Here is a 72,089-nt window from a genome sequence, read left to right as displayed (position 1 = left end):
AGTCGGCAACCGTGGTACCCAATTATTTGAACCTGGACAACAGCATTCTTTTTTATTATTCATAGGTATATAATATGTTTTTTTAACACTACAGCAAGCCAGTAGCGAAGGGTGGAAATATGTTGTTAAGATACGCCATTATTAAAGCACATTAAACATTGTTATCATACGATTTTGTTTTTATTGAACTAAGACTACAATTTTATTTACAGATGTTGTTAGTAATTGTAAATTATTCAGTTAGCAATCGTCCAGTTGTCCTGGTATTCAGATGGCGACACGAAATCATCTCAACCTCCATATTGACAACCCAGCATACGATCTGGTAGGTATCTACGCCTCTGATATTCTTGCCTACTTTTCTCTCTGTAGACTAAGCATAGATATATCTATGTGAAAAGCTCTATTCTCACTTAGAGCGTCTATTAGTCGTAGCATTATTATTTCAAAAGCTCTCAGGATACGGAGAGGCGGACTTTCCGGGCGAGAAGCTCACTTAATATTGCAACGTAGACACGAAGCAAAAGGACGCCATATTTAACGTTTGCAGTTAAGCAGTTTTCCAACCCTTGTTAGGTAAAACCGCAGTTTTGTGTAACTGCTACAAAGACGATTGTAGGTGTATGTGTTTCTTTTGTTTTATAACTAGCAACCATTATCTTTCTACATCTATATTCTATGGATAGGTACCACTTTTTGTTTGTTTGTCACTTTAACCAATTAAGCTAAAGGCGTCCTACCTAAAACGATAATTTAAGCTAGTAGGTCCTGTATAAAATGCATATAAAGCATATTTGCGCGAAACCAGTGGATATACGGGTTCGAACCCGCCAGGCGTCGTATTTTTTCAAATGTGATTTTTTCTAGTAGGTATATCTGAGGTGTTTTCAAAATGTTTAATATATGGAATGTTGCGAATTAAATTTTGTGAATTATTTGTTGATTAAATGAAATGGGTGAATACTGGGTGTGCGCTGGTATGACTTTAGGAGCAAGGAGGAGATAAGAGAACGCACCAAGCAGCCTCTCATCACGCTGAAAGTGATGAGGCGACGTTGGACCTGGCTCGGCCACGTGCTGCGGATGCCAGAAGAGAACTTCAACCTGGCTTGCCTGTTCTTCAAGGCGACCGGATTCCGGCGTCCTGGAAGGCCGCTAAATACAATCTACAGAGTGTATACGGCGGAGCTACGGGATGCTGGTTTGACCTGGAACGAAGCAAGAAGACTGACGAGCGACAGGGATTCTTGGAGGCGCCGCGTGGTGTCCATATGCTCCAGTTAAGGGGCGGATATGGCAAAAGAAGAAAGAAGAAATGAAATGGGTTATTAAAAATTGTTAGCAAGTTCAAGTAGACGTTATTACTAAATATTCGGCGAGAGCCGGGTGTCGGTTAGTAATTATGGCAATTAATCAATCCTTGATTTAAAACACAAAAACCGAACGTCCATAATAACGCAATTTGACAAGCATTTCATGTAGGATCTACTAGTATAAATTATCGTAATGAAGTAGGAGGCCTGTAGCTTATTTGGTTAAAGCATATTGGCGCCATACCAGTGGATATACGGGTTCAAATCCCGTCAGGCGTGGTATTTTTTTTAAATGTGATTTTTTTAGTAGGTATAGGTATATATGTGGTGTTTTCAAGTTATGTAGGTATGTTCAAAATATTTTGTACAAGCAATTGGTGATTTTTATAGTAATCAATAGGTATGTGGCGCACTTTAATTGTATTAACTTTACTATCAAGTATGGGATAGGAAAACATTGTCTTACTTAAAATAATATGACACAATAATAATATCGTCACTGTTCTGGCAGAAGACACTAATTCGAAAAAATGACATATTGAGTTAGTTATACCAAAATGTTCCTTATTTCAAACTTTACCGTCTGGAAACCTTCTTAATAAATAAACAGTCTTTATTTTAAAGTCATCTTTTTACGATTACTTAATAAACTCACATGATATACCATTTCAAACATTTTAACAACTTCAAAGTCAAATTACTCAAAACTAGTATTCTCCAGTTAGTGTATTCTGCCAGAACAGAGACGATATGTAGTGTTGATTCTACACCATATAATTACAAATAATGCCAGGGTATAGTTTAGTTTGTGAGTTTTACCTTATATTAAACTTTAATTATCTAGTAAAACACAAATAATTATAATCTGTAAATTTGTTAGTATAAATAACACGGTAACCTCAATGCTATATATGGCCTTCTGTTTCCGGTATAACAGCTCACGATAAACTGTGATATGGCGAACTACATAATATCGTCACCTCAATGCTACAACTAAAACTCTGATTCGGTCATTTTTGGGAAAATGAAATTTAAACTTTACTTGAATAACATAAATCTAGGCTATAATTTATTATTTAAAATAAAAATAGAAAATTGTGTTTGTCTTATTGAAAATGAATTTTCAATTATATGAAAAAATATTGTAGATGTATCTATGGTTTTAAAGTTATCTAATATTTTCAAACACAAAATTAATACAGTTCCCTTTAACTTCTGACTTAGGTACCTAATTGTATCATTTTGTAGAGAAGAAAATGTAGAATCATATTCAAAAGCTATCTCAAAAACAGTGAAAATCAATTTATCTAGTTGTAGTATTGAGGTGACGAAATGCACAATTTACAATTTATTTTAACCTCATATTTGAATAATATTAATAAATATCTGACAAAATCTATAAAAATCACCATTGTCGATAGTGTTCAGTTTTGAGTATCTACACTTTAGGGAGAAAAAAACCATCATGACGTAAACACAACGATGCAGTTAAGAAATCAGCTCTTACTACTCAGCAGGCTGAACAAATACGTATACATTTTATTCAATAACATTTTTGTATGAAACGATTCTGCCAGACTAAAATATTAGAGGCTTGGTCAGCATGGTATGATGTTGTGTTTTACATAGGTACTCTATCAATGGGTGGGTACAACATATTATAAACTTTGCAACCAGTCTATAGTGTACTTGCTAATGGTCTCAGACTCAAGTAGGTGTATAGTTATAGTTACATGGTATGAGTGACCAACCAGTACGTTTGAGGCGGCAAAAGTTATACAAAATGCATTAGCTCTTCACAGCTGCATGAATTACTAAAATGCAGTTTCAACTTTATCTACAGTAAGCTTTTTCTGAGCAGCAGTGAAAATTTTCGACCACTGCAAGTTGGGTCGTTTGCTGACCAGAGTGAAGTGCTTGCCTAAGTATCAATTTATTTATAGACAATGCTGGAAAACTCGGTGGGTTTCCTTTGAGGAAATTTACTTCGCAGAAACCATGTCATTGATGAAAAATAATCAATTTAGTATAAATATCGCCTGTTCTAAAACACTTCAATAGTCAAATTTATTTAAATATTTTTCATGCCTTACCTACATAATATTGGAAGTCTTCACTAATTAGTTTGTAAATGAGAACTCTACACTTTTTGGTCGTGTTGCCTGTGTGCTCCCGATGTATAAATGTATAAAACCATGTCCGATCCTAATACGATCGTATGGGCATGGCCCCAACAAGGGCGGAGGGGGGCTGACAGGGCTCTAGCTTGAGGGCCCGGTGATAAGATAAACACATGTCACAAATTTCCTCTAATGGAAAAAAGTCGCATGCGGCGCTATTTTACTTGAAGAATAATATCATTTAAAAATATCTAAATGTCTGATGCAATTTTTGATTTATTGTGTATAGATAGATATTCGACAACTCCTTAATTCAAATGGATTTATTCAACAATACAAAAAAAATCGTTAAAACTACACTGAATAGGTATCTACCCTTAATTTTACCACTTAGAAAACGCTGCTGTAGAGCGTCCCACTGACTTTAACCCTAGCGATGGGTAGGAGGGCCCGCTTCAGGATATGGCCATGCATATAGGCCTCCAGTGAGTGGAGGTTTGTATTAACAGATTTTTGTTTTTACGAGAAATGGATGTTAGCTAGGTAGGTACATGCTCAACCTATTAGGTTCATACTCTGACTCCAAACACAAATTGAAAAATAATATGTGTACCTATTTGCCAGACCCAGGGCTCGAACGTGGGACCCACGACATTATAAGCCGACGCTTAAGTTGCCTGGCTATCGTGGGCCAAAAATATGTCAACTAAAATCAAGTCTAACTGCACAACAGACTGTTTTCACTAGACATGTGGAAAATTCTAAAAAGGCCACCATTGCTTCTTTCAAAATTTCTCACATGCTCGAAAAATGTAGAAACCTTTCATTGATGGTGAGTTGTTTAAAAAACTATTTTTGATTGTTTGTTTGATGGATTTTCTAACAAACGTGAGATTGTCTCAGCAATACAAGACTTACAGTTGCCAAATAACACCGTCAAAGATCACATTGACATATTAATATTCTATTTTTTTATAAAATGTTTTCTTTGTATTTGTGTTTTTTGTTTACTTTGTTTACGTTTTGTAAATACATTTCTCTGTGTGTATGCAATTTGAATAATAGTTTTATTATTTTGAAACATTTTTATTTATTATTTATTAATAAATTATGAATATAAGAAAATAAATTATGGGAAAATGAGAAGTTATGGAAGGAGTTTGTCGATTAAAAATAGGTGGTGCCCGCCACCCTACCGATATTTTAGAATGTGATCTAGAGTACAAAAAGGTTGGGAACTCCTGCTCTACACTATTGTTATACCTACTGCGCATGCGTATACATCATGCAAGTTACAACGACTGCGTGAAAATTTTGAAGCCGCTAAACTTTTTTGATCAATGCGTGCAGTCTTGCAACTTGCACGATAATACGTCTTTATTTGCATTTTATTGTTGTTGTCGTGACAAAACGTACTGCCGCCAGTAAATTCATGCACGTGTAAACGGGTTTTTACAATGAAAGTGAAGTTTGCATCATAGGTACAATACACTCAAATCCTTTACCTCAGTAACTCTATTCAATATTATACTAGACAATATTTTTTATAGGAACGACTGAATGAAATAATATTAAGTATCTAGGTACCTACATAAAATAATTCACAAGATTTAAGAAAGTAACATTCTTTTATAGAACAAACATAATTTGAAAACACTGATAAATATATAACCACTAGAAAAAATATTTTTGAAAATTATTAATACGACACAGCACGTTCAAACCTGCACCCCCGGGATTCGTTTTAGAGAGTATTGTAAAAACACACGCAATTAGATAGGGCCAGCGCTCGAAATGGAAAATTTTACGAACCGGAGCGCTCGATAATTTTACGAAAATATCAACTATATACTATACTACATTAATTGTAAATGTGATTTATAAAAATAAGTGTGTTATTTTTTTTATTGTATGAAATATCTAGCTCGTCTGAGAAATTAATATTTCCACGAGACGGAGCAATAATTTTGTGGATTTTATGAACCGGAACGGCGCTCCGGTGCGTTCCGGTCCATTTCAAACCCTGGATAGGGCACGTACCTACATAGCTTAGTGGTCACACTGGTCAGAGCACATAAGCGCGAATTATGCTGGGTGTCACAATTTTTCTAAAAGATTTTACTATACCTAATTCTCAGAAGTGTTTTCAAATTATATTGTACGTTAAATCATGTTACATTTTGAAGAATTTGGCAAATTCAAATTTATTCAAAATAATATTATACCATTGCGATATAGCATCTAGATCAGATTGCATCATGACACAGTATGATGGGGAGGGGTTATGCCGATCGGGAGGGCAATTATTGTGTTCAACCAAATCGCTTCAGACATTGACACATTCCATCTACAGTACCTATAACGAATTTAGGTAGACCTTATTTTAGACCATTAAAAAGGTACATTACATTACAGGTTTTTAGGTACATTAAAAAAGGGTCTACGTAGCTCATTCCATATGGGTACCTACATAGTTTTATATGGTGTATTTTTTTTAAATTAATAACTTTGTTTTTTTGGTACTGTTCGGTTATACGGAATACAGCGGAAAACGCATTTTGAAAATAGCCGATAAACTGGATTATTTATTAGGTTAACCTAACCTAACCTAACCTAAACTAACCCAAACTAACAAATAATCCAGTTTATCGGCTATTTTCAAAATGCGTTTTCCGCTGTATTCCGTATAACCGAACAATACCGTTTTTTGTATTCCTACATACATATTATTATCATTATGTATCTACTGCCACTGAGTTTGACAATCAAGGACTTAATTGATTTTAGTCAGTATTTCAGCCGAAAGACAATGTCATAGGATTGGATACCAGCAACCTTATTGTCAAAAGTCGTATTTTGGTAATAAGCCAATCGCAATTTTTCTAAAAAAAAAATAACTTCGTGGAAAGCTTTTTTAGAAAAATCTGATTATTTTTTTAAATTTAAATTTTTTCAAACTGATGACTTTTATTTTCCCATTTTTTTGAAAAATAGATGCGAAAAAATAATAACAATTTCACTATTAATTTCGGAACAAGCGTCGAGCCAAAAATTTGCATTCTATCCAACGCCAAAAAAGAAACAACATAGTAAGATTCCCATCGCTTTTTCTCGCTCTCGCACGCCACCATCGCTGTGGGCGAAAAAGAGATAAACTTACCTTTTTATCTGTTTTGTGAACACTATTTGCTTCCAAAAAAACAACCGTAAGACCTAGTTTTGTTTCCCTCGCATCTGCAATTAGACGCACGAAGAGAAAGAGACAGAACTCATCTCGCTTTACTCTAAATGAAACAAGCTCTCTCACCACTTATCGTAAACGTAAGTAACGTGTCTACGTGTACGTTCAAATTTTTGATAGTGTTAGTAATAGACCGTAAAACTTTTGTATTATAGACTTTAACTAGATAACTAGAAATATAAGCAAGTAGGTTTCCACATACGTATACCAAATGAGTAAATGGATATATAACTGCATACAGCTTTGTACATTTAGTCTCTTCATCTAGGTAATTTATGAACAATTTATAAAGGAATTATTAATTTATGATAATAATTCCCAAATTTCAGTGACTTCAAACCAAGGTTCCACGAGAACTCTACAACTTTGCTAAACTCCGTTTAGGTGTTATGATTAGGAACAGCATACTTATATCATTGAACTAAGACAATAATTAGTGTACCGATCCGAAGATGAGTGTCCAAAGTTAGACAACAATATTTTAATAAACCTAAAAGTATATTGTTTTGTATTGTATTTTATTATATATTTATGTATTATGGCGCATTGGCCTATATCTCTAATGCCATAATACTCTTGTCTTATTTATTTTAATAATCATTTTAATTTAAACAAAATTACATATTGGATAGCCCCGCATAAATAATAAAATGTTAATTATATCTCTTGCTAGGTTGATGTTCATGGATATTTATAAAATGTTTCAAGGGTTCCCTCGAATACTAATTGTTAGTAATCACTGTATTAGCTAGCTGAATTGAACATCGGTTGGTATTCTGATAATAATAAATCTTGAGTCGATATAGGTAATCAATGATATTTTTAATTTCCAAAATAATCAATTGTTTTAAAAACATTCATTTCCTAAGTATTAAAAAAATCTCTCCTACACCTTCGGGGGAATTAAATCATAATAAATAAAATTAAAACCTTCATCGACCACTAATTTATAACAATCTATTTTTTGTAACTGAATTAAAAACATATTTATTGGTTTTCATTCAAGCAATTTTATTTTATCGCAGTGCGCGGTAAATTCTCTCAAAAAAGGTTTAATTTTTATCAGTTTTTCTACTCGTCAACAGATGACACTAATAAATAAATTTTTTTATAAACATTTTTTCATTAAAAACATATTATGTATTTGAGCACATATTATCATTGATTTTTCAAGTATTAATATTTGAAAAATATTAATAATATATTTTAAATGCTATGTTTATATATTTTTTAATATATTAGATATTATTATAAAATTTCTATTAAAAAATGGCAATACACTGCCACCTATTTTTTTGTTATCATAAGCATGTGGAAAAGTTACATTTTTATTTCATAGATGGTAAATGCTTTTATTTTTCTCTTTTTTTACATAATAAAGCAAAAAGTCCTCGCTAAAATGTAAAAAGAAGATTTAGGTATGTAAGTACCTATTCATGTTTCTTTGTGGATATTTTTCTTCCCACCACGTTTGTATGCAAAAACTATCTATGTAAGGTACCTATATATAATAATTTATGTATTATAGTCAAACTATTTTGCGTGTCGCTTTCTCTTGCTTGGTGCCACTCCGACAATGTCGTGTGTGTAATTTATTAATTAATTATAATGAAGTGTGTAATTGAAATGTATATGTGTGTAATTTCGAAATATTGGAATCTTTCCATAATACTTGAACACAAAATATCAAATAGCTAGTTACCGCAATATGACATTTTTTTAAATTAAGCACCGGTAGAAGGTTGGATCCTTAGATCACGAGCAAGCTGTTTTAAAATAGCAGCGGTGGAATGGTGTGGTGAGGTACGGATATAAGGGTGCACTCGCTTGCAGTTAACCGTTGTTGATCTACCGTTGACTTAGCCGATCACAAAAAAGGGAAGTTTATTACTTTCTGGGTGAGGCTGTAAGAAGGTAGGTATAATAATTCTCGAGTGTGAAAAATGTTACACCAGTAGGTATAATAATATACATTAAAGTTTATCACGTAGACGCAAATCGCACTCAATATTGCTATCTAATATTTGATGACATTCTGCGGGGTTCGTATTTCTTACGTTTTATGACCTGACCTTCGTTAAGTAATAAACTGAAACTGACTTCCGAAATTCTATCTTATTAATCTCTTCTATGTAGAGGCTAATAATGGAAACTCTGCGATAAAATTAAATACTACCAAATATTATATTAAATTTGTATGTCTGCTTTAGTGATTTTTATTGTGGAATGACACATAACTCTAATTAACAGTAGGTATACACTTTCGCCATATAGCTAGTACGAGTTCATAGTATCGCAGGTACAGATTTAATGGTACACTGATATTCATTGACTGAAAAGTCGGATTGTGTTAATTAATGAAAACGCTACCGGCAAAAATCAATCGGCCACCAGCTGTGCGCGAATAAAAATTAAAAAAAAAACAAATTCGTTAATAATACGTTAAAAATAAAAATAAATAAAAACACGTGCTCGGCTGGCAATAAAAATAAACCCAAACAAAATGACGTTTCTATCGAGCGCCCCGTTCCACTGTTGCGTTGGCCGTGACCTACACCTAGCGACTTTTCGCGAAAGGTAAGGCAATTAAATATTTTTAATTCACGGCAATTAGTACTTAATATTTTTTATATGACATATGTGTGGAATTACTGCCAAAAGTCTCTAAATCATTTTTTTGAAGGAGGAAAATACAATTTGAACTTTGACATGCCCTCCAAAATCAAGCATAATGCTCAATTTATTTGTGCTTTATGTGCACATTCTATAATTATATAGGATGGTCATGATTTATTTTTCTAACATACATATTTATATATACACATATAATCCGTTGTTAACTCTAAATAGGTACCTGAATAATTATTATCGACTTATGTATTTTAGGACAGCTACCCTGCTTTTTTTTTTACTTCAATATCACAATAATTAAAAATGTATATAGTAGACACCCAGTGACGTCCCGTGGGGGTAGGCAGGTCATGTGTTGCTTAGGGGTGGAATATTAGGCACGCAAAATGCGGAAGTCATCGGCACCTAGTAGTTTTTGTTATCCTCGCTCCCTCCTGCAGTCCTAAAAAAACAGTAATAAATTAATTATCATAGATACTGTTTCGAAATGGACCCCCCAGACCATTTTTCAATGTAAACAGAAATATGGGTAGTTTTTTTTCAAAAAAGATAATAATGTATACATCTGACAAAACTCTGCAAGGATTACTCTTATTGCAATGTAGGTAGAGTGCAGTGTTGCATATGTAGGTATAATGTGTATTTTATATGATGAACAACTTTCGTTAAGATATTATAGATGCATTGGCGATTGAAACAATCCTACCTAATTACGTATATAAATTAACCCGATTTGAAATTTATTACCCTTATTACAATGCATATATAGTAATTTTTCCATCACGTATTAATTATATATTTATTACGAAAGAATAATTATAAATAATAGTTAATGGAATTTAATTTGGCAAACTAAATTTTAAAACAGACAATTTTATTGTCCTTTTATTTTTTACACATTTCTTCCATAATATATTCATATCAATACGCCAATGGTAGTTTCCTTGTAAAAACCCCTGAAGCAAGTTCCAACTTAACGAAAGTGTAGTTTTGAGTACCTATGCAAAAATATATAGAAAAATCTCTCATTGTTTGATAGTTTGTATGAAAATTAAAACAGTATTTCCAGACATCCATTTCTGACCAATTTTCATATACTTAGGCTCCACCACTATACATGAAGATTTTCTGCATTTAAATTTATTATTTAGTCATTATTTTACTGCTAATTCGTTCAAGAATGTCTTCTTCTTCTTATATAGTGATACGGCTTGGGGTATACATTGATAACCTTAAACATACCCCTATGTTCTAATCTATCCTTCTCAGGTTGATGACTTTCAGCACTTGTTTTTTTCTGTGTACCTACAACCAAGAAAATTATAAATAAAAATGGTAGCTAGGAATTACATGACACATAAAATTTAATGAGTTCCAAGACCGGTTTCGAATGATATCTAAGTTAGATGGACATTTTCAATTGACATTATTTTAAACTTCAGTGGAAATTGTGGGCGAGATATATCCAATGCTTAAAGGCTAGGCACATTACATACGTAAATTTATTTATCTTATTGATGTGTCCATATTAAGGCCTTATGATACCTGTTTACTAGCAATGCGTACCTGATGAACGATTCTCCTCTAGCCGAGTGAATGGTGATATATCTAGCAATGGGAACCCAACATAATATGTAGATATCGTAGGTATAAACCACGGACTTCGACTCTACTTTCTTATAATATATTATAAAGATAACACTTACGTGTAGACTATACCTACCTACATTTTAAATATAATAGGTATTTTGGAAACATTTTAAATTATCTTATCATTAATTATTTTGGACAAAGCTACAGTCATAGACAATAATATTATGCGTAAAGGTTTTAGGCTTTGTTTTTAGAGCCTACCGTATTGCATACACTCCAATAGACGGTCTGAGGTCATGTGAGGTAAAGTCCATACGAAAAAAAATCAGTAGGTATTCCTTACTGAATAATCCGATATAATCGTTAAAAACATATGACACTGTGCCATATGTTTTTTTTAACCTTTCTGTATATATTTATAATACATTCCTACATACGTATACGAGAGATGTCGTTGGCAAATAAAATTATTTTAGTAAAATATAAAATAATCAAGTTATTATTCACAATTATTAATGCAATTTAATTTTTTAATCTTAAGTAGGTAGATAACCTTTAAAAATAATCGCCTAGTATGGAGACTTCACCACTGCCATGTCATGACCTATTTTAGATCGAAACTGTTTCCTCACAACAGGCTTATCAGGTACATGTTATGAACGTCTTGCATTAATAATTTGGGTTGTTTGTAAATAAATAAAAAACAAATAATGACTGAGATCGCCCTAGTGCCTACGTCTTGCTTACGAAGTCATCAAATTCAGTAAATGTACGTGACAGGGAAGATAACGGAGCTTGTGGAAGCATTCATACAGGAATCAATCAACCTAGACTGATTATAATAATAATAATATCAAAAGTAAGCTTTCATTCTGTGGAGGACTATTAACATAACGTTACTACAGTGTACTTAGCTACATTTGCCAAAGCTCATCTCATATAGGTCGTGACCTGCCCGCGACCCGTTAATGTTTTCGTTAACTGGCTACACCCCTTTTTGTTGGCATTTTAGCATTTTTATTTTTACCATTTGCTTCGATCTTTTTCATTATTTTCCAATGCCGAGTAAAACCACGCGGCAAAAGTGTTCCAATACAATAAAACTAATAAATGGTTACTTAAATGGAATGGAATAAATACTTACATACACATGCATGCTTTTGAACTTAATTGGCCAGTATTTGTTTAGTTTTGTTTGAAAATTTTAGATAAATGTTTTACCTATTGTATACATTAATTTATTTGTGCTACTATCAATAATCGGCAAAAATATATGTCATAATAATTAATACATCCGTTTAAATTGTGGTAATTCGTCTACTTCTTCTTCTTTTACCCTGTCACTAATTAGCGTTGGGGCATAGGGCAAACACAAGTTCGCGCCACTTCCCTCGATCCATCGCCAACTATTGCGCTTCCTGCCATTCCAGACCTGCAGCGCGTAGATCGCTTTTGCAGCACCACTGCAGGGTGAGGAAGGGCCGGCCACGACGTCGGAACCCTTGAACACATGTCCCAGCCAAGTAAAGTGTCAATGTAATTAGTCAACACAATAATAAGGGATGTGAGTTAACTTCTGGGCATGGCTGTAAGAAGGTACAATTCTCGAGATTGAAAAAATATGAGAAAAACTTAAACATGACGTGTTAAAGAATATAGATTCCTGTAAGGGAACTCAGAAATAATGTGAAATTGAAATACCTAACGGGTGTGGAGTAACAGGCAACCGATCTCGAGTGTGGTAGAATATGGGGTAAACTTAAACACGTGCAAAGAATACGCTTGTCCTTCGTTCTGATATTGTAATCTTAGTTCTATAAAAACAGATATGTTTGACAGATAAAATTTAATGTGCACTATTTATATCGGATCTTTACATCCTACCTCCACCCTTTACCCGGCTATTTACTAAGTTTACATTCAATTTAAGATAGGTACATTAATATGTAATCTATCTTCTTGGACTAAGTACGATCAAAATAATATAAAATATCATTCATGTCTTCAATTTGATCATTGGTATATCTTATAGTACTTATGTATAACTTATCAATGGCAGATGGTAAAAATCTAAGAAATTGTCTAATAAAAAAAATGTTACATCAAACATGATTATGAGCACAAATATTAAATTTAAATATTAACCGTAACTATTTACTTCGGTTTCAGAAGAAAGAAGGGAGAAAACTGGTCCAGCCAGACGCGCAGGTGAGTGCAAGGCTCAGTTTTTATCTGACCTCGTCTTGCATCATCTTCATGGACCCTAACAAAATAACCTGTCCATATAAAAGTACTTGAATCTCCGGACTTCTAACGATTATTTATTTACACAATTCTCACGGTACAAGATAAGCATGATAGCATTTATTTTATTGAACTGTATAACTAACTATAGGATGTAATATCTTTTCTTCTTTTTCTTCTTTAGACCATGTCCGATCCTAATAGGATCATATGGGCCTCCACAGAGTGGAGGTTTGTATTGACAGATTTTTGTTTTTACGAGAAATGGATGTCAGCCACTTGCTCAACCTATTAGGTCCATACTCTGACTCATACACAAATTGAAAAACAATATGTGTACTAGCCAGACCCAGGATTCGAACCTGGGACCCTCGACTCTATAGGCCGGCATTTAAGCCACTCGGCCATCGTGGGTGTAATATCTACCCAATAATAATAAAAACCGGTATAGTGACATATTGTATTCTTATACAAACTTTGAATAAACCACAATTATAATCTTTGCTTTAGATTCACGATTCACCTCTATCTATGATGAAAATATATTATGTAAATTGTATTATATAAATTAAAATAGTTGTAATTTTAAAAAAATCATCACAAAATTAATGTTTTAAATATCTAGTTTAATTGTATAAGTACACCTATATAAGATTATTAAACGTAACTGTTTGTATACCATTTATGTGGACAATTTTAATACCAACCGTCAGTGGTACGGCTAGAGACTTAGAAGCACAAGGCATTGGCTGATTTTGAGTCCCCCACGATAAAAAAATAACATATAATACAAACCATACATTCCAACTACGAAAGTAACCAATAAAAATATCAATGTATCTCTTTAATAGAATCACACCCTGTATTTAAAATTAACAGTTTTTGACTATTAAGTGCAAGTCAGCGGCAAACAAATTTTGAAAATAACCGATATACTGGATTATTAATTGTTAGGTTAGGTTATCATTAATTCATGAATTTTGCCGAAATCGACTATGAAAATTGCCGCTGTTCCCGTCTTGCTTCAGAAGCAGACTTGTACCTATCAAAATAACTATTAATATAATATAGTGAAAATACATAATAATATTAACGGTTTATTTTTTTATTAGTACAAGTACCTACGTAGCTGCTTCTGCGGGGTCCATAACCATTCGGTTATGGACCCCTTTGATGTAAGTTACTGGGATTTTGGGTAAAAGTCGGTTATGGGGAAGCCAGGCGGGAACCGCGCTAATTGGCATAGCCGATTTTGGGAAAAATTCAAGAATGAAAACCTAACCTAAACTAACCCAACCTAACAAATAATCCAGTACATCGGCTATTTTCAAAATGTGTTTGCCGCTGGCTTCCATATAACCGACTTGTGCCGGATTTTGCTATTCCTCGGCTAATATTTTATATCTACTCAATTTGTGCGAAATACGTTTACATATTGTATAGTTTCATAATTGTTACTGGTTTTAACTATTTCAAGGCCCCCTTTAAAAACTTCTGGCGAATAGATCGCGTCACCTGCGTCAAAAAAATTCCCGCTGACTAAATTCAAATTTATTTATTTGTAGTTGTATATAGTGAAGTTCAAATGAATAAACAAAGAAACAGAAAATGAAGCAGAATGAGAAAACAGTACAAGAGTAAATAGAACAATTGTGTCGCTAGATTTCAAAATCAACCAAGTCCATAATAGATGAATAGGAGAAAAACAGCTTTTTGTTTTCTCAAATAATACAAAGTCACAGGAGTGAAAGTTTATATTATTTCGAGTATAGAATATTTAAAATTAATAAATTCCACAGTTTGATAATGCAGAAATGTTAGAAAGCAGTAGTTCTTCAGCAATTCACAAAATACCTAAAGGTGGACTTGGCTGATTTTGAAATGGAGCGACACAATTATTATAATTATTTAGGGAGTATGCCGAATAAATTTTAAGAATTTATAAAACAACGTCCTCCTACAGGTAATACTAATCCTCACCTACTATGTGGCATATATCAATATTTAAAGCGAATTAGTTGAACAGAGTTATTGTTCTCCCAATTGGTGCAGGCCATTGCCAACTCAAGTAGAAAGCCGATACATTCACAACGACTGGTCTTACTTTTCCCACCCCTTCCGTTGTTGTCTATGGATGACCTATTATTGCCTGTCATTGTTCTATAGAGTGCTCATACTGGCGCATCTGTCGTGTTCACACAGGGAATGGTTTGATTTGGATAAGTGAGTTACATGATAAATAATACACTAGCATTAACACACCTTCTACAAAAGTAATGCATAGATCAATGCTACATATTTTTTGGAAATCGATATTAGGTACCACCGGTTTTTGTGTGAAGGACTAGTCTGACTTTGACAGCTGATGAATAACAGGAATGTATATTATTTATAAATAACACTGATAGTTAATAATATATTTCCGTATACCAGAGGTAAACTACGGTAAACCCAAAATGACAACTTCACAGGAGAGACGAATTTGTGATTTCTGGAAAATTCAACTTGTGGCATTCGTGAATGGAGAAAGATAAAATTTATCTATTTATTAAAACCTTTTTGTTTGTTTACCGCTGTAGTTCGATTATAAGTTTTATCAAAAGAATTGTATGTTTTATTAGTGTTGTTTACCTCTAATAGTTATGGAGTTACAATGACATTTTTAATTTTTAACTTTTATAATAAGAGTAATATGAGTTACAGCTGTTTACCAGGTATGCAGGATAAGTAATGAAGTAACAATATAACAATAACTCCATTTCACGATTTTTGGAATTACAATAGTTTACCTCTGGTATACAGATTTGATTTGAGATTTTTTTTATAATTCAATTTGAAACGAAAAAGGGCGAATCAATATGTCAAGCAATCTGGTATCTGATTTTGACAGCTGAAAAGTGGACCACTCGTTGCTTGTGCAAAAAGTTATGCTCAGGCTTTAAGGCATAATAATAGGACATTGATTACTGTCTAAGTATGTATTATTATACAAAATAATATACACTATTTGCAATTAAAACACACACGAACAGTACAGATATAATTATAAAACATTCATATGTATGTGTCCGTTTGAAACAAAGTCTCGTCTTACACGAGTTATTAATTCAGTGAAAATGAAGAAAGATAGTGGGCTAGTAGTGTGCGCGAAAAGCCCTTTCCCTTTATACTCGGGCCTACGAGGACTGCTTTAGTTTGGCTATTATAAATGAAGTTCTCGCTGACACAGGGCCGGCGCGTTGATGTAGGTATTCCGAAGTTTCGGCCGGGCCCATTGTTCAAAGATATTTAATACGAAACAGTGGGCCACCGGGATGCTTTCACTGTGTACTGTATCATTATGTTGTGAAAATTTAATAGCAATGTCGGACAAGATATTATTGCGTGCGTGTATTGTGTACGTCAGCGGCCGCATTTCGTCGGTTTATTCGTCACGAAATTTAATTTCGTCAGGAATGTTTTGAACGACGTAGGTGCCTACTTTATCATATTATAATTAAAAGTAACTCATATTAACTTCCAGCCATTTCTATAACATCACTTCAATGGTGTTAACTGCCAATTCTTAGTGGAAAGACAAATTATAATATAATAATTTTATTACCATCCATTTATTAATTAAAGTGCCTTGTCATCGTATTCAGTTTATTAATTTATGACGGTCAGGCCATAAAATCCAAGAAAAACATTTGAATTGAACAACACAAACATTATTGAATGCGCGTTTCGTTTACGTGACAAACTTTAATGCGTATTAAGGTACAGAGGTAACTATTGAAAATAACAATATATTCTTTGACACGTGTTTAATTTTATACCATATTTCTCCACACTCGAGATTTAAACCATGCCCAGAAATCAACCCTCTATCAGTTATTTTGGTTCTCCTTGAAGTAAATCCTTTTGTATGCATATATATTTACCAAAATCAGCATATTAATTGATATTTAACTCAAAATATATAAAATGTCGACTTACTCTCATTTGGCAGGAACTCTACATTATGTAGTATAATGATCAGGACCAGTTTCGTCCGCTTTAATATGACATTTCCTACTATTCAAAATAAAAATAATACACGAAGTTAAGTATTTACTTTATATCAAATTTAAAATAGATATTTTTTTTTAATTTTTAATTAAATAGTTTCACAGGGTACATTGATATAATATGGATAATATTAGGTAGGTACGTACGTATAGAAAATATTTTTGATAAATTGATAGTTATGTATGTTTTTTTTATTATTTATAAAAAAAATAAAAACGTGTATAAAATGAAATCCTTTTTATTTATAGATATCACATTTAATTTCGATATGATAAAAATATTGAAGCAGTCGACTTGACATATTCAAATATTCCATATTCACCTAATTAATGTGTATTTTTCGTTCCTGGGGGGGGGGTATGGTGTCGGAACCCCCCTCCCCACCGCCCTTGTGTGTGTGTCTGTTATATTTATATTTATATCAATTTCAGTGGTAGTTTATTCCTAGCAGCGCCGGAACTTGCCATGCTATAGTTTTCCGAGTAAATATCTTTAGCAATAGAAAACAGGAGCAAACCTTCAAATAACAACCAACATTCATTCAATAAATATAATTGGTCATTTTGTTTACGAGTAACGGGACACGACCATTAAATTTACCGCCCCAGTTTGATTCGGGGGTGGTTCACGGCTGCACCCCCAGGGGGAGGGTCTAACGTAAGTACTCCGGAGGGTGTCTTGGTCGGCCATAGTGTTTGCTGATATCAATCATCTCATCCCCTCAGGGTATTAAAGTAATTTCATCTTACATACAACTATACTAAAGATATATCTGTTATACCAGTGGCGAATACTCAATACTAAGCGATTTTTAACGTTTACCATGGCTCGTAAAAATAATTTCTTTGTTATCGTGGCGGAATGATACCGACAAATCCGAAGGTTTTCCTCGCAAGTAAAAATCTTTTAAAAATAATCGTGAGAAACTTGCGACGCTTTAAGTGAGAATTTACCACATATACCCAGCGTCAATTTTCATTGACGATCATGCGTTGCTGGACAGAAAATTATGGCAGAAATTTCGAATATTATTTACTTTGATATTTTGTTTTGGACGTGAAATCGTTATTTTTTTATCAAATGGGGCTTCAAAATCAGTCGGTGCATGGGGCCTCTACGTCACTAAACGTGTGACTATATATTATACTAAAACAGTAATAACAATAAATTTATTTTATCGTGGTTATTAGATAATTCTCAATATCTCAAAATCAACTTCTCAAACATAATCCACTTGAAATAATATAAGGCGGGGCACAAGTAGAGTAAAGCTTATAAACTTATCACATTGGCGTGTGTTCGACAGCTTTGCTACGAAATAGGACATCGTTGAAGGGGTCCCAAATAAAAAAGCAACACAATATGTTTGACGTCAGTACAGTCGAGAATAGAAGTGTTACCACATTAGCCCAGCTTCATATAACAGATTAATAAGATAAATGTAATAGCCTGTCACCATGGACCAAGTTAAAGCCGAGCTCGGTTTATTACTCAGGCTATAAATCGAAAAAAAAACATAAACGGCATTGAGCGTTCTAAAATATCATCAATATAGAATACGCGTTTTGCTTACGTGACAAACTTTAATATATTCTAATGTAATGTATTGAAAATAATATATTCTTTAACACGTCTTTAAGTATAAGCTGATACTGATGCTAAGAACGGTACCTACGCACCAGTGGCGAAGGGTGGAGGTAGGCTGTTAGGATTAGCTATATATAGTTCACACTAAACTTTTTTAGTCATATGTATTTGTTTTTATTGAACTAAGACTACAATTTACAGATGGTGTTAGTCAGTTTTTAAAAATCAATTAAACCCTGCCTAAACGAAGCCATAATAGTTTTGGTCTAATTTGGGCAATACGACAAAATTGTGCACACTTTTTCATTCATAGTTATTTGTTTTCATTGGATTAAAAATACATATTACACATATTGTTGGTTATTTTTTTTAATTCATTAAGCCCTGCCTAAACCAAACTATAATAAATAAAAAATATTATTCTATTTATAAAATATTCAAAGTTATGTATGATTTAATTGCATAATTTTAGATATTTTATATATAGACATGTATTTTTTGACTATTATCTATTATGGCTTGGTTTCTCAGGGTTTAATTGAATTTTAAAAACTAACCAACACTATCTGTAAATTGTAGTCTTATTTCAATGAAAACAAATATGTATGTCTGAAAAAGTTTAATGTGCACTGTTTATGGCGGATCTTAACAGCCTACCTCCACCCTTCGCCACTGCTACGCACAATGGGTAAAAGGTTTGATGTCCTCGTGGGAAGAAGCGATTCACAGCTCTGCGATAATGTGATGTTTTGGAGGACATTTTTCATATAGCTATATCGCAGTACAATGCCATATTAACGACACAGAATACAGCTGCGAATTGCGGATATCTTTGAGAATGATGACGCATTAAAAGGTGCCCTGGCGGTGGATAGCTTGGCAGAATTATAGTAAAGTTCTTTAACAGAATTGGAGTGAGGACCTGATCAGTGAATCAGGTTCTGGATGAATAGAGACGATATGACAGCGAGTAGCAGTCAAAGCCTCAATCCCATATTCATCCACACTCAAGATTTGAAACTTATTATTCCCACACCAAGAAGGTAACGCTTTTACGATTATTTCTGTGTTACCTGCCTATTCCTGCGTACCTACTAGAAAAAATTTACATACCTATGTTCAAGTGTAAGTAATTGCTCCACTGTACAAAAATCAAACAATTAATTAATACTACGGATTCATCGTGAATATCAGAATTCTGTCTACTGTCTCTCTCCTTATCTGAAGCAGACAAAGTCGTGGGCGATTACTAATAAATTATTATATGCTTCTGAGATTTTCCAGATGCCTAGAATAATAAATGTGGATTTCTGTTTCAGGATTTTTTGATAATATTAAAATGTAATGGATTTATTTTATTATTATTATATCCGATAACTATAATATGAATGTAAATTATTCGGAAAATTGTGGCGATCGTGTTTCAGCAAAATTTGAATATTTCCAATATTACAATATATTATTTGGCAGAGTACAAACATAACGATTTCAAAACCGCAATACGAAACTACGAGTATCTCGTTCGCACAAGTTGTGAGGCTCTAGATATTATTATTTTGTTATAAATAACACGAGCGTGCAAGTTTGTTCGATGCTTGAACCAGTGACGTGCAAAGAAACCCCCTTAATAGGTTATTAATTTGTCAAGAATACATATTTTTTAAAAACCTCAAACAAATCTACCCATCAAAAAAATATAGAACTATATTTTGATTGAGTGTGATTCGAGCTACGATGAGTACCTACCTCATGGCCCCCACATCCTGAAGCGGGCCCCCCAGGCTAGGAACTTTGGCACCCCCCCCCTACCTATCACTAAGGATAAAGTCAGTGTGACGCTCTACAGTAGCGTTTCCCAAATGGTGTACGCGGTAGAATTAATGTGTATATTTAGTATTTTTTTGAATAGTTTAATGCATCCATTTGAATTATGGAGTTTTGAGTATCGATACATAATTAAAAATTGTATCGTACAACCACATAATTTTAAATAATAATATAATTGAAGGAAAATAGCGCCGCATGCGACTTTATTTAACTATTAAAGCAAATTTGTGATGTGTGTTTATCTCACTTATCTGGTCTCCAGACTCGCCTCACCGAGCCCGTCGTGAGCCCAGGCCCCCAGGCTAGAGTCCTGTCAGCCCCCCCTTGGGGGGCCATGATCTACCAATTCGCTTATACACCTGTAACTTTAACATTATGTCTGCCTCTAAAAAGACTCTATGTCCAATATTATTACCATGATTTAAATCACATATTATGTGGTAACTATTTCTTGGCGGAATTTAAAACTCTCAGATCTAGACGGTCATTTAGTTATTCATGAGATTATGGATGAAATCACTCACACGGAAAGTGAATGTTGTCAGTTACCACATCCTCTGAGAATGTCCGAGAATGTACTCCGAGAAGGAAGAGATTCTAAGCCGGTCCAACCAGCTGTTGGGCCCATTGGGCCAAAACCGGAAAAAATCGTTTTTTTTAAACGGTACATGTTCAAACACGCGCGTTAACATGATCTTACTCCCTACTTCAGTTATAGTTTGTCAATTTATACCCACTACCATATGTTGTAGCCTAACCACTGGGAAATGCCAATAGAAATGGCGTATTTAAAAAAAATACTACATTATTCTTAGGTCAATAATTATTATAAAACAATCATTATTCGAGGAAAAGTCAATAGTTATTCTTGTTTTGATTGTCATTCTAATTTTTAATTTTCTTCATCTAATAGTAATAATTTCATATCTTTCAGGTCTATAATTTCTAGATTTGGCAAGTCATACCACTGCTTGGGTACATGGGTTGGAACAAGATACAATCTGTGGGTCTAAAATGGAGAGGGGTGGGTGGGGAAGGGTGACACGGAGACCTCTGCCCCGGCCCCTCCCGCCAACCCTCGCAACCTCTTTCCTCGACCCTCCTTTACTTGTGTATTTATGTTATGATTACCTACCCGAAACACTAGCTAGATAAAGTTCATGCAAGACGCAAATAAGGACGTAAATTAAATTGTTAAAGTACAATATTATTATTTGAATATTTATATTTTTTATAAATATCTCAAAGTTGGACAAGCCATGCATCAATCACGCATGTAAGTAGTATTGAAGACTCCATGTTATGTGATTATTTGAATTTTGAACACATTGACTGCTGACTAGATAATTACTTTTTAATTACCACATTTAAATGTCATGCTAATTATATCGAATGGCCACCTAATTGTTACGCGCTGAGCGCTTCTTAAGCGTCCGTTAAGTACCTACTTTAAAAAACCAGTTGCGATAATTTAGTAAATAAGTAATAAAGTAAACGATTACTTAACATTTAAATCTTCCGGACACATAGTTCCTGACTGGTCATGGTGACTTCGCAGTCAAACTGCACTGTTTTCGTTTGATATGACATGTGTCACTGGCTGATGACTAGGTAATTAATATTCCTTGATTTTATACACAAAAACCGATAGTCAATAATAACGCAATTTGACAAGCGTTTCATGTATGACTTACTAGTTTAAATTGTCGTAATAAGATAAGAGGCTCGTTATACGGGTTCAAATCGCGTCGAGTTTCGTATTTTTTTCAATTTTTTTTTCTAGTGTGTGTATATCTGGGGTGTTTTCAAATTATGTATGTTCAAGTTTTATAAATATTAGATTATAAATATATATATATATATATATATATGGAGGTACGTACTCCTTTACTTTCGGCTGTATGGATATAATCCGTGGCTCTATCAGACTGTCTTTCTCCTAAGTATGCTTACATACCGTAGCTTAAAGTTTAGAAAGGATCTTTATTTAACCACATTTTTTTCGGCTTTACGCTTGTAAAGGAAAAATCTGCCTTCTAGGTAATCTTCTAAGAAAACGAAGGTATCAGTTATTTGTTCTCCCAAGGTGCAGAACTAACCTACAATTATTAATTACGTCAATTGAGAGGGCCATAACTATCAAAACGCTTCGAATATTGATATATCCCACTTATGTGAGGTGAGTTTAAGTGGACGTTATTCCAAATGTTTTTAAGATAAGGTCTCTCAACCTAGTTCAGTCTGTGTGCTTCCATGTACTTTTATTTTTCTTATTTTATTGTTGTATTATTTACCCACATGACCCTTTATTTTTATTTATTTTTTATTTAAAATTGTTAACACTTACTTTTTGGCATGTCGTAAACGCTTTGAATTTATAATTTGTCATGTTCATTATATGTAAATTAAAAAAAAATAATTTGAATTTAGAACATTTGATTTTATATATTTTAAATATTTTATTATTTATATTGTGTACCTTTATAATATTTAATATATCAATTAAACCTTATCATGTATATTTTACCATTTAACTCTTGGATTTATATTAATGTATTATTGAAAAAGTATAATTATATTCATCATCATCATCAGCCTGAATCTATCCACTGCTGGATGAAGGCCTCTTCAAGCTGCTTCCACTTCTCTCGGTCCTATGCGTTGCGCTGCCACGTACTTCCGCAGAACTTTATCATGTCATCGATCCAGCTGCCTCTAGGTCTACCTTGTGGACTTTTGTATCTCTTGGATACCACTGGATGTTTAAATTTGTACAACGATTGTCTCTTCTTCGAGCTATGTGTCCAGCTTATCTCCATTTGAGGCTTTTAATGAACTCTAATACATCGCAAACCCTTGTCTGCTTCGTTATCCACTCATTCCTCTTTTTGTCCTTTTGCGTTATGCCCAGCATGCACCTCTCCATACCACGTTGTGCTACTGAAAGTTACTGGATCTCTCTTTTATTTAGGGTCCATGTTTCACACGCATATTATCACTCAGTATTTGTTATTTCTAATAACATCTCTTTCCATCAATAATTATTATTAACAATATAAAATGCGTAACCTTTACACAATAACATATTAAATATAATTCTGGTGAAACTATAAAATTGCACGTAGGCCCGTATTTAGTTGTAAATCTTTATAGTTTGGAAACACTATAGAGTACAGAAGATGGGATAAGGAAACCTAAAAGCCGTCCGTGGGCGAGGGGGAGGCCAAAGAAGGATAGACGAAGGAGGGAGGGGGTGGGAAGAAGACGGGCGGAGGAAAGTGGCAGAAAGGGACGCAAAAAGGCAACAGTGCGAGAGGGAGCGAAGAATAAGAGGGTTGGACAGAGATGGACAAAGGGAGGTTGTCTTCGCTCACCGTAAGAGGGGTGGTCCGCAAAGTTATACACGCTCAAGGAACACAACTAAAATCAATAGTTTCTGGGACCTCGCCGCGTAATATTGTATATGCTGGAATATTACACACGGGCGGTCTGACTTGCCTCAAAGGATCGGTGAGAGGCCCCCCTGACCCCACGACCCGACAATTATATTTGCAGCTTTTGTACAATATTATCGCCACTTACTTCTCTGTAGGTTTCGACTTTCTTACTTCGCCCCAGGAAAATAACTGACACACTACGCAATACCCCAAATGTTCAAGATGACAATAAAATATCACACAATGTAGGTATATCAATAAGTTAATTTATTCGAGATCTTTTAGTTAATTAAAACAAAACAGATATTATACTATTAATATACAGTCACAATTATAACTAATTAGTAACTATGGTCTACATACAAGAATAATAATTTAACTACCTGGATTACTTTTTAAAAGTCGGTTTATTAATCCGAATATAAGGGCAATGTACTATTTATTTATGGAACTATGTATAATATTATTGGATAAGATAAAAATATATAAATTATATTTACATTAACTTATTATAGCTTGTAAACATATACATTAACGGTGATAAATATTTCTTACACAATTTAGCGCCCAGATGGAATCGCTCAGAAGTTACACGAAGCATAGCGATACCTTACTATTAAAACCTCGTAAGTCTATTTGATACTTTTAATACAAATGTAAACAAAGCTATTAACCAAGCACATAAAACTTTTATAATAATGGGCGACCTAAATGCAAAAATAGGCCAACCCAGACAAGACGAATACTTAGCTACGAAATCAAACGGGTATGGAGAAAAAAAACCAGAGAGGCCAGAGATTAACACTTTGGAGGAGGCCTTCACCCGAAGAGGGGTTCTTACAAACCAAACAAACTAATTACATATCATTGTCTAATTTAGAAACATTATCTGATAGTATTATTATATACAAAAATAAAAAAATCGTAATATATATATGTATTACACAAAAATATAAAAAATAATAATAATTAATATTATATGAACTAGAAAATAAGTAGATAATACAACCATAGATAGATATATATATACATAATAGATATATTCATAGCTTATATATATTATATTCATTAGATATAGTCATTTAACTGTCATTTACTTTTGTTTGTAAGAAATAAAAAGGCTTTTTTATTTATTTATTTATTAAGTCTATTTGAGAAGCATGTTGAGGGGAAGGAAAAAACGTAATAAAAACAATATTTTGAAAGACAAAAATATAAGAAAAATATTATGTTTCCCATTCTTATAAAATTTTCGTGATTATCCTAATGTGAAAATTTTCAAAATGTGGTTAGTTTGCTTTTATGTTTAAATTTTGTCCAACAAACTTCTTTTTTCTGTAATATCGGACTTACGGGGGGAATGGGACGATTTGGCACCGCGAACTGGCCTCCGCCGATTGGCCTCCGATAATTGGCCGCCGGTACAATCGGACGCCGGCCCAATTGGACGCCGACCCAATTCGACGCCGACCCAATTGGCCTCCGGGAGGATTGGACGCCGCACAGTTGAATTAAATGCGCAAAGGAATAGACGTACGTTACGATTTGTTGGAGTAAATAAGCAAGTCAGTTTAATATGCTTCTATCTTCTCAGTAGTTGTACCTTATACATTTCGCGCTTGACACATTTTTAATATAGATTGAGAATAATTATTATGCCTTATGATGTTTATTAAAAGAAAATAATTCTTCCCTCGCTAAAACTAAAAGATGTGCATAATCAATTAATTTATTGTCTATACATGGGTACTTATTTATATTTACAACAAATATTAAAAATAATGTTAGATGTTAGATTGAAAATTACATTATATTTCAGCGTTTTATCGACTTAATATTATAATAAAGCTTAAACATGTATATTATTATGCATAAATGCGTATTTTAAGATACATAGTATGAAATTACAAACAAAATATTAAGTAAGTTATCTGTTAAGTATAAATGTTTCAGTAGTTTGATTGATAAACTACTTAGGTACTGGGTGCCGGACGAAATCCCTAAGGCCGAAATCCCGAATGCTGAAATCCCGAATGGCCGAAATCCTGAAAAATAAAAAAATACAAACATCAATAATTGCGCAATTTTTGCAAGAGAGACAAAAAAAACCCATTTTTTGTGGAAATATAAAAAAATGTAAAATACAAACATCAATAATTGCGCAATCGTGAGCGCAATTTTTGTGAGACAAATCCCATTTTTGCAGAAAATGGGTTTTTCCGATTACGCAATTTTTTTTCAGGAGAGACCATTTTGTAGAACGAATTGATTTTGTGTCTCTTGCAAAATTGCGCAATTCACAATTGCGCAATTATTGATGTTTGTATTTTACATTTTTTTATATTTCCACAAAAAATGGGTTTTTTTTGTCTCTTGCAAAAATTGCGCAATTATTGATGTTTGTATTTTTTTATTTTTCGGGACTTCGGCCATTCGGGATTTCAGCATTCGGGATTTCGGCCTTAGGGATTTCGTCCGGCACCCAGTACCTAAGTAGTTTATCAATCAAACTACTGAAACATTTATACTTAGCAGATAACTTACTTAATATTTTGTTTGTAATTTCATACTATAAAATACGCATTTATGCATAATAATATACATGTTTAAGCTTTATTATAATATTAAGTCGATAAAACGCTGAAATATAATGTAATTTTCATTCTAACATCTAACATTATTTTTAATATTTGTTGTAAATATAAATAAGTACCCATGTATAGACAATAAATTAATTGATTATGCACATCTTTAAGTTTTAGGGAGGGAAGAATTATTTTCTTTTAATAAACATCATAAGGCATAATAATTATTCTCAATCTATATTAAAAATGTGTCAAGCGCAAAATATATAAGGTACAACTACTGAGAAGATAGAAGCATATTAAACTGACTTGCTTATTTACTCCAACAAATCGTAACGTACGTCTATTCCTTTGCGCATTTAATTCAACTGTGCGGCGTCCAATCCTCCCGGAGGCCAGTTGGGTCGGCGTCCGATTGGGCCGGCGTCCGATTGTACCGGCGGCCAATTACCGGAGGCCAATCGGCGGAGGCCAGTTCGCGGTGCCAAATCGTCCTAGACCCCTTACGGGGGTCTTAATAGTAAGGTGAAGAAGCCGGTTACATGTCAGTTGTACGTATGCAGTTCATCGTGGTACACTTATTCGTGCGCCGCAGTACGTGAAACATGAGTTCGTATAACATTTTATCAAATGACGTGTTCTTCGTTGAACATTTCACCGCGTAATACATTTGTACGTATCTTACAAAATGCGGCAAAAGTTTGCAAATAGTACCTACTGTTCCAATTAGATTAACCCTAACCTAACCTAACCTAATAAAGACAACTCATAAAATTCGCCTCATGTTGTAGCATACGTACAAATATACTCCACGGTGAAATGTTCAACGAAGAACTCGTCATTAGATTAAATGTTACACGAATTCATGTATCACGTACTGCGGCGCACGAATAAGTGTCCTGCGGTGATCTGTTTACGTACAAATTTCCGGATACGGACGAAACCACTTTGTTCAGATTGTGGGTTATTATTGAAATTATATTTGATGAGCATTTCTAGCATTTTGCCATGCTTGCAGGCTTGATTATCAGAAAATCTCAAGTTCACCATACTATTTTGAGTACGCTCCACCATGGTTTTATGTATTTTGTCTATTAGGGGACTTTGTTCGATAATGTTCGGGAATGTTCGATACTCAAAACATGCTCTGGAGAAAAGATGCCTTATTATCTTCATCCATTATTTTTATGATCATACCTTTGTAAGAAACTTCGCTAGAACAGTCCTTACGAGTTAGCCTTAAAATGTTTGTCACTAATCTAATCCATTTAAATTATCGTAGACACTTTCTAAATATCACATCTCAAAGGCATCAATTGCCTTCCGCTCCCTTGCCTTCAGGGTCCATAACTTGACTCCGTATAAAAATATAGATAACACTAATGTTTGCACAAGCAGCATTTTTGTGACAATCGAAATTCCCCGATCCCTCCATATAGTGGTAAGACGTGTCATCGCATTTTTTGCAATCTGTGGGCGCCTTCTCATTTCCGCTTCACATCCACTCTTCCCACTGATGGTCGAGCCCAGATATACAAACTCGTCCACTGTTTCTAAGTTTTGGAGTGTAGGTACTTCCAAGATAATACAATAGGTAGGCAACCCAACATTTTTTCATACAATTTGACACTAAAAATAAAAGGGGGCGCATTTCAATTTATTTCAAATTATTTATTTTTTAACATATGGTGGACATTACAAATTATAAGTTTAAGACGTTCACAACATGACATGAAAGATTATTATAAAGAAGAAAGAAAAAAAAAGAAAAGTAATAAAAGGGATAAAAATGAAAATATAAGAACATAAAATAAACATACTTACAAAAGAAAAAGCAGTAAAAATACAATTATACATAATATATCTATAGAAGTTCAAAGAAGTACACCGAGTTATCTAAGGAGACCCTATTTAAAAATATATATAAAATAGCGTCCACCTAAACCCACTTAACGCAAGTGGAATATATTAACACCGAAGCAATTTGGTTGAACATAGTTGTCGCCCTTCCAATTGGCATTGCCGGTGGCAGGTTGGTTCTGCACATTGGGAGAATAAACAACTGATGCTCCCTATTTCTAAGATAGTTATCAGGGACACACAGGTCAACACTGCCCAGAATGGCAGAGTTCTCATTTATACCTCGTAAAAGTCGAAAAAAATACGTTTGTACTTATGTACGCGCGTTAGAAGTTATACTTCTTTGGCGTAACAAAACAAAATAAGCCGTTACATGAGTCTTTTAATATTACAGTGGATTAGGTTGATGAAAACGTACGCGATTCATCTGTGTCTCATATATCACATGATAATTGTAATTTAATTATCGTATTAGACCAAAACTCATCTTTGCCATACAGTGGTAATAATCGATTCAGAAGTGCCCATGATGAATTAAAATTATTTACCAACTATTTACTCATAATTTATACTTTCATATATAAAGCCTCAAATCTTGATACACAATCTTTACAATGAAAAATAAATTTACATTACAATATAAATAAAGGTTTATGAATATAAATTAACAGTGTAGAATGTTAGTCCCCAGAAATTTGTTTATAAACATATACTTACTTATATTTTTATGACACAATATTGGTTATGTTTACAACACGTGCTCTTTACTTGGTTGTATTGAACGACTAACTAAATGACACTATGCGCATGCGCATGTACCCTTGAGACCGAAATTATAAATTATGTGTTACATCGGCGCGCGCAACTTCGTCACTTTCACAAACGCGCCAAAAGAAGTATAATTTTAATAAATATTTCTTCTAAATTGCAGCTGCAGTATGTAAAGCATGAGTTGGCTTTTTAAGTCTGCCTAAGGGTGGCTCTTTGCCTTGGGACGTCACTGCTCGTATATACAGCTAGTTTTATACAAATTTATGCGTCGGCATTGTGAAAGATTCCGCGATAAGCTTTGAATTCAAAATATCTTTAGTTAAAACACAATTACGGTCCCACCCAACGGGCCAGCCTCACAATACATGCGACGGTCAGTAATAATTAAACCTATAAGAATTAGACGGACACGTCTATCAAAATGTATTAGAGTTGATACAATCGTCGGAAAAGGCGACCGCCATAAACCAACCTTTGTCTTATTTTATGTCAGGCCATTATTATTATTTATCCTTACCCAGTGTTTTCCAAACTATTGCACGAGACGTCGTGGCAGTAAGGAAGTCAACAGAACAAATACAGAAATGCGAAACGCTGTTACCATACTAGATCAAGATTTTGATGGCGATTTCGGTTTATGAATTAAGAAAGGGCAAAATGCCTGAATGACAAACTTGACGTACCTACCTAAATATGGAAAATAACATATTCTTTAACACGTTTTAAAGTTTATCCGATATTTATTCACACTTTTCTTACAACCACACACAAAAGGTAAAATATTTTATATTATTTCTGTATTCAATGGAACTTCCATAACCAGTGTAATTTAAGGCTATTAGCTTACGTATATTGAATAAGAGCTTTTTAAACAACCATTCTCATAAACATCTAAATCTGCTTAAGTGTATATTTTTTTTTTTTTAGAATTATCAATAACCATGTTTCGTACAAGGTGGTTGTTAGTAATTTTGGACAATCACAAACACCCAGGCTTTGAGAAAAACACATAAATATTATGTCCTCACCGGGATCGAACCCAGAACTCTCGGGCGAAAGGCCAGTGCCTTATCCACTGCACCACGAGAGCCGCCTATATAAATTACATTATAACATAACTCTGTTCAACCAAATCACTTCGGATGTTGGATGCTGATATATTCCACTTATGTGAGATGAGTATAGGTGGGCGATGTTTTATTTCTTAAAATAGGGTCCACTTAGCTCATTCGGTGTGCTTCCATGCTTTATCTCTATATATATAAAAATCTCGTGTCACGATGTTTGTGGTCGAACTCCTCCGAAATGGCTCGACCGATTTTTATGATTTTTTTTATGTATATTTTTTAGGTATGAGAATAGGTCAACAAGTATATTTCATACCGCCAGGTGATTAGGGTATCTCTATCCAGAAAAATTTTCTTTTATTTTTTTGACAATTTTTTTTTTGTATTTTTTTTATTATTTGGCATAAAAAAATACATATAACCCCAAAATTTAACCTTCCTACCTTTACCCTCCCATTTTTAATCGCGATTTTATTATTTTTGTATGAACAAATTTAACCGTCGTTCGTATTTCAAACAGAACGAAATTGTTTATGTTGTTGAATGACAGATGGCGCTACGTCCGAGAAGAATTCAAGAGAAGCGTCGCGTCATTTTGACATTTCATTCGGCATATCACAACGCAGTGCGTGCAAAATTTTGTACGATTTATTTTAATTTATCTATTTTTATGTGCGTGTATTACAGTGCATAATGCCAGCAAGACGCAAGGGGGGCCATTTGGGCCGTCGAACGAATAAAGCAACAAACATGCGAAATAGCAGAAAGATCAGAAAGAACAGACGAACAAATCCAACAAGATAACAAAAACGTGGGTGTAAGCATGTCGCAATTGCGTGCATCTCAATCATAAGAGGCACGAGCTGAACGAAATCAACAACGACAATTGGAACGGAGCCAAGCGCGCCGGTTCGTAGTTAACACACGCAGAGCAAATGACTGACAACGCCAACAAGGACATTGAATATTTACATCCGCTTTGTTCCTTCGTCTCGCATTCGAGTACGAGCCAGATATTGAATATTCCGCTCATCCGAAAGTGCTGATTGGTGCTATTGACAAAGAATGTCCCCATTGTCATGCGCTCAAATTCAAACATGAGTCAGCTGTCAGGTGTTGCGCATCAGGAAAAGTGCAACTACCAGAAATTGAGATACCACCAGAACCATTGAACGGCTTGCTCATCGGCACGGTTCCAGATTCAAACCTGTCCCTGAAGTCCATTCGCACATTCAATTCATGCTTCCAAATGACTTTGTTCGGAGCAACAGAAATAGTTCACAATACTGCGGCAAATGGTCAACAATTCCATTCTACGTTCAAAATCAAAGGCCAAGTATACCACAAAGTAGGCTCATTGCTGCCAATGCCAAACGAACCACATACATTTTTACAAATCTACTTCATGGGCGGTGAGGACATCAATCATGTGGATGCACGTTGCAGCTACAATAGCCTCAATTCGCCTAATGCCAGGCGCATCGTCGGCGAACTGGACGCCCTGTTGAATGAGCACAATGAATTATTGAAATTCTTCAAAGCACACATGCACGAATTGCAAAGTGACAATCACGCTATTGTCATCAATTCTGATAAAACACCAGCTGGAAAGCACGTGTGTCGATTCAATGCGCCTGTTGTTGACGACATTGCTGGAATCATGGTTGGCGACCGCACATCGACGCGAGAAATCGTGATTCGAAGAAGAAACAATAATCTGGAGTTCATCGCTGACACACACCGTTCATACGACGCTCTCCAATATCTGATAATTTTCTGGAAGGGACAAGATGGATATTGCATAAACATTAAACAACCAGAACCTGTCACAGGTAATTCATTCATTATGAACATCATTACTCATTTTGAATTGAGAAAGTGAATGGTTGATGTTTTTTTGTTTTTATCGGCGGTCATCGTCTACAGCGCTCTATTCCTCTTTCTGTCATAGATCCCATCCCCACACACTTACGATACATACGTTATTTTTTATTTAATAACCAAAATATTCACTAGAAATAATTTATATGGCAGAACAACGTTTGCCGGGTCAGCTAGTAATTTATATAAATCTTGTATAATTTACTTTTCATACGGTTTTTTGTGATACTACATATGTTTCTTTTTTCTTTTACTAATTTTTAACTTTTCTAATACTAATTCTTTGTTTTTAAATGTCATGTTGTGAACGACATAAATTTATAATTTGTAATGTTCACCGTATGTAAAAATAAATACATTTTAATTTTAATTTGAATTTGAATACAAATTAATGTTGTTGAACATTACTTCAACTGCAACAGTGGCCATTATTTTAAAGACGTGTTAATGTGTTTACAGCATTGTTGTCCTATTCTACTAACGTAGTAAAAAAGAAAATCTTTTATAATTAGTACTTGGTGCCGGGACTATTAATTCCTGTGTTATGAATTGCACGATCAGATAATTAATGTTTAAGTGTTTAATTCAATTGAGTTATGTGTGGTAAATCAATTATCCATGTGAGTTCTTTTAAAAGCTTCAATGAAGAGAGCACTCAGACTAACACTAGGTCTAAAAACTTATACTTTTTCAAAATTTCATTTATTCGTTAAAAAATATCAGAATATGTTGAGAGTTAAAAAAAATATACTACCAACCATGAAATAATAGTGGATGACTTGAGAGGTATGTGGTTTTAAAGTCTTTTATTTATGTTTCAGGACCAGTCACCCGATACTTAGGTCACTACGCGTATAATTGATTCTGTAATGCCAGCGCTCCATTGGCGAGCCAAAAGTCCGAGTACAATTAATCGTCCGATTTGTCTATGTTCTGCTACTGATCAACGAACGAATAAAAAAATCGAGCTGTCAAAAGTCAAAAGTTGCGATTATCGTAATGTCTTCCGATAATCTTATAATGTTGTGTTATTTATATGTAGACTTGCATAAAATAATATAGCAGTGAAAACAACACAATTTTTACGCTACCTTTTATGAATTTCATAAATACAATTTAAAAAATAATTGATAAATCTCTCATTTTCTAATGTGTAAATTAACAAATTAATTCGAAGTCTGGCAACTCGGAGAGTAAAATATCAAACATGTTTGAAATCCAACGAGCCTGGTCTGCGGATTAAAAATTCCGCAGATCTGGGGTACTCCATGCGAAAAAAAAGACTGTAAATCGTCTGACTTGCATGCCAATGGAGTGCCGGGATAAAACTTTAATGAGAAAAAGAATGGCAAAAAAATATAAACATAAATATATATATTATTATGAATATTAACACCACGCTGAAAATTATGTAAACGTATTATAGTTGGCTTATTTGGCAACCAGATTTTTTAATAGTCCAATCGCCCTAATAGTTAATTGTCCCGATTTGAGTAACAATATCCTTTCGTGCACTAATTATGTAAGTGTAAGATATTCCCAAAAAATGTTGCTTGCACAGTTTGTAATTTAGCCGGCTCGCACATCACAACTCGCCTTGTGTGCCTGACGGCCATAAATCAAAATTTCCGACACCGCCGGAGAATGTTGCATGCTACAACCTCGCACATCTACCTAGCGGCAAACGTCAAACGCGAAAAAGGAGAAGTCTCTCGTCTGCCATTTTTATTGTGTTGATTGTATGAACAAACGTCAAACGCGGTGACCAGCGATGAGCGAGCAATGACAGCGTAGACAGACATAGAGACAGAAATGGCCGATTGTGCGGCTGTGCGCATGCGCGGAGTCGACATTTTTCGATATCGACATGCAGGCTCTAGCAAACGCAATTTGTCGCATGCAGGAGTGTCGCAGCGTCGCAGTTGTATCGGCCAATCTGCGAAGCTCCATTTGATAACGTTTGTTTCTTGGTTTACGATGACGTCACATCGGCGAATTCGTCGTAAGACGCATGCGGCGAGTTCTAATGTGCGAGCCCTCTTACAGTCATATGGGACTATCTACAAAACCAATCTGGAAAAATAGAGCAGATAAGAAAATTAAAAAAATATATAAGTACCTATGTAGATACGTACATTGTTAAGTCGGAAAATTATTCGTAGAGTTTGAAATTTCCTTATACCTAGGGGGAGCTCTTGTCCGACAAGTTTCGGAATCGCTGTCTTGTGCTTTCAAAATGGAGACCTTCCAATTTAGTTGCTTGCCTTTCTCTTTGGTAATTTGGCTTGATCCCCCCGGGATTTGAACCTGGATCAATTTAAATTTAAAGTAACGAATGTTCTGAAGGATGCTGGCGATAGGCTGGTCGAAATAGTTTTCACATCAATGTTATTATTTGTGTATATTATATATTTGATGGCTATGTAATATTTAGTTAGCAAGAATGTTGATATAGAAGATGAATAATTTTAATTTGCTTTACTATAGTGAGAGACAGTTATATTTAAAAGAAGAAAAAAACTAAATAAGCCTATATTATGAAAGCCATCATCAAGGCCCCCACTAAGGGGGACAGGGCTTTAGCCTGGGGGCCCGGGTTTAGAGAAGACCCGGTGTGGTGGATTAAATGATATAAACACACACCAAAAATTTGCTCCAACTGTCAAAAAAGTCGCCTGCTGCGCTGTTTCACTTATAAATTTTGAACTTTTTGGCTGCGTGATGGAATTAGATGTAATAAGTAAATGATGATTAATATAATTAAATAATAAATAATTCACACGAAGAATTTTATTTTATGACTTTTTTGTGTATTTTATGACTACATAATAAAAATGGCTATTTATTTATTAAATATGGCAAAGGGTCGCATGTTATTTGGCTACCACAAATAGTCTTTATTAGTGATTCTAATATGATGCCAAGTGCCAATGACTGAATAATTCGAGTGAATTTATTTAAAAATACAAAAAAATCGATATACACGAAATGCCCTTAATTTTACCTAGTGGAACCCTGTGGTTCCGTTTAATACAATTTAAGGAACACTACTGAAGAACATCACACTGCCCTTTACCTTAGCGATAGGTGGGGGGTCCACCAAGTATCCTGGCCTGGAGGCCCGTTTCAGGTTGTGAGGGCCATGGCCATCATACACATAGTTTTCCTCCACATCTCCTTAGGACTATACTGTGTCGAACGAGAACTCTCAGTTATTCTGGAAGCGTTCAAGTAAGAACATTGACGTTGACGAAGACGTACAAGATTTTTTGTAAATAAGGTCTGCCAAGAAATTTACTTTCTGAATATCCATGTCGTCAAAATTAGAGCAGAAATTACAATAAAATTTCATTCATTAATTAATTCGTACTTAATACTTATATATTTCATAAGTACTAAAATTACAAAGTACCTATTAATATATAATACTTGAAGAATATCCGGTCAAAGGTGACATCCACTGTGATTAAATCAAAACGTAATGTGGTCATTCTGTATGTAGCTACTTCTCGTAATGGCATATTCGTGTAAGCGAGAAATCTAGAAAATAGCACGGCATTGTATAATGTATATAGAGCATGGTTTCCCAAACTATGGGTCGCGACCCACCAGTGGGTCGCGAGCGAATATTGAGTGGGCCCTCGCCACTGTATACATGAATTAAAAAAATAGGAAGTGATAAATTTGATATTTCATTCAGCTATTTATAATTCCTAAAACAGTCTTTCATTCATATTGGTAACACTTATAAAAAATATATTTTTTATTTCAATTAGAACAAATAAGACAGCATTAAGTAGTTCCACGACTCGCCACTAGGGAATCTGAGCATTACCAATATTTATGCCCTCTTTTCTCTAAGACAGCTAAGAGGTGGGTCCCAAGATTGGAAATTTTTGTTTGATGGGTCGAAGCCCAGTCAACTTTGGGAACCACTGATATAGAGTATTGACTGTAGAAATGTGAATGCTGAGCATAACAAGAAACGGATTGACTGAATATTGCACGCATGTCTACCTCCAAGGAAGCTATGATTTAGGGACTATACAGAAACAAAATTGACAATTATCTAACATACTATACTTACATACCAGTGGCGAGGAGTGGAGGTAGGCTATAATGATTCGTAAGAAACAGTGTACACTTTGCCAGTCATACTTAATTGTTTTCATTGAACTAATAATACAATTTGCAGATGGTGCTGGTTAATTTTAAAAATTAAATTAAACTCTGCCTAAGTCAAACCATAATAGTTTAGGTATGCTATGGGCAATTCGACAAAAATAGTGCACACTTATCATATTTATTTGTTTTCGTTAAATTAAGAATACATATTACAGATAGATGGTGTTGGTTAGTTTCGGCCCACGTGCTCGTCGTAGGTCAAAATTGAGTTTTTATTGTATTTTCAAACCATGATCCTGGACACTCCTTAAACGTTGTAGATAATCTATTTATATAATTTTGAAGCCTTATTATCTTTTATAGTTATTTTAAACATTTGATGACTGCATAAAGTATTTTTGTTACATAAAATAGTATTCTTTTAAATCTCTCGCTCTAATATTTTAGAATATAGTCATATTTCGGTACATAACTGTGCAGTGGTGTTAAGATTTTTTACGTTTATTAATTTTTAAACGCATTTATGAAACCATTAGTATAATTTATTACGAGATAATTTTTGTAAAATATTCACGATAAAAAAATATATTTATAATCTCTGTGATCCCAAATTTGACAAGAATTAGGCATTTTATTATTCAAAAAATGGGCAAGATTAACACATTCGAGGATAATTCTAAAGATATTGATTATAAGCAATATCTTTGACCATTCAAGTGTGATAAACATCTTATGAATAATGATTGATTTATAATAATTAATGACCTAAGAATAAGGTAGTGTTTTTTTTAAATACGCCATTTCTTTTGTCATTCCCTAGTGGTTAAGCTACAACATACGGCCGTAACCATAAATTGACAAACTATAATTGAAGTAGGGAGTAAATAAGTGCTTATAATAAGTCTCTTTAGAATCATCTTCAAATGTGTTAATCTTGCCGATTTTTTGAATAATAAAATGACTAATTCTTGTCAAATTTCGGATCACAGAGATTATCAATATAATTTTTTATCGTGAATTATTATATATATTTAACGTGATTATACTAATGGTTTCATAAATGCGTTTAAAAATTAATAAACGTAAAAAATCATAACACCACTGCACAGTTATGTACCGAAATATGACCATATTCTAAAACATTAGAGCGAGAGGTTTAAAAAAATACTATTTTATGTAACAAAAATACTTTATGCAGTCATAAAATGTTTAAAATAACTATAAAGGATAATAAGGCTTCAAAATTATATAAATAGTTTATCCACAACGTTTAACGAGTGTCCAGGATCATCGTTTGAAAATACAATAAAAACTCAATTTTGATCATCGACGAGCATGTCCCCCCTTAAGCCCTCCCTAAACCAAACTATAATAGACAAAAAATATTCATCTATCTATTAATATCTAAAATGATGTATGGTTTAATGACATAATTTCAGATATTTTATGGATAAACGAATATTTTTGACAATTCATTATTGACTATGACTTAGATTAGGCAGGATTTTTAATTGAAATTTAAAAACTAACGAACACTATCACATTGTAGACATTGCTCAACAATAAAAAAAAACGTTTGGCTGACAAAGTTTTGTGTGCACTATTTATGTCGGATCTTAACAGCCTACCTCCACCCTTCGCCACCGATACATACATACCTTACTGTGCGACTGTAAAAGAAACTACGACTCAGTTTAAAGCGCGTGGATTTACATCTTCTATTGTTCTCGTGTTCTAAAATAAAAAAAAATCATTTATAAATTTGTTAGTAGGTATAAGTAAGAACGCGATCTCAATGCTATACGGACATATTTTTCTGATACAACAGCTCACGTTGAATTGTACTAAGGCAAATTTCATACGCAAAGATGTTATCATTATATTTTTGTGATGTTTTTATGAAATTGTTTTTGTCAATAGAATTTGTATTATGTTGTAAAACCAGGGAACTCAGAAATAATGGGTACTAAAATACCTAATGGGTGTGGAGTAACAGGCAACCGATCTCGAGTGTGGAAGAATATAGGATAAACTTAAACACGTATCGAGAATACGCTTGTTATTCGTTCTGAAAACTGCTCTCGGTTTATTCATTGACGCTCATTCAATATTGATGTATTTGAAGGTTACAACATACACTATTGCACGTCTATAATGTGTGGTTAATTTTTGTAAGACACTCATACATTCAAAATCCTCTGTCAAAATGTAGTGTATGGCAGTGGTCCCCAACCCCCGGTCCGTTGATCAAATGGTACCGGGCCGCCCAAGGAACATTAAATTATTTCCATTTTATTTACTGTGCTGTATTTCTCTCGGGTTTGTGCGACTTTCCATGGACGAGAGGTTAACCGGAGATTGTCACCATAGCACTTAAATCCCTATTGCCATTTCCGACATCCTATCTCTGTGAAGCGGGGTTTTCTGCAATGACAGCAACCAAAACAAAACAACGGAATAAACTGGACATAAGCAACACACTTCGGGTGTCACTGTCTCCTATTACCCCCAGATGGAACCGTCTCGTTGCAAAGAAACAAGCTCAGGGTTCTCATTGATTTAGCGTTCTAGTGAGTTAAAATGTTAACTCACTTTATGTTCATTTTTTGATGTAACTGCATTTTATTTTGAAGGCATGTTTAAATACAATTATTAAATCAAAACAATCTAAAATATAAACAATCAACATCCCTCCGACCGGTCCGCGGCGATAAAAAAGTTGGGGACCACTGGTGTATGGGGTATAGCCTATCGGAATTCTATTTATTAATCTGTTCTATGTGTAATAGGTACTCTCTGTTTTGAGAATATCCGTTAGAATGAAATCGGTATTATGTGTTATATCGAATGGCCAACTAAGAAGGGCACAACAGCTGTGCCGTCAGCGGTGAAAAGGTTAAGTAATTGTAATTTATAATAAAATAAATATTTAATAATAAACGGCGCATGCATCTAAAAAAGAAAATATATGAATATATAAGAATAACCCAGTACACTCAGAACTATTTATTATGGGACGGAACAAACATATCCCAAGGTGGGAAAATAGCTAAACTATGAAAATACTTTCGATAGGTTTTTTAATGACGACATAACCGTAAACCCCTTGGACATTTAAGCCGAGCCCTCATCGATTGCTATAAACGTATTTGGATTGAGTCGTATCCAGGTGCGGCGCAAGCCTGACCAGGTCTGCCGCTATCTCCACTAGCTGGCTAACCATAATCGCGACCTCTTATCGCGCCGCACGGTTGCCACCCCAATTTCGCCCCCCTATCTGAGTACGGCACTGGATAGAGGTAGTTTTTACGACTGATCAAACTGTGGCGCGCTGCAATCGCCGCTTAGTAATAAATTTTCAGTTGATCATAAATTTATATATGACGCACTCGTATAATAAACCTATATATACATAATATACTCTACAGTCATGTGCAGCTATTCTAATAAATGGTTCATGTGGATGAAATTTATCGTTTTTTTCTTTATGGAGAACAACGTCTTTGTATTCGGTAAAGTAGTGTTATATTAGAATCACTATTACCTCTAAAAGTTGTAGGTAATAGGTATATACATACAAAGAAGTGTTTAATGATAAATCTTATATTTAAACTGATGACACCATCAAGTTTGGCGAGACAATGAGGGAAGGGAAAGGAGCAAGCATCTATAACTGCGTTCCAGCAGTCATTTTATACATATATTATAGCTTTTGAATAATTAAACACAGCGATACAAAAATAATACCACTGTGTAGAAAAAGGAGTCTCCTGTGGTAAATATACCATGTTTCAATCGGTCGGCCTCTCAAAGTCAGCGAAACCAGTGAGGGAAAACATTTCTCCGTAACTGCGTTCTAGCAGCCATTTTATGTGCCTAACTAGATTCAAATTTAAATTCAAATTCAAATTTATTTTTAATTAACATTTTTTTTTATTCAACGAATAATTTAATAATGTAATATTCTAAGTATTGAATATACATAATCGTATATTTCTTTGAAAATGTATTATAACCAATAGAAAAAGCCTGCATCTCTTGGGTTTCGCGCCCGTGCACATGGGCACAATGCTAAAAGCGTCGTACTTAATTGCAACAAATTTTAGCTCATGGCTCTTATAATACTCTCTGAAGTGATTTTCAAAATTGAGCTACATTGGCAATCGGGGTTTGTACTTTAAATCAAAGTAGGTATTACTTTGATTACTAACCGACATCACGGAGGTTCGATTCCTGCATTTTTTCTATAGGTTTTAATATAGTTTGTCAGAAGTATTTTCAAACATTATGTATGTTCAATAATTAGAATGTTACATTCTTAAATCTTGTGAATTATTCGTTGAATAAGAAAAGTGATTAATTAAAAATTATTGTTTCAGTTGATTTTTCGTTACGAAGCTTTACTAAAAAAAATGAAAATAAATTGTCGTTTTATAACGTTTGATGTAACAGTGTTTCTGTTATAATATTGTTACAAATTATGTACAGATTTAGAACACTTTGAGCGTCATGTCCACAATAACGAAGCGTCGGGAGGCAGAACTCTCCAAATTGCTCGACTCGCAGATAAGCGAATAAATTAATGTCTATTCCCTAATACCGACTTGTTCGGAACATAAATATGGCCAAGCGTTATTGGCGACCGCCCGACAACCCACCCACCCCCAGTGACAGTCCTTTGGAGGAACTTATCGGGGTACGAAGGAACCCCTCCCCCCCGCACTTGATAATCTTGCCAAGCCGATTTAAAAATTAATAACTTTTACATCGGCATTTATACATACAAGTTAGATAGATACATTCGAAAGTTTAATCTACGATCTACATTATAATTTTTTTTTCGACCATGTCCGATGCTAATAAGATGGGCCTCCACATAGTGTGGGTTTGTATTAACAGATTTTGTTTTTACGAGAAATGAATGTCAGCCGCTTGCTCAAATTATTAGGTCCATACTCTGACTCATACACAAATTGAAAAACAATATGTGTATTTGCCAGACCGAGGATTTGATTCGGATTCGAACCTGTAACCCACGACATTACGCAAAAGCATGCTGAAGCTCAAATTACAATGGCAGATTGAATATCTTAGGCCAACCGTCTGCCATTATCGCTCCCGATCTTACTTCTTTTAGGGCGTTTGGTAGTAAGTGAAATTGAGAGCTGCGCACGCACACCTTTACGAAAGTGCACGACAATATTATGAAGTTAGCTGCGAATCAGTCAGCTGTATACAAACGCAAGTTTGATAGTAGAATTGGTCCGTTGCCTAGGCAACGAATTTATTATTGTCGGCCAATCGAATGATTAAACATCAGGGTGACAGTTGTTACTTAAATAAAAACAACGAGAAATAATTACATTAGTAATATAAGTTAAAGTGTATAGAAATAAACCAACGGCGCTCCAATAAGTGGCCCCTTTTCTTGAGTGTGTAATTTAACAAGATAATTAAGAGATAGTCGAAGAATCTAGGTAATCACAAGTTTTGTTTTTGTTTTGTTACGCGAAAGAAGTATAACTTCTAACGCGCGTATATAAGTACACACACCGATTTTTTTTTAAATATACATATTTTTGGCACATTAGTAAGTAGAAAATGTACTGGTAATAATTGCCTTGCAGGTAATAATATAATAATATTTTCGAAAGTAAGTTTTCAGAGAATATCAAAATAATTACACGCTTTACCCCCCTTCTAAACCGCTAACCCACGAATGCCGCTGGCGAAGACCTGGACAGGCGGGGGAGGTACTTTCAGAACCCCACCACCTCACGTATCAATAATTAAGACTTCAGGCGCAGATAACGGCCTGATAGCAACGCCAATATTATTGAATGGATGGAATGGGAAAGCGATTCCATCCGAGGTTCTTATAATATGCCGCGTATTCGCTTTAGATAGGTATTTGGCTCTGCGATCGCCCACAGGTATTTGTGTTAGGAATATTATGATCTAAATTGGATAGTTTATCTTATTTGGACATTGTTGCACAGAGTGGAGGAAAACACACAACTCAATTTTTTGTGTGTTTACAATTATTTTATTAAATAATATAAGTAGGTACTTTGTTAGTCATACGTATTTGTTTTTATATTGATAAGACAACATTGTGCACACTTTTCCATTCATAATTATTTGTTTTTGTTGGATTAAGAATACAAAATATTACACATGTTGTTGTTTTTCTTAAATCGATTAAGCCCTGCCTATACCAAACTATAATATATAAAACATATTATTCTATCTATAAAATATTCAAAGTTATGATTTAATTACATAATTCTAGATATTTTATAGATAGATGAGTATTTTTTGTCTATTATCTATTATGGCTTAGTTTTCGCCGGGTTTAATTGAGTTTTAAAAACAAACCAACACAATCCGTAAATTGTGGTCTTATTTCAATGAAAACAAATACGTATGACTGACAAAGCTTAGTCTGCACTATTTATGGCGGATCTTAACAGCCTACCTCCACCCTTCGCCACTGCCATACAGTGACGTACCTAGGCAAAGTGCTAGCCTTAGACAGACGTAGGATACTATCCTGTTTTATTTTTACTGACCTATTTTATGAGTCATCATCTACTGAGGATTGAAGTATTTCCACAAAACATATGTTTAAACAACGGTGTTGTTATGAACATGAATATCGGAGTCTATGACAGGTTTGGAGACCCCGTGAATTTTTTTCTATTCAATAAACTCCCAACGGGTATTACAATACAAAATAGGAACAATATGATAGGTTCCCCGGATTTGTAATGCTTCTATTATTTTTTACTAAGATGTCGGCAATTTATAACTAGTCGTCTGCTTCGTGGGAAACCGCCACTGTTCTCAAAAGTTGTAATATTCGTGTTTGTTCCTTAATGTGTTGCCCTATAAAATGTGTCACCCCTAAGCAACGCATGCTCTACCTACCCTACGGGATGTCATCACGGGAAATAGTTTTACAATAAAAAGATAATGTTAGAATTTAAAACAAACTCGCTCTTAAATGTGTGTTCGTTGAAAATCCGATTTTTATTACTGCACCGTAATAATTATGGTTATTCTACAAGACCTTTTTCGAAGTTCCTATAAAAAATGATTTTTATGTATATTACAGTTATTCAATAATCCGGTAAAATTCAAAAACCCATAATATAATAAAAAAAAATATATAATAATATTGCTCAATTGTATAGAATAATTTTAAGTATTCATGGCGATTTGAGAAAATAATTATGCCATTGGCAAGTTACCTAAAAATTCCACCTGAATCTGTGGAAAGACAATGAGCTTTTAAGCTGTAATCTCAACCATTTTCATACTACTGACGCCTGGCAGTCTTAAAAACCACCATGGTACATATTTTCAACAACAACATATTTGGCACATACCAGTGGCGAAGGGTGGAGGTAGGCTGTTAAGATCCACCATAAATGGTGCACACTAAACTTTGTCAGTCCTACGTTTTTGTTTTCATTGATATAAGGCTACAATTTACAGATGGTCTTAGTTAGTTTTTAAAATTCAATTAAGGGGGGACATGCTCAGCGTACGTCAAAATGGAGTTTTTATGCTATTTTCAAAGCATGATCCTGGACATTTCTTAAACGTTGTAGATAATCTATTTACATAATTTTGAAGCCTTATTATCCTTTATATTTATTTTAAACATTTGATGACTGCATACAGTATTTTTATTACATAAAATAGTATTCTTTTAAACCTCTCGCTCTAATGTTCCAGAATATAGTAGTAAGTGTCTAACTATACTGCAAAATTGCGCTTTGAAGTTCGCTAAGCTTTCAATATAAAGCTTTAAGAGAGAATATAATCGAGAATAAGTTAAGGATAGTTTTCCAGTAATTTAATGATTAAAATTTCTATAGCTTATTTTTAATGGATGTACTCGTATTTTCTGCGCATTGAGAAATGATTATTTATCTACTGGTATGCAGCGGACACTGGCCGAACGACCTTTGCTACGACACATCATCTAGAACCGGACATATAAAGAAATAAAGAAAATAGTGAACTCAATCTGCATTGAATTAAATGTCGCACGACAAAAAAAATGTTTACATAAATATACACAAGAAGAGTAAAATATTATATAAATGTGACACATACCTAAATCAATATCCGTGGCGTAGACAGTAGATAAGGTCCCACATGCCCAACGAAGGTCAAAATGGAGTTTTTATCGTATTTTCAAATCATTAGCCTGAACATTCCTCAAACGTTGTAGATAATCTATTTATATAATTTTGAAGCCTTATTATCCTTTATATTTATTTTAAACATTTGATGACTGCATAAAGTATTTTTATTACATAAAATAGTATTCTTTTAAACCTCTCGCTCTAATGTTTTAGAATATAGTCATATTTCAGTACGTCTATGTGAAGTGGTGTTAAGATTTTTTAGATTTATTAATTCCCCTATCTATCGCTATCTATCGCTATCTCCCCTAATCCCCTATCTATCGCTAAGGGTAAAGGTAGTGTGACGCGCTACAGTAGCGTTTTCCATGGTGTACGCGGTAAAATTAAGGTGTATTTTTAATTTGTACATCCATTTGAATTATGGAGTTGTCGAGTATCGGCACACAGTTAAAAATTGCATCGTACAATCAACTATTTTAATTATTAATAATTATTGAACTGAAATAGCGCCGCAGGTGACTTTTTTTTACTATTAGATCAAATTTGTGGTCTGTGTTTATCTCACTTATCGGTCGACTCGTCACGCCGGGCCCTTCCTGAGACCGGGCCCCTAGGCTCGAGCCCTGTCAGCGGGCCATGGCCAAATGTGATATAACAATTATTTATATCTCCCTTTGAATACCTATGCGCCATGTGATACCACAACAGAAAAAATATTAACTACCCCATAGAGCAATACCTACGTAGATATTTTTTTGTAACTCTATAAAATATTTATGGTAAAATCCACATTATATTTACGACTATCTATAATTGGACTAATTGTCAAAAATAAGTACTTACCTACATATTTAGGCAGTGGTAGTACTGACAGGCTTGGAGGCCCTAACGAAAAACTCTCTTGTGTGATAAACTGTCATTAGGTATAGAAATGTTGTCATTTTATTAAATTCTTAGAGTTTAGTTGAATGCTTAAATAGCCATAATAAAAAAAAAGCAGATTTCAGTGCTCTATGACGAACCGGCTCTGTATAATAATATGACATAAGTATGTGAATAATTATCATAATTGGCTATACAATCCAGCATTCTCGGGGAGATCTCATTTTTACAAGATATGGATATTAGCCATTCACTCAACATCATTACGTTTATGCTCTCCCACGATACTTACATTAATCGATAAATAAAATATGTTTTTTTTTGACGCAGAATTCAAACTCGTGACCTATGGCCTCAGGAACACATTCAGCAACTAAGCTAATATATTTATTATTTAAATGAGTAAATTGTAATATAGACTCAAATGTGGTACACACAAAACTCTACATGTGGAAAATATTTTAATAACGAGTAGACATTTTTAGCGATGCATTATGTATTTTGTTTTTAAAATTCTATTTTATTGTTTAATTTGTATTTTTTTTTGAATTGTTACTGTTGCTTTTTTTAAATATCTTTTCTATAAAATTATTTTTTGCTTTATTTTTTCACTAGTTGATTTATTTGTACTTTTTATTCTAAATATCATCTTGTGAACGTCTTGAATTAATGATTTGTTATGTGCTCAATGTGTTTTTTTTAAATAAAATATTTGTGGTTGTTAGCCATTGCTCAAATTTTAGATTTACCTAATCAATTCGATTCATCATAGAGTACCTATCGCAGTGAGAAACTATGCATTTAATTTGTGCAAGTATTCGGAAAAGATGGTAATACTTAACAAATCTCGGGGCGGTCCGGTACCATTAACCATCTTCCGTGTAGTCGCTTGTAGGTACATATTGGTCATATTTAGGGATTGCAATACTGAATGAATATATCAATACCGGTATTTCGGTATTTCTTATTGAATACAGGTATTAATACCGGAATTCGTCAAAACATATTATAGGAAAAAATAAGTTCCTGTCAGTACATAGAATTATTAAAATCTATTTAAAACCCAATTTATAACAACCTTAAGTAACTAAGTACCTATATTTATTATATTAGCTTTTATAAATATGTATAGATCATAATATTTTAGAATTGCTAATTTTTACAAATACTATAAGTCCGGGTACAGGGAAATTTTTCTTAAATTCAACGTTTGTTGAATGTACCATCAACGTTGGATCAATAGATATAGAATAATTGAATATATTTGCCTTTGGAATATTTTCTTTTTCGAAATATGTTAATTATTCATCATGAACTATATTTGAGAGATTTTGTTTTAATATTACTTAACTTATGTTGGTTTAAATCAATATATTTCTATTTTGGCAGCATAAAACGTATCTATACACTAAATTTAATATGCAATATAGTAGTGAATTATGAAAAAATAACTTTAAATTCATTTTCGAAAAACATAAACGTATAATATGCTTCATAATACCGAAAATACCGGTATTTTGAATTTTCGAAACGGGTATTTCGGAATCGATAAATAATTTAATGCCGGTATTGCAATCCCTAGTTATATTATTATTTAAATTCGTCGAGATCAACACGGCTCCGGAGTTTGGTGAATTTCTAATCCCGGGGTCGTCTACGAGAACTCCTTTACGCCCTGAAAATCCTTGGGGGTGGTAACCGTAGGGCAGTATGGGGAACGAAATATGGGGACTGCCAGGCCGTAGGCTGCAAACTCCGGGTTTTATAGTTATTACATATTGGCCCTACGCCATAGCAAACACTACACATCGTATGTATACCCACTGGACATATTGCAAATAAACTGGCCTAAGAAGGTGGACATTACATAAGGCAGAAGAGATTAATAATTACTGTTTCAGCTTATGTCATTCAGCTATTCAGGAATATTCAGCGTTTGATTTGATAAAGACGTCGTTTTTTCGTGGTCTATTAATTATATGAGTCGCCTAGAGTCATAACTCACATTTTGCAATTTTGTCATTTTTGAGTTATTTTTGAGGCTTGGAATATGTTAGTACTCGGGAATGGGACGACTGGCCTCCGGACAATTGGACGCCGCACTGTCGTAGACACGTATACAGAACGTAGGCGAGGTATTTTAATCAGTTTCTATCTACTACTTAGTAGTTTCAATTCATTTTACTCTAAACATAATGTATTCTTTATCGCGGATTGAGAATTACCATGCCTAAGGCTTTATATAAAATAAAAAACTCTTTTTTCGTTGGAACTTAAACATATGCACGATTAAATCATTGTTTATGTCTTCATATTTACATTCTCACCAATTATTAAATCATAATATAACCATTTAAATAATATTGAATATTTTTTTTAAAGTACCTATAAGTACCTAACTTCTATTTATTTTCGAATTCCGTGGCGTCCAGTTGTCCCGTGTCAAATCGTCCTAGATCCGAGTACTCTATGCAACTCATATATGTAGGATACTGAAATTTATTACAGGATTTATTTGTTTTATTGTATTTTTAAACTATTTTTTTGATTAAATAAACCGTTACTACATTATTATGACCACACGTAAATTGACAAAACTAATAGTTCTCTAAGCACTGAAGTTCCCAGATAATATAGATATGACGTGTTAGTATGGGTATATAAAAATAACAACACAATTTAAATAAATCATAGAAATATTAACAGTAAAAGAATTATAATAATTTATTATTCATAGATACATTTACATATTAATATTCTAGAAAAGGAGAATAATTCATAATATATTATATTCTTTTTAACACTACACTAGGCCTAGCTGGAGGCTCAATGGCAATAGTGTAGTTTAAAAGTAGTGTATTTTTAGTAATATAAGTGAAACAATCACAAACACCCCACCCCGGCTTTGAGAAAATTACATAAATATATTATTGTGTTCTCACCGGGATCGAACTCGAAGTTCCCGGATAAAAGGCCAGCATCCTACGCACTGCACCACAAGAGTTGCATTTTAATGTATATATTTTCAATATATTGGAAATTGCGCATTTAAATAATGTAGGTAAACTTTAAATGTAATAAGTCTTATCGAAGCGTCAAATATAGATAAGTACTAGTAAATGGATACTGGACAATATATCATTGACATGAGTGACATGACCATAATATATGCGTATTGCGATGAAATTGTTCGCAGAGTAAAGTTAGGCTGGAGTGCTTTTGGCCGCCTGAATAATGTCTTCAAAAGTGACCTTCCACTGTGCCTAAAGCGCAAAGTGCTCAATCAGTATGTGCTTCCCGTAATCACATATGCGTGTGAAACATGGACCCTAAGTAAAAGAGAGATCCAGAAACTTAGAGTAGCAGAACGTGGAATGGAGAGTTGCATGCTAGGCATAACGCGAAAGGACAAAAAAAGGAATGAGTGGATAGGAGACAAAGGTTTGCGATGTGATAGAGTTAATCAAAAACCTCAAACGAAGATGGGCTGGACACATAACTCAAAGAAAGGACAATCGTTGGACAAATTTAGTCACCCAGTGGTATCCAAGAGGTACAAAACGTCCGCAAGGTAGACCTAGAGGCAGCTGGGTCGATGAAATGATAAAGTTCTGCGGAAGTACGTGGCAACGCAACGCACAGGACCGAGAAAAGTTGAATCGGCTTGGAGAAGTCTTCATCCAGCAGTGGAAAGATTCAGGCTGATAATGATGCTATTCGAAATGGCGCGTTTAAATAATGTAGGTAAACTTTAAATGTAACAAGTCTTATCGAAGCGTCGAATGAAGGGAAAATAATAAAAAATAAAATAATAAGATTATTTATTAAATTTAGTCGTAAGTAATAGATACTATTTATCGTTGACATGACCATCGTAATATGTAAAATAAGTGATTTAGCCGTAGTAGATAATCTAGGAAGAAATTTCCGGATGGAAGTATAATCATATTTAATATGCCTTCAACTCCAGTACAGGGGCGGGTCGAGGGTGGGCGCTACGTGAATTTGGCGGTGAAGTGAGGTGTGTCCAGGTATTAGAAGATAATTTGATTGCATCACGAGCCGCCCGGGGACGGCGACTCAAACGAAACTCGGAGCAACTCATTACAGCGCGATTTCCGTGTATCTTTTGCAATTTAATACCAGTGTCTGTAGAAATGAGTCTATACTATATTTGTTTGAGATGGCTTAATATAAACCTATTATTCTACAATTAATATTTTTTCCCAATGAATATGTAAAAGGGATGTTTTAAGAATATTGTATTTATTTAAATAGTATGGAAGTCTTCAATAAAAGTAAAATCTTATCTTGAATTACGACGGGTGAGCTTTTCCCATTTAACGGCCCACATGCTCAGCGTAGGTCAAAATTGAGTTTTGTTCAAATACGCGCGTCAATATCATTTTACTCCCTACTTCAATTATAGTTTTTCAATTTACGGCTACGACCGTATGTTGTAGCTTAACCACTGGGGAATGACAAAAGAAATGGCGTATTTCAAAAAAACACTACCTTATTCTTAGGTCAATAATTATTATAAAGCAATCATTATTCGTAAGATGTTTATCACACTTGAATGGTCAAAGACATAGCTTATAATAAGTATCTTTAGAATCATCTTCAAATGTGTTAATCTTGCCGATTTTTTGAATAATAAAATGCCTAATTCTTGTCAAATTTGGGATCACAGAGATTATCAATATAATTTTTTATCGTAAATATTTTACAAAAATTTTCTCATCTATAATTATACTAATAGTTTTATAAATGCGATTAAAAATTAATAAATGTAAAAAATCTTAACACCACTGCACAGTTATCTACCGAAATATGACTATATTCTAAAACATTAGAGCGAGAGGTTTAAAAGAATACTATTTTATGTAATAAAAATACTTTATGCAGTCATCAAATATTTAAAATAAATATAAAAGATAATAAGGCTTGAAAATTATATAAATAGATTATCTACAACGTTTAAGGAATGTCCAGGATCATGGTTTGAAAATACAAAAAAAACTCAACATGGGGGACATGCTCGTCGTAGGTCAAAATTGAGTTTTTTTTGTATTTTCAAACCATGATCCTGGACATTCCTTAAACGTTGTAGATAATCTATTTATATAATTTTAAAGCCTTATTATCCTTTATATTTATTTTAAATATTTGATGACTGCATAAAGTATTTTTATTACATAAAATAGTATTCTTTTAAACCTCTCGCTCTAATGTTTTAGAATATAGTCATATTTCGGTACATGAATGTGCAGTGGTGTTAAGATTTTTTACATTTGTTAATTTTTAAACGCATTTATAAAACTATTAGTATAATTAATAACGAGATAATTTTAGTAAAATATTTACGATAAAAAAATATATTGATAATCTCTATGATCCCAAATTTTACAAGAATTAGGCATTTTATTATTCAAAAGATCGGCAAGATTAACACATTTGAAGATAATTCTACAGATACTAATTATAAGCTATGTCTTTGACCATTCAAGTGTGATAAACATCTTACGAATATTGATTGCTTTATAATAATTATTGACCTAAGAATAAGGTAGTGTTTTTTTGAAATACGTCACTTCTTTTGGCATTCCCCAGTGGTTAAGCTACAACATACGGCCGTAGCCATAAATTGATAAACTATAATTGAAGTAGAAAGTAAAATTATGTTAACGTGCGTATTTGAACATGTACCTAACAGAAACTTTTTTAATTTTTTTTTAAACGGTACATGTTCAAACACGCGCGTTAATATAATTTTACTCCCTACTTTAATTATAGTTTGTCAATTAATGGCTACGGCCGTATGTTGTAGCTTAACCACTGGGGGATGACAAAAGAAATGGCGTATTTCAAAAAAACACTACCTTATTCTTAGGTCAATAATTATTATAAAGCAATCATTATTCGTAAAATATTTATCACTTAAATAATATTCAATTTAAGTAGCATGTACGATATAAATAAAACGTTGACTTTTATGATTTTTCAATAAATAAAAAAATCAAAAAGTTTATCGAAATTGAGAGAATAAAATGAGAATTTTATTAGTGACGTAATAAACTGTCCCGGGGGTAGTTTTTAACCTGTTGCCTTACAGCACCTAAATACAAAGGCCTTGTATTCACAATCTAAGCGCGAGTAAACATCACGCGATATAGAAAGACTATGAAATAAAAAAATCTGCCAAAAAACGTCATTCATATTTTTATTTTTTATAGAAATACAGTGCCTCGGCCTTATAATGACAAGATAAAAGTGCAGCATTCCCTAACTTGTCATCCAAGAAGATCAGTGACGTCTCATGGGGGTGGGTAGATTGAGCGTCGCTTGGGGGCGGCAGTTACTCGAAGGGCGGCAAATCGAAGAAAATCATTTGGTATATATATAAAATAAATAACAAAAATTATTTTGTTTACATGTTGTACAATAAATAGCATAGCAAAAATGGTGTGAGAATAATAAATCTGTGTATTGCTAAATGACACAAACCAAATTTGTCAGAAATATCCACCAAATAGAACCTCACACTTCTGGTGATGTAAGTGTCTAACGTAATTACCTATATTATAATATTTATTCGCTTTTTATATCTAAAATTAATTTTGTGTGTTTTAGTGGTATATATTTTATTAGTAAGTAAGGTATCCATATAACAGATTTCTTAAATATCGGAGCCATGAAAGGATGATAAAAATACTGTATACATAAATGGGGCGGCATTTTGGCGCTGCCTAGGGCCGGTATTTTGTCTAGAAACGTCACTGAAGAACATCAATGGTAAGCGTAGCAGATGATGATGCCGTATTTAGTGGCTTAAGAGCGTACATAAGTGAAACGGCAAATAATTTTCAACTGTATGTAGAACGAAATTACGGCCGCGTTGTCATTCAGAGAGTGATAGTCGAGGCATCTGCACGTCGATTCGTTTTGTCATGGCGTCGGATGAAAATATTCTTAAATTGTGTAAAGGTGACTAAAAAACTTTACGTATGTACTTAAAAAAGATAACATGTCAATGAATATACTATTATTATTACGAATATAATAATAAACATAACATAGAAAGGGCGCATGTTGAACTTTTATGACAAATTATATTTCATTCGGCTTCCGTCATTTGCACCCGCGACCCGCATTCTGCGCATCGCCTAGTCACGATCTTTTTAGACCAGGCCTCAGCTGAGGTATAGCCTTAAGAACCTCCGTGATTGCACGAGTGTAGTTTCATTGAACTGTTCCGGATGATAAGGAAAAGATCGTCCTGATGATGGCTGACCTCCGTTAGGGGATGGCATGATAAAAATAAGAAACTATTATTTTGGTTAGCCATCAGGGTATCAGGGTAAACAATATTGGTCTACATAAGACACAAAATAAATTAATCGTGGTCTTCAGGCGATATCTCTGCCTCCAAAGGCACCTAGCGGAAAAATACGAAGCTTGCAATTTGAGACGTTTTTTTTTGATAATTTACAATTAAAACTGTATTTATTAATAAACATGTGTCTGAAAATATTAATAAGAAAAATATTTTTTATTTTAAGTCATAAACCTACAATAATTGTAAAAAATGTGAATTTGTCAAAGGACCCCATCTTATTATAACATATTATATTTTACAGTCATATTTATTATTAAAATTTAGTTTATTAAGCTTTCTATGTTTTTTCGTATAGATTTTTTACTAATTCATAGTTTTAATATTTTTTATATACATATAAATTTGTACAACTTGAAATACTTTTTATCTATATCAAATACAGCTTCAATTTTGGGATCATACCTAAATAAGAAATAATTTATATTTCTATAATAATTTCCGTTTTTGGGGGGGACTCTCCTTGTGTGCGCGACTGTGATGCATTATTATGTTGGCAATAGTAGTAGGTACAAGATATCTATATTTGGCCATGTATTTTTACCGATTTATACGTACCTACGCGGTGTAAATGAGAACTCTGTCATTCTTGTTAGTATTGACAGGTGTGTACCTGATAACTATTTTCGAAATCGGGAGCATCAGTACTTGTTTGTTCTGTCAAGGTGCAGAACTAATCTGCCATTGGTGATGCCAATGGGAGGGCTATAACTCTATTCAACCAAATCGCTTCAGATGTTGATATATATATACCACCTACGTGAGAATAATTAGTATAGGTTGCCGTTGTTTTATAATTTCTTAAAATAGAGTATAGGTACCTAGCTCATTCAATGTACTTTTTTTCTACTTATACTATTTTTTTGGTTTTAAATGTTATCTTGTGAACGTTTTAAATAATTAATTTGTAAAATTCACCATACGTATTTAAGATAAATAAATTTGAATTTGAACAGTATTTATACGCCTCTTCAAAGAAATCATTAGATAAATCTTTTCTGTTACCCTGTACATCTACTTTAACTTAGTGCCACAAACTTAAATATTACATCCGAGCTATCCTCACTAATCCCCGTTTATGAATAAAGTATAAACATTTACACTTTACGGGATAATGGAAAGAGAGATAAGCTTGGGAGTTATAGACGCTGTACAGCTAAAGTCTTAAGTGTTTATACATTATTCAAGCGATACTATGCTTTATAGCATATTAGAATGGGCTCCGTAGTTTTGTGTGCGGGGGCTCTATTTAAAACTTGTAGTGTAGACAGAATCGGGTGTTTTTATAGTGTAACCAGAGTTTTGGTGTTAGTTTTTTGATTGGTACTGTATTCAGATATGTGATTAAGGAATCATTCATTCATTCCAGTGACGAAGGCTCCGTACTATACGATTATTACAGCCTACGTTCTAAGAAATATAGACTAACGACATTATAAAGTTAAAAATAGACAGAACCATCTGTCATCAGAATCTTCAAGATTGAATTTGGAATTCGTATGCGACAGCGCTATATACGAGCTTCAACTATTGTATTTAGAATTTTTTCAAGCTACTTTGACAATTGGTTTTTGTTTATTAAATCATTACTTTTTTCAAAAAGATTTTTTCTATTGGTTATAATATATTTTCTCAGAAGTGTTTTTCAAAATTATGTATGTTCAATAATTAGAATGGTACATTCTTAAATCTTGAGAATTTTTCGTTGAATAAAAGAAATAGTTAATAATAAATTATTAGCAAGTCAAATAAGTTACATTATAAAAATATTGGAGAAATCCGCGACGTCGGTTAGTAAATGAAGTATTATGTACTTATCTACTTTGATTTAATAAGCAAAAACCGATTGCCAAAGTAGCTTGATTTAGAAGAGCGCTAATGAGTAGGTATTAAAAAGACCAATAAATAAAGTTTGTCGCAATTAGTATGTCACCTTGTAGCATAGAGGATAATTCACGGACGGGGCGTAAACCCAGGAGATGCAGGGTTCGATTCCCTGCCGGGGTGTCTTACTTTTTTCAAAAATATGTTTTCTATTAGTTATAATCTATTTTCTCAGAAGTGTTTTTCAAAATTATGTAAGTATGTACAATAGTGTCATCTCCCTCCATTTTCGAAAGTGGGAAGCACGCTGTCACTTTGTTTCTTGGTATGGATTTTTGTCTGGATTCAGGACTTGGAGGTGGACAAATAACACACCGAAATTGTGTTGGAAACGGCGAGATATATTTACGTTTAATATTATCTAATGGTTACATGTTTATACAAATTATTTTCAATTAAATTTTTGCTTTTCTCGCGCTAAAACAAACGGCCGCTTACGAGCGATACAAATGCGGCGTTGCCGTTCGTATTTTTTTGTTACGGCATTCAGACAATGTTGCCGGTCAGATATTCAACATTATTTAATTATTTTTGCAATCAACCCTTACTATTTGTCGGTTTGATACCGACTCGGGCCTCTCCAGATACACAGAGACATCCCCAAATGGAGACCATTCGGGGGTGTAACAATAGCTCATGTTTTAGACAATAACTTGATACAGTGATTGAGTACAGTCGATGCATCCTTCTTTAAGGTTGAATTTAAACTGAGTTAAAAGCTATTTTTATTCTATATAAAATAAACTTTAATATTCAGTACTTTTGGCATCCTCAGACGACAATATCCGTTATAAATAAATTTGAAACAATGAGCGATTATTATGCATTGCATTTCAGTTGATTATATTGATAAGAACAATGCCGCGATAAACCAAATCTTTATCAAACGCATTACTAGATATTCATTATGCATGCTTATTAATACTTAATAATAATACAATGATATGCTTAAAGCTGCGGGGCTATAACAGTCGACTACTATCAGGGGTAATACGTATGTGCTGTTCTTACCTCCGATGTAATTATTATCTTGTTTAGAGGGCTGCGTTGGGCGTGCGTGATATTGTATATTCGGGACACAGTTGAATAGTACACGGTGTTGGTATTTTATTGGTTCTATATTGTAGTTATGAAGCTTGGATAAACACGCCACTAATAAAGGACTATCATATTGGTTTTATGCAGCGTTGGAAGGTTTACATTATAATTTGAATTTAGGTTGAATGTTACGCGGAGTTGCGCGCGTAAATTGACAATATTGTTGAAAGGCCAAAATGCAACTAGAGTTGGGTTTCGGGAATTTCCCGACGGGATTTCTTGAGAAGTTTTCGAGATTTTCCATCCCGAATCACGAGAATTGAAATTTTTAACATTTTGGGAAATCCCGGATCTCGAGAATTTTTTCTCGGGATTTGGGATGTCTTTATTATCAAATATTAATTGAAAAAACGATTTTCTATATGAAAAAAGTGGACCGAAAGCACAAAACGTTCAAAGAGTCATCGGGGCATTTAACACAATTAAGCCAACGTCGCGCAGTTTTTGCAACATCAGGGAATTTTGTGTCTCAAAAGCGTACGCGATTGTCAGACGCAGCGATTGACAGTCTGTGTTTTTTGAAATTCTATTTTAATAAGTAATGTTTTGATTTATTTTTGTTTTCCTACTTCTATTTTGTGTCTTCTTACATAAAAAAAAAAAATCTTATTTTTTTGGAATGTGTCTGTTTTTACACTGATTTTAAGATTTTTACATTTTTTTTTTAAATTTCCCGATATCTCGAGAATTCTCGAGAACTCTCTTCTGGAAATCCCGAATCTCGAGATTGAGATTTTTTCGGGAAACACCTAACTCTAAATGCAACTATTTTAGGACAGTCGAGATGTAACAGTTTCCTTTTCCGTTTTTGCGTAGTTGTATATGGCCTATCAACGACCATAGACAACAATATGACAGTTTGTAGGTTTCATTCATCGGATGATATGCGTATGGACCCCGATGTCCAAACCATTCCTGCAATTGATATTTTACAAAGTGTCGCGAGTCTGAAAGGTATTACAATTTTTTAAATGACAATTATTTATTGTTCTGATTAGTTAACCAGTTTTTTTAACCAGCGTTCTTCAAAAGGGTCACCTTATTATTTTTAACGTAGTAATAATTAATTTATATCGGGTTTTCTTATATCTTTTTTTATTGTTACTATTAGAGGTGGGCACCAGGCGGTCGCCACTTCTTAACAAATCCCAAACAGCCCCCATCCCATTTCTCTCGTCCAAAGAGCAATGGCGCTCGTCGAATGGCGTCCAAACTTTAACGATTATGATTACCATCTCGGCTTGTATTATTTTAACCCGTCTCGCAACCACCCCCACCTAACTTCACACCAGTCGGGTGGTAGTGCACAACCGTGACTATTTCTTTAGCCAATGCTTTCCAAACTGTTTTAGAAAATTTCTCCAAGCAATATATAATAAACTATTTCTTTTACTCAACGAATAAGACATAAGATTTCAGAATGTAACATTCTATATATTGAATATACATAATTTGACAACATTTCATGCGTATACACACTAGAAAAAATCGTTTTTGTAGAAAAAAATACAAATAAGTATTTGAACCTGTATCTGCTGGAATCACGCCAGCGTGTTTTACCAATAAAACTACGGGCGCCTTAGATAATTACGAAAATTTTAATTAGTAGTTGTTACATGAAATGCTTATCGAATTGGGTTATAAGGTTGGCTATCGGTTTTAGTAAACCAGCTACATAGTAGAAAATGAATTGAGTCATAAAGGTACAATATTTGAAGAAAAATCATTTGTCTTGTGAGCCTTGTTATAGCCGGATAGTAAAAAAAGTCGCCTGCGCAATTTTTATTATATCTATTTTATAAATTTATATATCGTACATATCGATCTTTCCATGTTGCTTTGAGTTATAATACGGAATTTAATATTATTTACTAAATATTTTGATGACAATAAAATATATTTCAACTTTTCTTTGACTTTTGCAGACACCCTTGGCGCATCCCTGCATGGGCTAGTAGCTCCAGGGGAGTAGAAAGTATATCAAACTACCGATGTGTAAACGTAGAGTAAAAACATTTAAAAAAAGGCCATGAAGTCGATCGCCATACATAGAAAATCAGTAGGTATATATACTTATACAATAAAGATTTTCTAGTGTCGCTTGCAGGATGCAACTTTATATTTCTATACTAATTTTATATTTCACTAATTTTCAATACTCCGCTTTACTCAATCTCAACGCTATACGGCTACCTCTGCCCGGTATAACAGCGCACGGTGAACTTGGTGATTTGGTGAGATGCTTACTTACAAATTTATGTAAAGTTGTGATCAAATTAAGCTCCATGTAGCCTACATGTTGTCTACTGTCACACTGTCACGGCGACAAATTTAGTATATGGTTTCGCCATTTCGCAGAATATTTTGAACAATCACTATCTCTGTAAATTCATTGAAGAATGATACTGATGAAGAGTGCCAACTATAATGTATTAGTAATTTGAATTGTTATTAATTATTCATGCTAATTTCAATTAATTTTAACAGTTTATATGTGTGTGTACGTTAAAATTACTTGCGACATGGCATCAGCTATAGATAATATTTTTAACAGAACCCAATCTGCAGACCATAGATAATAGACTACATTCTTATAGAACATACATAGTGCCAAACGCTAAAAAACAAAAAACGTGATTTTGACATGATTCGAAAATGTGTAGACGTCTAGAATATGATAAAAACGTTCAAAACGTCATGCAGGTGTCGATGCAGTGCGGTTCAACGTGAGGAGACCTCATTATTAATTTGGTGATTTCGGCAGATTTTGCCAACAGAGAATGTTCGTTTAAAGGTTCAAAATGTGCTAAGGGATAGGAGCATCAGTCTGATAACATATTAAATGACATTACACACTTTTTCCCCGTAGCGGCAGCTTACTGTGACGTCACGTGATAGTAGACGACATGCACCATAATATATTTCGCGCTTAACGGGACAATTATTACTAGCTGATTAAATTAATATTTTTTGAATTCAAAATAATTTGATGTATCCTGGACAAACTCAACTTGCCGTGTGCTTGCCTAGAGTATCCCTTAACTTTGGCGAACGTTAAGTTGACCCTCCCCCCCCCCCCCCAGAACTCCCTGATACCCCGGCGGGGCAACTTCTAAACTAGCGCCTACCCACGTCTCTAGTCTAAAACTTTGACCAACCCAAATTGCTTATGAAAGCATTCGAGCTCCGTTGTTATAACAACCCAAGTATAGCTACACTGTTCGCTGGCGCAAAGTTAGGTTATGTATATTATATATTCTAAGCTTGAGAAATTTGTTTGAATAGTAAACTTCTATACCGACCCTACCGTGAACCACTGGTTCACCTATACAACCATAGCAACTGAATCTGTGAAACGTTCCTAATTTAAATATGAGCTAACGGTAAGATGCTAGTATAAAGTATAATACCGAATACGTAATATTGTAGTAAAAATAGACCTTACATATTTTATGGTTGTTTTTGGATTTTATTTCAATCATTTTATCATGGTATTAAAAACATTTTTTTTGTTATTTTAATTCTTTGATATTTCGAGCAATAAACCTATTCTTCAGAATAATCTCAAATATAAACCAGGTCGCACATCTTATCTAAAGTCGTGTCGACAACTCGACATCAACACGTCGGATATGTCAATGTGATTTTGTTAGTAGTCACAAAACATTTATTATAATTTAATGTACCTCCTTTCAACATCAGGTTAGTAGTCAGATATTTGTCAATTCAATTCAATTTATTTATTTTTACATATTGTGGACATTACAAATTATAAGTTTAAGACGTTCACAACATGACATAAAAAAAGAGATAGATAGTATGTTATTAAACAGTAGAAATATGTACATACAAAAATATTAATTATATAGGTACATGGAAATACACCAGATGAGTTAAGCAGACCCTATTTTAAAAATTTATAAAATATCGTCCACCTATACTCATCCTCCCGTAGGTGGAATATATCAACACTCGAAGCAATTTCGTTTAACATAGTTATCGCCTTCCCAATTGGCATTACCAGTGGCAGGTTGGTTCTGCACCTTGCGAGAATAGTAGACAGTCAACAGAGAAAAAGGAGATATGATCAAATAATTTTGTATTCTTTGGGCCGCGCCAGCCGAAAGAATTCTGAGGTCGCACCTAGGGATGGCAATACCGGTATTTCAAAACTGGTGTCTTAGTATTTTACGATACCAAAATACCGGTTTTCAAAATCAGACAATACCAATAAATTCGTTATTGAAAGCGGGAACAGCTAACATAAAAGGTTTAACAGGACTGAAAAATTTTATCGGGTTACGCTATGTCTAGTTTACTTCCATGCCAATCGACGTGTAAGTGCTAAAAGTGTAATACACTAATAAAACATTAAGATGAATTATCAGTGGGGTACATTCACATCTAATCACTTCATAATATAGATTTATTGAAAGATCATTATTTGAAGAAGAAAGTGCCAATCATTTACATTTTACCTCAAACATAATCTCTAAAAATGGAAAACCGCTCAGTGATGGAGAATATAATATGAAAGAAGAGTGGTTTAAATGCTTCCACGATCTTTGAGTAATTTGAAAACAAGAAAAAAAATATTCAAATAATACAAGATAAACCTTCGGCTAGAAATACGGTGAAAGATAGAATATCAATAACTCAATTTTAATTTTTTAATAGAATTTTTAAAACTATTTTTTTTCGCCATAAAAAACTGTTTGGCATGTCAGACTGTTGAAAAATATTATATGGGAAATTTTGGCACGCGTACATAAAAAGGTTCGCCATCCCTGCAATAGGATATACCAAAATACTGGTATTGGTATTTTCATTCGGTATTGCAATCCCTAGTCACATCACATGTTTTAGAATTTTTTACATGGTTATTCATTAATCAATCAACAAACTCGCATTATAAAGAGAGTATCAATAATGCTTCATTTCGACGGCAAAGCTTTTAAACGCTTATATAAACAAATAATTTAAAAAAATTACCGTTAACAATAATGCAAAAAATAAATTAAAAAAATATATCTAACAACTCCGTTATACAATATAAAATAGTACAGTAATACCTAATCTTGTTTATAGTAATAAATAAAACAGTGCTGGGTCTCAGAGTAATAATATAAAGAGAGTGTGTATTGTTTGGCCAAATCAAACCGTGTTTCTTGCCTAACCTAACATAGCTATGAAACGTTATACCATCATGTTGCTTCTCAGTACAGCTACAAAATTTAAACACAACATAGTTTACCATATTTTCTACTAAATTAAATAAAAATAATTAATAATCAGCAACACGTGCTCACAGTTTTTAAATGACTGTAGTCATCCAAAACAATATTTACCGACGACGTGTACAAAACATATTTAATTCAGCCGTAGAAATTTTATCTTACTCTAATGCATATTGCGGCTATATAAGCGTGCCGAATGCTTTCTGAATCGCACTTATGATTCGTTTTTGTTTAGGCCTTTCTTCAATGGCATTTTATTATTGACCAAAATCCGATGCAAGATTGAGTTCTCCTCGGTACAAATAGTATTCAAACATTTTTGGTCTACTGATTGCCGATTGATGAGCCAGTTCTCATATCAAAAACTTGCGACATCAATATCAACTCTTCTGATATTCGAACTAAGGATCCTGTCACCGACACTTGGAGACAAGATTTAAGATAGAAAGTGGTGCATATGTCACAGTCAGTTCACATAATCCAAACCATCAACAATTTCCCGAAATAGATGTGGTGTGTTCAAAAAATGGATGCACAAGCGATTCACATCTAAACTCGCCTCGTCTGCTCTGCTGCACAGCCATAAATCAAACCTTCAAAGAACGTCGTTTTGATGCTGGATATGAAGACCGCCTACACGTTGCCACTCGAAACGTAAATATATTTGGATGCGGCAATCGGCGAGCTGGTATAAGAATGACCAATTCGTATGTGTGCGTATACGTTTTGGCCTCTTCGACTCGCAGCCCAAGACGCATGCGATTTGCTGATAGCAGCATTATTTTTTTTTTCAAAGTAAAAAGTTACATTCGACCAATCTGCGGAGCTCTATTTGACAATGTGTGTTTTGTGAATAACGATGACGCACATCGACGTATTCGACACGTCAACATAACTATTTTTGTATTGTAATACCGATTGTTATGTAAATTTATCGTACAGACAAAATTTTCACAGGGGTGCATCCGAATATCACAGCGCCACAAACCTTCACGTACCTAAAACCACCATTGTTTCGTGGAAATGCTCTAAAGTTGTGATTATATTGAGATGCACGTCGCGTACTATCACGCTGTCACGGCAACAAATTTACTCCATGGTTTCATAATTTTGCAGAATATTTTGAACGATCACCACCTCTGTAAATTCAATGATGGAGTGTGCCAACTCTAATGTTTTAGTATTTTAAATTATTATTCATTATTCATGCTAAGTTCAATTAATTCTAATAGTTTCTACGTGTGCGTACATTAAAATTACTTGCGATAGATAATATTTTGAACAGAACCCAACCTGGAGACCATAGGTAATAAACAAAATTTTTAGAGAATATAGATAGTGCCAACCGGTAAAAACAAAAAACACGCGATTTTGACATGAATCAAAAATGCTTTAGCATGTAGAGAATGATAATAAAAGTTCGTTGATTCATGCAGGTATCGATGCAGTGCGTTACAACGCGAGGTGATCTAATTGTTGTTTTGGTGATTTCGGTAGATTTTGCTAACTGACAATGTTTGTTTAAAGTTTAAAGGTTCAAATTGTGCTACGGGACGGGATCATCCGTCTGATAACATTTTTAACACAAAAAACGACATGTCATTATGCATTTTTCCCGTTGCCGCAGCTCACTGTGACGTCACGTGATAGTACGTGATGTGCATCTCAATATAATCACAACTTATTTCTCACTAGATGGTGTGTAGCTCATTTTTTATACATGTGCCTGTTTAAGATAGCTGAGGATTAATAATAAGCTAGATAAGTAGGTAGGTACCTACTTAACTTGCAGACAATTTGGAACTAAATATAATAGTGGACGACATTCTAAGTCTGCTTAGGGGTGACACGTCATTGATGTAAGGTATAATTCATGGAAATCAGAAATAATGGGAACTGAAATACCTAACAGGTGAGGAGAGGCAGGCAACCGATATCGAGTAAGGAACAATACGGAATAAATTTAAACAGGTGTCAATAATACGTCATACGTCGAATACTGAAAACTGCTCTCGGTTTATTTATGCATTGGCACTCAATTAATATTGGTGTATCCTAGGAACTCAGAAATCTGTTATGTGGGTGTATTACACACACGATTACACGTCTATAATGCGTGGTTCATTTTCGTAGAACATTCACATATTCAAAACCCTGCATCAAAATTGACTGTATTGGTATTTAGCCTATCGGAATTATATTTATTATCAGCTGTTATGTGGTATAATTATTTCTTAAGTGTTTCAAATGCATTATCATCATCATCAGCCTGAATCTATCCACTGCTGGATGAAGGCCTCTTCAAGCTGATTCCACTTCTCTCGGTTCTGTGCGTTGTGTTGTCACGTACTTCCGCAGAACTATATCATTTCATCGATCTAGCGGCCTCTAGGTCTACCTTGGGGACGTTTTGTACCTCTTGGATACCACTGGATGACTAAATTTGTCCAATGATTGTCTCTTCTTCGAGCTATGTGTTCTGATCATCTCCATTTGAGGCTTTTATTGAACTCTATCACATTGCAAACCCTTGTCTGCTTCCTTATCCACTCATTCCTCTTTTTGTCCTTTCGCGCTATGCCCAGCGTGCACCTCTCCACACCACATTGTGCTACTCTAAGTTTCTGGATCTCTCTTTTACTTAGAGTCTATGTTTCACACGCATATGTGATCACGGGAAGCACACACTGGTTGAACACTTTGCGCTTTAGGCACAGTGGAAGGTCACTTTTGAAGACATTATTCAGGCGGCCAAAAACACTCTTGCCTAGGTTTACTCTGCGAACAATTTCATCAAATATATATATCCATCTATAGATTGGTATATATATAATAGCCTATCGGAATTATATTTTATTATCTGTTCTGTGATACCTACCTATAATTATTTCTGAAGTGTTTCAAATTATGTGTGTTAAATATAAGACAGAGATGTCGTAGGTATAGATAGACTATAGAGTAATCTTTATTTTATATGGTCGTAATAAAATTCGTAAGGTGAAAATAATAAACCGAAATAACTTTTATTACCTTATCACGTTGTCTGATGCTAATGTATAAATATAGTGCTAGTCATAATAGAGTCGCACATAAATTCCATTGCGCGGTTTATTCTCATCGTTAACTGAAAAAGAACTTCGTCGAATTAAATATAATACAAGCAAATTTACTCCTGTTTAAACTTTATAGTCTGTTGAACTGAATTGAGAACACACTAATAGTTCAATAGATCCTATGACTTGAAATTATGACTCACATAATAAAATATACACTGGAGATAATATCTAAATTAAAATAGAATCCGATGGATGCGGATTTGAGTAATATGTATTAAGATTATTTTTAATATGCGTGTTTCTCAGATAGTATCAAATTATTATGTAGGCATGCTCAATAAAAATGTAATATTCTTAAATCTTGTGAATTATTACTCGTTGAATGGATAAAATAGTTTGATTTAATATAATGAAACATTAAAATTGGCTGACAAAATTATTCAATACGTCATTAATAACCCTTTAACGTACAGAATATAAATTATTCAATGGCTACTATTTTAACGGCCCACGTGCTCGTCGTAGGTCGAAATTGAGTTTTTATTGTATTTTCAAACCATCATCCTGGACACTCCTTAAACGGTGTAGATAATCTATTTATATAATTTTGAAGCCTTATTATCCTTTATAGTTATTTTAAACATTTGATGACTGCATAAAGTATTTTTATTACATAAAATAGTATTCTTTTAAACCTGTCGCTCTAATGTTTCAGTATATAGTCATATTTCGGTACATAACTGTGCAGTGGTGTTAAGATTTTTTACATTTATTAATTTTTAAACGCATTTATAAAACCATTAGTATAATTTATTACGAGATAATTTTTGTAAAATATTCACGATAAAAAATTATATTGATAATCTCTGTGATCCCAAATTTGACAAGAATTAGGCATTTTATTATTCAAAAAATCGGCAAGATTAACACATTTGAAGATGATTCTAAAGATATTTATTATAAGCTATGTCTTTGACCATTCAAGTATGATAAACATCTTATGAATAATGATTGCTTTATAATAATTATTGACCTAAGAATAAGGTAGTGTTTTTTTTTAAATACGCCATTTCTTTTGTCATTCCCCAGTGGTTAAGCTACAACATACGGCCGTAGCCATAAATTGACAAACTATAATTGAAGTAGGGAGTAAAATTATGTTAACGCGCGTGTTTGAACATGTACCTAACCGATTTATTTTTTATTTTTTTTTAAACGGTACATGTTCAAACACGCGCGTCAATATCATTTTACTCTCTACTTTAGTAACTACTTTACTAAGAAGGGCAATAAACAATTTTTGACAGTTTAGACGGTTAACTTATTGTAACAATTAACCGCCTAAATACATAAATATGATAAACTACCTTCGATAGCCGCCTTGTGTATAAAATAGACCCACAGGACCAGTATCATTATCTCTGTATTTTGTTTTTTAAAGAAATTTCAATTTCAATTTCAACTTATTTATTTTTACATATTGTGGACATTACAAATTATAAGTTTAAGACGTTCACAACATGACATAAAAAGAGATAGATAATATGTTATTAAACAAATATGGACATACAAAAATATTAATTATATAGGTACATGTAAATACACCGGATGAGTTAAGCAGACCCTATTTTAAAAATTTATAAAATAACGTCCACCTATACTCATTCTCACGTAGGTGGAATATATCAACACCCGAAGCAATTTCGATGAACATAGTTATCGCCCTCCCAATTGGCATTACCAGTGGCAGGTTGGTTCTGCACCTTGGGAGAATAAATAACTGATGTTCTCTATTTCTAAGATAGTTATCAGGGACACACAGGTCAACACTGCCCAGAATGGCAGAGTTCTCATTTATACCTCGTATAAGTCGAAAAAAATACATAGCTAAATAAAGATTTCTTCTAAATTGCAAACTGCAGTATGTAAGCATGCCTAAGAGAAAGTCAGTTGGATAAAGCCACGGATGTCGGATAGTATCCGTACAACCTCAAATAAAGGAGTCTCAAGAATTTCTTCTGAACCCTCTCCACCATAAGGCCATACTTCAACTGATGCGGTGCCCAAACAATAGACCCACTCTCAAGTCTGCTTCGAACTAAAGAATTAAATAAAAGTTTTAATACCGTAACATCCGAAAAGACCCGGGAAGTACGCATGACGAAGCCCAACATTTTAAGCGCCTTGTTACAAATGGTAACTATATGGCTAATAAATGTCAGTTTACTCTCAAACGTAATGCCAAGTAATAATAATAATAATTAATTAAGTATTTAATATTTTTTATAATTATATTTCTTATCTATACTATGTACATTTTATGAATACAGACAATATAAAATAGATTAATGAACATTTTTATATAACAGTTTTAGAAACATCATAAAATATAAGATAAGCCAAAAAAATCTTAAAATAAACACAATATACTTAATCTACGTGAGTTAATAACAACTAGGGTCAGTTTCGTTCTCTGTGTGGTTTTTTTAAACAAATAATTGCTAATAAATATTAGACTGACAATATCTATTATTTAATTAAAAACATAAATCTTTATAATAAATTAACAGGTACATCATACGAAAACAAACAAGTTTTAAACATAGTTGAATGAACATTTGTATGTAGATCATAAAATATAATAGGTAGGTATATAAGATGACTATGAAATATGTGTGTTAGCAATCTGTTATATGACTAAACAATGTTAAGAACAAGAAGAATATTCTTGATAAAATCAAAATAAACATTCTTAAAATAAAACCGAGTCACTCACTGGTGTGAATTATATGCACGCATCTTATTTTTTAAGATAATATTTATGTACCAACGTATTTATTAACATGCTATTGTGGGACTCTTTGTAGTGACCAATACGTCAGAGTCGTAAGTAGACGAGTTTGAATTCCCAGGATGCCATTCGATTTCTGGTTTATTTATCAGATAAATTAGTTTTTGTAAAATTTGGGCTATTTTCGTATTTTTACAAAGAGAGTGGTAGAATAATAAAAAATAAATAGATCAATTATTTAAATTTATTATAAATAAGTTTTATGTATCCAAAAATAATATCGATTTTATCATGTTTAACGGCCCACATGCTCGTCGTAGGTCAAAATTGAGTTTTTATTGTATTTTCAAACCATGATCCTGGACACTCCTTAAACGTTGTAGATAATCTATTTATCTAGTTTTATTATCCTTTATATTTATTTTAAACATTTGATGACTGCATAAAGTATTTTTGTTACATTAAATAGTATTCTTTTAAACCTCTTGCTCTAATGTTTTAGAATATAGTCATATTTCGGTACATGAATGTGCAGTGGTCTTTAGATTTTGTACATTTATTAATTTTTAATCGCATTTTTAAAACCATTAGTATAATTTATGACGAGATAATTTTAGTAAAATATTTACGATAAAAAGTATATTGATAATCTCTGTGATCCCAAATTTGACAAGAATTAGGCATTTTATTATTCAAAAAATCGGCAAGATTAACACATTTGAAGATGATTCTAAAGATACTTATTATAAGCTATGTCTTTGACCATTCAAGTGTGATAAACATTTTATGAATAATGATTGCTTTATAATAATTATTGACCTAAGAATAAGGTAGTGTTTTTTTTAAATACGCCATTTCTTTTCTCATTCCCCAGTGGTTAAACTACAACATACGGCCGTAGCCATAAATTGACAAACTATAATTGAAGTAGGGAGTAAAATTATGATAACGCGATAAGCTTGAATATTGTTATGACTTTTAAAAAATACCTCAAAGTCAGGGCTCGAAATGGACCGGAGCGCCGTTCCGGTTCATTAAATCTCCTAAATTATAGCTCCGTCTCGTGGAAAAATTAATTTGACCATCTGAGATGACTCATTTTTATAAAATATATTAAGTATATAAAAGTTAATATTTTCTGAAAATTATTAGGCGCTCCGGTACTTATATAAAATTTTCCATTTTGAGGGCTGCTCGAAGCCCATTCAATACCTAACATGCATAATATGTGTAGAGGCTAAAACACTCACCCGGAAAGTGAAAGACGTAAGTTCGAGTCAAAATCGATCTATTTGTATTTCTAGATTTTTTTCTAATACTTACTTATATGTATGTTTCTGAGGTTTTTCAAAATCATGTTTTTTCTCTTTTACATTCGTAAACCTCTTTGTGATAAGAAAAATACAATTTATAAAAATCTCAGAAACATATTATATAAATAGGTTTCTATTGGAAAAAATATACAGAGTGGGACTCGAACTTGCGCACTATCTTGGTGAAAAGTTTCGCCTCTACGCTATCGATCCGGTTATAATATATGCGAATTATTTCTTATGACGACGTTTCAACTGCGGTGTTTCAAATTCCATCAATCAGGGACAATCTACTTTAAGGTAAATGACATTACTAACTTATTCGTAACATAATATGTCATAACATTTTTTGGTACGAGTATTAATACTGAATATTAAGGTTAAAGAATGTTAAGATTCTTTAATCTTGACAAGAGTAATGAACTATGTACATGTACTCGTAAGGACTATAAAAGTAAAACTGGGAGCAGAATAATCCTTTTTGCTTTTATTTTTCATCAGTATTTTTTGCATAATATTACTATGAAACTTTTTCTTTACCCTATTCATTACCAACTATGGCATAAATACTGATTTTTCAGTGAAACGGCAAATAATTTTCAACAGAAGGTGCGACAAAATTTTTCACTCGTCGCCAATCGAAGACCGACAGTCGAGGTGTGCGCACGTCGATTTGTTTTGTTATGGCGTCGGATGAAAATATTCTTAAATCGTGTAAAGATGACTAAAAACTTTACGTATGTACATAAAAAAAAATCATGTCAATGAATATACTATTATTATTAGTAATATAACAATAAACATATTATTAAATGGACGCATGTTGAATTTTTATGACAAATTATATTTCGATCGGCACGCGTCACGTTGCACCATCCGCGCATCGCCTAGCCACGATCTTTTTAGACCATGCCTCAACTGAAGTATAGCCTTAACCATCGTAATTTACATTATGATTTTTCCACAGAAGAGCAAGTGGCTGACATCCATTTCTCGTAAAAAAACAAAATCTGTAAATACAAACCTCTACTCTGTAGAGGCCCATATGATCCTATTAGGATCGGACATGGTCGAAAAAAAAAACATAACATTTAATAGACGCATGATGGATTTTTATGACAAATTATTAGGACAAAAAATTAGGACGCACGTGTCATTTGCACAATCCGCGCATAGGCTAGCCACGATCTTTTTAGACCGTACCTCAACAGTCTTAAGTAAAACTTCACGTTTGAGTAAAATATGGGATTGAAAATTCTGCTAAAGATTGCAATCCCTATAATGTTACAACGGAAATAGGGTTATGCAATTAAAATTGAAAGATAGCCTTGATCTGATAACGTTTCAGACGCCACATATAACTCTGATAGTAGGTTTGTTATGTCATGAATGATTTAAAATTGTCATGAACTTATTAATAAATACACATTTAAGTATGTTATTATTTATTACCGACAGGTTATGTTTGCTCTGAATTTCTATTATGTCTGTTGAGTTCACTTAATCGAACTGAATTGGTTGGATTATACACCTGCGTCCTACTTGTGGATAGAGTTCGCGAAGTGTGGCTTGAGCGACTGTAAGGTGAACGTGTAATGTCATATGACGACACACCGTATCGCAATTCTAAGTAACGGTTCTTGATTAACTTTCTCACCTTTGGTTTCCACACAAATACAAAGAATATAAGAACGCCAAGAAAGATGTTTCCAATATCCGTTATAATCCATAAGTAAAATGATCCCCCAATTGAAAAACTTATACATTCTCCTGTCCAGTTGATTCCCATTACTAGGAATAGTTTTAAATACAAATGAAATCGCTGTTCATTTCTCACATATCTAGCATGCGTGGAATTGTCTCCAGATACAAGAATCGATGTGTCTTTTTTGATTTGTTGTATTGTATAAGTTGTACTGGCAAACAGAATTATATTACACACAACTAAAATCATAACTGGTATGTAAAAATATACTAAACCGGAAAGCCAGTCGTGAAACCAACATCCGCTTATGCCAATATTTGGTTTGACTATACCGTCCGGTAGACTAGAATGAAATTGCATACCAGCGCATACTGCTGTCAAAACAATCGGCAATCCGAAAGCGTATATACAATAATAAAAAAATCTTTTTCTTTCTGCAGCTCTTTTACCACCGGGCACAACACGAAAACCTCTAAAAGTCCACCACAAGTCAAAGCACATCGTATTCAACCAGAAAAAACTGGCCATGAATGATAAATAAATTATAAAGGCAAAGCTAAAACATTCCGTAGACGCTATTACATTGTATTGTGAACTTTTTATTTGTATAGTTGAAAGTGATGTATAAGCAATCATAAGTGCTAAAACGTAACACATTAGCGATTTTCCATGTATATTTTGAAGCTCAGGTACAAATGCATATACTAAAAATGTTGCCAGCAGAAAAGGAATCGATATAATCATTCCAATAGAAAAAATTAGATACATCGAATAGTCCAATGTAGACATGACAGGCTCTGTCCCAAAACATACTAAAGGCAGTATAGCTGTACTCCACTCATCATCAGTTCCATATGGATCATCTAGCCACGCCTCCAAGCAGTAATTCATCTGAGTATGATTAGTACCGGAAGAATTCGGTACGTATAAGAATCCGGTGTCTTGTACGAAGAATGTATCTTCTGGTGTAGGTGGTGTCGTGTACGGATCCAACAAGTATCTTCCTTCTATGCAGGGGTCTCCAAAAACGAGTCCAAAATATGTAATTGATTGTAGATCTGATGGCTGTTTACCGGAATAAATAACGGGATTAAACAGTTCTGTATTTTCCACGCACTGGCCTTGGGAGTACGCGAAGCCTTCGTCGCAGCATTTTCTTATGCAAGGTTTTAAATCACACAGACATCCCCTAGTATGAGGAGCACTGCTATTGTCAGAATGGTTGAAATAATGCGATGGAGGGTAAAAAATTTTATTATGTAGAATGGAACCATTTGAAAAGTGTTCCCCACTTGTAATATTGATACTCATATGAAAGTTGCAAGGTGTTGTAATAGCACCACATGATTTATATATTAGCAAAGATACTATAACAAAATAGTACTTAAATGCCATATTGTCAGTTTAATACGTCTGCAAACACATGTATATCAACAAATCTTCTACATATTTCACGATAACATATGATTTCACATTAAATTTTACCGACCTTGATAAGTTTTATATATATTTTTTAAATGCGAATTTTCACATAGGTATTGTTAATTTATATTCACAAAATTTTAGTCACTATTATTACTATAAAAATCTTTTCTCTGTTTTTATAATAGAAGTATTTTTTTTAAACAATATCACTGGTTGTTAGTTTAATTATTATTAATGTTTTTAATGATTTCTCGCGTAAAAACGTGCTCGTGATTGTACTGTTCACAAAATACGTATGAATCATATTTAAAATATCAAATGTAACGAAACGATATCTTGATTTTAAAACTCTTATCTCAAAATAGTTTCACTTTTATCACTGTTATCTTTGACAAGTTTTTCAAAGAAATATTAACCATATCTATTCCTAACCTACTCAGTTAGTAGACTAAACACATATTAATCGTCCAAGTATCTACTTCAGACTAAAATCTCGCACAAGTGTATTACTAATGTAAAAATCAACACATCTTTATACTTACACGTTAGTTTATTACAATTAGGGATTGCAATACCGGTATTTCAAAACCGATATCAATTATTAATCGATACCAAAATACCGCTTACAAAAATCAAAAATGCCGCTGTTTTAGCATGTACGTTTATGTTTTTCGAAAATGAATTTAGTGTTTGTTTTTCAATACTTACTAGTATATTGTATATTGAATTTATGTAGAAACTGTATGCTGCCATAACGCAAATATTTTGACTAAAAACAACAAAAGTTAAATAACATTAAAACAAAATC

The 72,089-nt window shown here is 33.6% G+C and overlaps 1 protein-coding gene across 1 annotated transcript; it reads right to left on the bottom strand.

Moving 5' to 3' along the window:
• Positions 1-12,304: 12,304 nt before the first annotated feature.
• LOC147071597 (G protein-coupled receptor Mth2-like) lies at positions 12,305-70,747 on the bottom strand. Its single transcript, XM_085947977.1, has 2 exons — positions 69,766-70,747; positions 12,305-12,399 (listed from the first exon to the last, which is right to left on the bottom strand). The coding sequence occupies exons 1-2, from the start codon at positions 70,745-70,747 to the stop codon at positions 12,305-12,307; spliced, it is 1,077 nt and encodes a 358-aa protein (XP_085804103.1).
• Between the last annotated feature and the right edge of the window lie 1,342 nt (positions 70,748-72,089).

This window comes from Rhyacophila brunnea, unplaced genomic scaffold (genome assembly GCF_057557595.1).
Source record: "Rhyacophila brunnea isolate RB1 unplaced genomic scaffold, BYU_Rbru_1.0 scaffold_20, whole genome shotgun sequence".
Lineage (NCBI taxonomy): Eukaryota > Metazoa > Arthropoda > Insecta > Trichoptera > Rhyacophilidae > Rhyacophila > Rhyacophila brunnea.
This window is presented reverse-complemented; position numbering and strand designations above follow the sequence as displayed.

What these genes read in the sequence shown, in the direction of transcription:
- LOC147071597 (XM_085947977.1), bottom strand. Translation starts at nt 70,747, where the DNA reads ATGAATTACTGCTTGGAGGCGTGGCTAGATGATCCATATGGAACTGAT. An exon ending in TTACTTAGAATTGCGATACG is followed by an intron (nt 12,400 to 69,765) that starts GTGTGTCGTCAT and finishes CATGTGTTCAAG; the next exon opens with GGTTCCGACGTCGTGGCCGG.